This window comes from Sapajus apella, unplaced genomic scaffold (genome assembly GCF_009761245.1).
Source record: "Sapajus apella isolate SASKATOON/1434 unplaced genomic scaffold, GSC_monkey_1.0 scaffold142, whole genome shotgun sequence".
Lineage (NCBI taxonomy): Eukaryota > Metazoa > Chordata > Mammalia > Primates > Cebidae > Sapajus > Sapajus apella.
In genome coordinates, this window is record NW_022437082.1 from 2,060,993 (window position 1) to 2,133,081 (window position 72,089).

Sequence of the window (72,089 nt, forward strand, 5' to 3'; positions counted from 1 at the left end):
AAAGCTATTGCTAACAGAGGTCTTTACACTTGTGTAAAACACTTGGGTCTTTACGTGTATGCAGCTGAGGTCAAAGGCACCATGTCCAACTTAAGAGGACAGGCTTCTGTGCAGGCTGGATGGGCCATGATAATTCAGTCGGGCTCTTGGCAGTTCCAGCGCATGGAGGCAACCTCAACCCTGGACTCACAGCACTTCCCAGAAGAGAGTCACAAGTTGCATATATGTAGTTACTGATTCTGTCCTAGCCTCAACTCCAGTCAGTCATGATGTCCTAGCCTACTAGTCACCAACTTGATGACAATGGAGCTGGGCTAGGAAACCATGGATTCTGTGTTTTTAGCTGCTGGAAGCTGCTGTTTCTCTTATCTTGGAGTCAGTAACATCACACTATTCCTTTAGATTGCCTTTGCTGTCTCTTTCATGGATTCTTCCTTTTAAATGCTCCTGTTGCTCAGACTTCTTTCCTCTGTCCTTTTCTGTTGTCCTTCCACATAGACTGGCTGGGATAGTGTGCGGTTATTTACAGGTTGATGACTTCCCACCTTTATCTTTGGGCACTTGAATGCAAGACCCTAGGTGTTCTCATTCACACCTGAGGCTTCATCTATCACCTATATGAATGAGATTCAACAACTTCTCTTCAATTCAGAAGTCTCTTCTGCCCCCATACCTGTACATCTGTCTACTACATACCTTCACTTGGATATCCCATAGGTGCCTTATATCCCACATGTGCAAAACTGATCTACTAGCCTCTTCCAGTGTCCCAATCTCAGTGAATCCTGCATCAAGTACTCATTTGGCCAAACTAAAATTGGGGTAGCATCCCTTCCCTCTCCCTTTTCCTCTTGTCACCTCCCACTCCTGCCATTTACAATCATTGCTCTTAAAATATAGACAAAAATACTTCATGTGGCCTAAAAAGCCTTGCATATTCTGGTTCCTGTTTATTTATTCTGTCTTGTTTTGTACCATATTCACCCTTGATCATGCTCTTAAATCACACCACCATTATCTCTGTTCTTTGAACACATCATGCTTCCTTTTACCTAAGGACCCTTACACTCACCTATTCTTCTCCCACATCTTCATCTACTTAATTCCTTCTCATCCTTCAGATTACAGATAAAGTGTAACTTCCTTAGGAAGCCCGTCTCTGATTTCAAATACCCCTTAGATGGTATACTTCTGCTTTAGAGGATGTTTTAAAAAATTAATTTTATTTTTTAAGACTTTATTTTACAGTTTTAGATTTACAGACAAATTGAAAATAGAGTGCTCATGTACCTCTCCATCTCAGTTTTCCCTATTATTCACATGTTACATCAGTGCAGAACACTTGTTGCAATAATGAACCAACACTGATATGTTGTTATTAACTAAAGTTCGTAATTCATTCATATTTCTTTAGTTTTTACGTAATATTTTGTATGCTTCAGTATACCACATTACACTTAGTTGTAGTGTCTTATGCTTCTTCTGGCCATGACAATTTCTCAGACTCCCTATTTTTGATGACTTTAACAGTTTTTAGGGGGACCAATCAGTTGTTTTATAGAATGTCTCTCTGTTGAGATTTTCCTGATATTTTTCTCATGATTAGACTGAAGTTATGTATTTTGGGAGGGGAATAGCAGAAGTAAAGTGACATTTTTATCACATAATTATCAAGGCAACATACTATATACATGATGTCTGACATTGATTCTTACTGTGATCACCTGACTAAACTAATGTCTGTCAGGTATCTTCACCTTAAAATTATTCTTCCTCCCTTGCCATACTGTACTCTTTGGAAGAAAGCCACTATGTGTAGCCCACATGTAAGGAGTGGGTGTTATGCTCCTCTTCTTTTAAGGTGGAGAAGCTACATAATTAAAATTTGTATACCTGTGAGGCTATCTTTTCTTCCCAATTAATTAATTAATTAATGTGTATTGCTATAGAGCCAAGAATATTTATTTTATACTTTAGGTTACATTGCAATATTGTTTAATTTATTTTGTTACTTATATTATTCTAACTTTGGCCATTGAGAAGCCATTCAGTTGGCTCCTGTGTTGCTTTGATATATTCCCATCATGGTAAAGATTGGTTTTTGCACTTCTTTACTTTCTGGTGCTACAAGATGCTTTAGCATTATCCTGTATATTTTTTAATTCCTAAAATAAGTATTTTCTCTAAGGAGCTCTGGTTTCCTTTATTGGAGATCTAGGTGTCAGGTGTGCTAGCATTAAAGCATTTTTATTAGTCACAGTTTTATTTCTATCTGTGTGATTATTTAGTACACATCTTTATCATCCACAAGGTGTTCCAGTAAGGTGGAGACCGTGTATGCTTTTGCTCTTATATGTCCCCAGAGCCAAGCACAGCCTCTGTTAAATAATATGCATTAAAAGACTTCTACATGAAGGTCAGTTAATGTTTTATGGAAATGTCCTCCTCTAGGTTATCCAAGACAAAAATATCAGAGTAATCTAACTCTCTGTCATCTTTCTCACTCTTCACATCCAGTCACCAAGTTCTGATGATTCTATTTCGGGAATGCATTTCCTAATTTCCGCTCTAACAGTACACTGCTTCAAGCATGTATTTCCTGTTCATGAATAACCCCAATAACATCCCAAGTGGTATCCATGCTTCCATTCCAACCTATACTTCATATTGCTATAAAATTAATCTTCCTAAAGCACAACTGTGACAAAGACACTTCCCTAATTAAAAACTCATTGAAGAAATGGAAAAATATACCATATACATTAATTAGAAGATACTCTTTGTGGAGTGTCAATTCTCACAAATAGATTTATGAATTTAGAGATTTTATTTATAGATTTATAGATTTAACACAAACATGTCATCATCATGACAATTTTTTGGTAGAAACTAAGAAGCTGGCACTAAGAGCTATATGGAAAGGCAAAGGACCTAGAAACCTAGAGTAATTTTGAAAAATATGAGCAAAATTACAGGATGAAACTTAACCTGACTTCAAGCCTTGCTCTAAAGCTGTATTAATAAAGACAGTGTGTTACTGGCATAAGTCCTGACCAATGTATCAGTGTGACAAATACAGATTCCAGAAATAGATCTACATTTATACAGTCATTTTATGTTTGACAAAGGTGACAAAGCAATCTAAAAAGAAAGGTAAAGTCTTTTCAGTAAAAGCACTGGAAGAAGTGGCTATCCATGTGAATAAATGAACCTTGAACCTAACTTCATATTCACCATACACAAAATGTAATTGGGTATGGATCCAGGGAACTGTACATAAAGTAAAAGACCACAAACCTTTTAGAAAAGTCTTGCTTCATTCCTTAAGCTAGTCAAATGTTTCTTAGGATAAAGAAAAAAAGATTAATAAGGACAATTGATAAATTTCATAAAAATTAAAAGCTTCTGCTCATCAAGAAACTCTGCTAAGAAAATGAATAGATAAGTTACATTTTGTGGAATATTATTTTAAAAAACCATATTTGACAAGGGACTCATATTCAGGATATGTAAAGATCTTTGGGGAGCCGGGATCCAAGATGGCTGTTTAGGAACAGCTCAGGATTGCAGCTCCCAGTGAAAGCGCAGAGGGTGAGTGGATGCCACATTTTTATCACCCACAGACTAGGAAATTCCCAGGCGGAGGAGCTCCATGGGTCACCAGTGTGGCTGTTTCGGCCAGCGTGGCTGTGTCGGCCGGCGCCGCTGCTTTGCCCTGAGCAGCTGCTTTGTCAGCGCCCCGGAGCAGCGGATCTCCATACAAAATACACCGGTCCAGGTGCCCTTTTGGCTGGCGATTGGAGCCACGGGAAGTCGCCCATTCATCTGTTTAAAAAGGGGACTGAACAGGGAACCAGGACAGTAGATTCCAGGGCAAAAAAAAGTGCCACAAATCTCAGTGCCGCTGTTTAAGCCAGTGCAGTGAGTCGCCGCACGGGAAAACACACCTATCCTGGCGCCTCTTCAACAGGCGACTGGAACGCCAACTTAAAAAAAAAAAAGCCTCTGAGGCAGGGAGCCAGGCGATCAGGCTCGGCTGGTCCCACCCCCACAAAAGAACAGCAATCAGAAACTCTCTGGAATGAGAGTTTCACAGCAAGTGCAGCTGAACCCAGGACAGTCCAGCTCTGTGGGGGAGGGGCGTCCGCCATTACCGAGGCAGTCCACCACTATGGAGGTAGTCAGCCAATGCTGAGGCAGCCCGCCGTTGCCGAGGCAACCCACCACTACAGAGAGACTCTGCCTTAACAGAGGCAGGCCACCATTGCTGAGGCAGTTCTAACTACACCCATATAAACAGGACTGCAAGGAAGTTCACTCCGCAGCTGGGCAGACCCTACAGCAGCTCAGCAAAGTCTCTACAAGCAGACAGTGACTAGGCTGCCTCCTTGCTGGGCTGGGCAGCTCTGAAGGAAAAAAAAAGAAGGCAGCGGCATAACGGAAACTCATAAATAAAGCCCTAAATCCCTGGGACAGAGCATCTGAGAACAAAAAGCGGTTTATGAGTTCTGCTGCAGCAGACCTAAACGTACCTGCCCAGCAGCTCTGAATGAACAATGGAGCTCACAGCTCAGCATTTGAGCTCCTATAAAGAACAGACTGTCTCCTCAAGCAGCTCCCTGACCCCTGTATATCCAAACAGCCACCTCATAAAGGAGAGATCAGACTGACACTTGGCTGGTATCCTTCTGGGACAAAGATAGCAGAAGAGGAAAACTGGTAACAACCCTTACGGTTCTGCAGCTGCTGCAGGTGATCCCCAGGCAAGCAGGGCCTGGAGTGAACATCAGCAGACCTACAGCAGAGGGGCCAGACTGTCAGAGAAAACCAAGGAACAGAAATAACCTCATCATCAACAAACAGAACATCCACTCAGAGACCCAATCTGAAAGCCAGCAACTACAAAGACGACAGGTGGATAAATCCATAAAGATGGGAAGAAACCAGAGCAAAAAGGATGAAAACACCCGAAAGCAGAACACCTCTCCTCCTAAAAGGGATCACAACTCCTCACCAGCAAGGGAACAAGGTTGGATGGAGAACGAGTGTGATGAAATGACAGAATCAGACTTCAGAAGGGGGGTGGTAAGAAACTTATGTGAACTAAAAGAACGTGTTCTAACCCAATGCAAAGAAACTAAGAACCTTGAAAAAAGATTTGACGAAATGCTAATGAGAATGGACAAAATAGAAAGGAATATAAGTGAATTGGTGGAGCTGAAAAACACAACACAAGAACTTCGTGAAGCATGCACAAGTATCAACAGCCGAATTGGCCAAGCAGAAGAAAGGATATCAGAGGTCGAAGATCAACTCAATGAAATAAAACGGGAAGGCAAGAATAGAGAAAAAAAAAAGGGTAAAAAGGAATGAACAAAGTCTCCAAGAAATGTAGGACTATGTGAAAAGACCTAATCTACATTTTATAAGTGTACCTGAATGCGACGAAGAGAATGAATCCAAGCTGGAAAATACTCTTCAGAATATTATCCAGGAAAACTTCCCCAACCTAGCAAGGCAGGCCAATATTCAAGTCCAGGAAATACAGAGAACACCACAAAGATATTCGTCAAGAAGAGCAACCCCAAGGCACATAATCGTCAGATTCACCAGGATTGAAATGAAGGAGAAAATACTAAGGGCAGCCAGAGAGAAAGATTGGGTTACCCACAAAGGGAAGCCCGTCAGACTCACAGCAGATCTCTCAGCAGAAACCCTACAAGCCAGAAGAGAGTGGGGGCCAATATTCAACATCCTTAAAGAAAAGAACTTTCAACCCAGAATCTCCTATCCAGCCAAACTAAGCTTCATAAGTGAAGGAAAAATAAAATCCTTTGGGAACGTACAAGTACTTAGAGATTTTGTCACCACCAGGCCAGCTTTACAAGAGCTCCTGAAAGAGGCTCTACACATATAAAGTAACAACCAGCACCAGTCACTCCAAAAACATGCCAAATGGTAAAGAGAATCAATGCAATGAAGAATCTGCATCAACTAATGGGTAAAAGAGCCAGCTAGCACCAAAATGGCAGTATGAAATTCACACATAACAATATTAACTCTAAATGTAAATGGACTAAATGCCCCAATCAAAAGACACAGACTGGCAAATTGGATAAAAAGACAAAACCCATCGGTGTGCTGTATCCAAGAAACCCATCTCACATGCAAGGATACACAAAGGCTCAAAATAGAGGGATGGAGGAAGATTTACCAAACAAATGGAGAGGCAAAAAAAGCAGGAGTTGCAATTCTCATCTCTGATAAATTAGACTTTAAAGCAACAAAGATCAAAAAGAGACAAAGAAGCACATTACATAATGGTAAAAGGATCAATGCAACAAGAAGAGCTAACGATCCTAAATATATAGGTACCCAATACAGGAGCACCCAGATACATAAGGCAAGTTCGTAATGACTTACAAAGAGACTTAGATTCCCACACAATAATAGTGGGAGACTTTAACACCCCATTGTCAATATTAGACAGATCAACCAGACAGAAATTAACAAGGATATCCTGGACTTGAACTCAGACCTGGAACAAGCAAACCTAATAGACATTTACAGAACTCTCCACCCCAAATTCACAGAATATACATTCTTCTCAGCACCACATCACACCTACTCTAAAATTGACCACATAGTTAGGAGTAAATCACTCCTCAGCAAATGCAAAAGAGCGGAAATCATAACAAACAGCCTCTCAGACCACAGTGCAATCAAATTAGAACTCAGAATTCAAAAACTAACCCAGAACCACACAGCTTCATGGAAACTGAACAACTTGCTCTTGAATGTTGACTGGATAAACAATGAAATGAAGACAGAAATAAAGATGTTCTTCGAAACCAATGAGAATGAAGACACAACATACCAGAATCTCTGGGACACATTTAAAGCAGCCTCTAGAGGAAAATATATAGCAATAAGTGACCACATGAGAAGCAAGGAGAGATAAAAAATTGACACCCTATCGTCAAAATTGAAAGAGCTAGAGGAGCAAGATAAAAAAAAAAAAAAAACTCAAAGTCTAGCAGAAGACCAGAAATAGCTAAGATCAGAGCAGAACTGAAGGAGATAGATACACAAAAAACACTTCAAAAAATCAATAAATCCAGGAGCTGGTTTTTTGAAAAGATCAACAAAATAGATAGACCACTAGCCAGATTAATAAAAAAAAGAGAGAATAACCAAATTGATGCAATAAAAAATGAAAAAGGGGATATCACCACAGATTCCACAGAAATTCAAACCATCATCAGAGATTATTACAAACAACTCTGTGCACATAAACTATTAAACCTGGAAGAAATGGATAAATTCCTGGACAGTTGCATCCTCCCAAGCCTAAACCAGGAAGAAGCTGAAACCCTGAACAGACCCATAACAAGGTCTGAAGTTGAGGCAGCAATTAAGAGTTTACCACCCAAAAAAAGCCCAGGTCCAGACAGCTTCACATCCGAATTCTACCAGACATACAAAGAGGAGCTGGTACCATTCCTTCTGAAACTATTCCAAACAATACAAAAAGTGGGAATTCTACCCAAATCATTTTATGAGACCAACACCATCCTGATTCCAAAACCCAGCAGAGACTCAGCAAGAAAAGGAAACTTCAGGACAATATCCATGATGAACATAGATGCAAAAATCTTCAATAAAATACTGACAAGCCGATTGCAACAGCACATCAAAAAGCTTATCCACCATGATCAAGTAGGCTTCATCCTGGGGATGCAAGGCTGGTTCAACATACGCAAGTCTATAAACGTAAATCACCACATAAACAGAACCAAAGACAAAAACCACATGATTATCTCAACTGATGCAGAGAAGGCCTTTGACAAAATTCAACAGCTCTTTATGCTAAAAACCCTCAATAAGCTACGTATTGATGGAACGTATCTCAAAATAATAAAAGCTATTTATGACAAACCAACAGCCAATATCATACTGAATGGGCAAAAACTGGAAGCATTCCCCTTGTAATCTGGCACTAGACAAGGATGTCATCTCTCACCACTCCTATTCAATATAATACTAGAAGTTCTAGCCAGAGCAATCAGGCAAGAAAAAGAAATAAAGGGTATTCAAATAGGAAAGGAGGAAGTCAAAATGTCTCTATTTGCACACGACATGATTGTATATCTACAAGACCCCATCATCTAAGCCCAAAATCTCCTAAAACTGATAAGTAACTGCAGCAAAGTCTCAGGATACAAAATCAATGTGCAAAAATCACATGCATTCCTATACACCAATAACAGACTTAAAGAGAGCCAAATCAAGAACAAACTTCCATTCACAATTGCCACAAAGAGAATAAAATACCTAGGAATACAACTAACAAGGAATGTAAAGGACCTCTTCAAGGAGAACTACAAGCCACTGCTCAATGAAATAAGAGAGGACACAAACAGATGCAGAAACATTCCATGTTCATGGTTAGGAAGAATCAATATCGTGAAAATGGCCATATTGCCCAAAGTAATTTACAGATTCAATGCTATCCCCATCAAGCTACCAATGACCTTCTTCACAGAACTGGAAAAAAACACGTTAAACTTCATATGGAACCAAAGGAGAGCTCGCATAGCCAAGTAAATTCTAAGCAAAAAGAACAAAGCGGGAGGCATCACACTACCGGACTTCAAACTATACTACAAGGCTACAGTAATCAAAGCAGCATGGTACTGGTATGAAAACAGAGATATAGACCAATGGAACAGAACAGATGTCTCGGAGGCAACACAACATATCTACAACCATCTGATCTTTGACAAACCAGACAAAAACAAGCAATGGGGATAGGATTCCCTGTTTAATAAATGGTGTTGGGAAAACTGGCTAGCTATGTGCAGAAAGCAGAAACTGGACCCCTTCCTGACACCTTACACGAAAATTAACTCCAGATGGATTAAAGACTTAAACATAAGACCTAACACCATAAAAACCCTAGAAGAAAATCCAGGCAAAACCATTCAGGACATAGGTGTAGGCAAGGACTTCATGACCAAAACACCAAAAGCATTGACAACAAAAGCCAAAATAGACAAATGGGACCTAATCAAACTCCACAGCTTCTGCACAGCAAAAAAAACAGTCATTAGAGTGAATTGGCAACCAACAGAATGGGAAAAAGTTTTTGCAGTTTACCCATCTGACAAAGGGCTGATATCCAGAATTTACGAAGAGCTAAAACAGATTTACAAGAAAAAACAAACAAACCCATTCAAAACTGGGCAAAGGAAATGAATAGATACTTTACAAAAGAAGACATACATGAGGCCAACAAACATATGAAAAAATGCTCATCATCACTGGTCATTAGAGAAATGCAAATCAAAACTACATTGAGATACCATCTTACGCCAATTAGAATGGCAATCATTAAAAAATCTGGAGACAACAGATGCTGGAGAGGATGTGGAGAAATAGGAACACTTTTACACTGTTGGTGGGAGTGTAAATTAGTACAACCTTTATGGAAGACAGTGTGGTGATTCCTCAAGGATCTAGAAATAGAAATTCCATTTGACCCAGCAATCCCATTACTGGGTATATATCCAAAGGATTATAAATCATTCTACCATAAGGACACGTGCACACGAATGTTCATTGCAGCACAGTTTACAATAGCAAAGACCTGGAACCAACCCAAATGCCCATCAATGATAGACTGGACAGGGAAAATGTGGCACATATACACCATGGAATATTATGCAGCCATCAAAAACGATGAGTTTGGGTCCTTTGTAGGGACATGGATGAACCTGGAAACCATCATTCTCAGCAAACTGACAGAGGAGCAGAAGATCAAACACTGCATGTTCTCACTCATAGGCGGGTGTTGAACAATGAGAACACATGGACACAGGGAGGGGAGCACTACACACTGGGGTCAGTTGGGGGGAAATAGGGGTGGGACGGTGGGGGGTGGGGAGCTGGGGAGAGATAGCAAGGGGAGAAATGCCAGATGTAGGTGATGGGGAGGAAGGCAGCAAATCATGCTGCCACGTGTGTACCTATGCAACAATCTTGTATGTTCTTCACATGTAGCCCAAAACCTAAAATGCAATAAAATAAATAAATGGGAAAAAAAGATCTTCTACAATCCAATAATTAAAATACAAATAACTGATTAAAGTGAGCAAAAATTATTAAACAAACACTTCACAAAATAAGATATACAGATGGTCAATAAGCACAAGAAAAATTGCTCACATTATTTTTCATCTTGGAAATGCATATTAAAATCAGAATGAGACATCACTACACAGTCACCAAAATTGTTAAAAATAAAAGGACTGACAATACCAGATGCTGTTGAGGATGTGGAGAGAGCCAAATTGTCACACATTGTTGGTAAGAATGTAAAATGGTACAATAAGTTTGGGAAAAGTCTAGCAGTGTTTCATAAAACCTAACACCCACCTACCCTAGGCCCACTCATTCGACTTCCATGTATTTACTCAAGAGCAATGAAAGTACATGTTTATAAAAACAATCATACAAGAATGTTCATAGCTGCTGTACTAATAATAGCCGAAAACTGAAAACAAGCCAAGTGTCCATCAATGGGAGAACGATAAGCAAAGTACATAAAGGTGGATACACTAACTGGATATATGAAATGTATGAACAAACTATGACATATTCACCCAATGAAGCACTGCTCAGCAATAAAACAGAATTGCCAACACACAGGACACAATGGATGAATCTCAAAAGCACCATGCCAAGTGAAAAAATCAAGATGCAAAAGAGTACAGTGTTCAGATTCAGATTTCTGCTTTCCCCAGATGACACTGTGAAAGAGATTAGTATTAGGTGGTGGCTTTCTTTTGTGTTTTGTTTTTTCTCTGCATAACAAGATCTAATTTAATTTCTTTCCCAAATGTCTCTCCATTTATCTCAACATACTTCTATGCTGACTTGAGTTGACTCCTTTATCATGTACTAAATATTCATATATTTGAGTCTGCTTGTAGTCATATTCTGTACACTAATCTGTCTCTTCTGTCACATCCTGTGGTAATTACTGTGACTTTAGAATACATTTTAATATCTGCTGTGGAAATTGTCCCCATGTTTGTTTTAAAAATTTCTAGCTATTATTAATTATTTATATTTGAGATCAACATTTTTAAAAAAATTTTGAACCCTTTCTTTAATATGAAATATAGCCAACTTGTTTTTTCTTCTGTGGCTTTCTTATTATGGACCAGATGCCATTAAAACAAAGAATGAGGCATGATCTATATTCTATGCCTTTCCATGAACTATTTTGAATTAAATGCATGAAATTAATATATGATAATCTAGGATTTTAAAGTTTTGTTATATTCAGTTTGTTTGAATTGAATTTGTCCAGACTAACTTTAGAACAAACCTACCAAAGCCTCCCAAATTCCAATTGGAAATATATGTTGAGTGCAGATTGATTTGGAGAAAATTGCCATTTATTTGGTAATCAGGTTTCCTATATGGGAATACGTTCTCTTCATTTGTTTAAATCTTCCTAAATGACACACAATAAAATTTTATAGTTTTTGTCATTTGGTGAAAATTGAAGTGGCTAATAGGGCAGGGATGTAGCGAGGCAAGGTGGGTCTACTAGTCCAGAGTTGCTCACTGTGCAGGGAGCTAGCCAGGGAATAACAAACCACAAAGATTCCTCTTCCTCTCCTCATGTGGCAACAGCCCCTCCCTGGTCTGGCCCCATTGGCTAGTGAGTGTTCACTAGCCATTTGTACATTGTTCATCTTTATTTCAAAAACTCCCTTTGGGGAAAGGCTTAATGTTCTATATCTGCATTGTCAAATATGGTAGCCACTATTAGACAATGATGATCTGGGATGTTGATTTCTAGGTATCCCTGGGATTTGGGGGTGATATGAAAATTGTAATTATTCATGTGAGTACTTGGGCCACCAAAGTCATGGCATCAGGAGGCTGTTAGCTGTCCTTAGATCCAATATCCAAACACACTAATACCATTTATGGAAAGGCCATTTTTAAAAAATCTGTTTTGCTGGCAATAACCTCTGGCTATCTGAGTGTTCTTGGGACAATCCAAGCTTAGTCAGAGAACTATCTGATGATGCTCGAGACAGACAGAATTCTCAAGCCTCCTTAGTTTCACTCATGATATGTCGTCAGACCTTAGCCTTGTGAACCACAAACTTGGATAATTTGTCTTCTGTAACCCCCACATGAAAGAGAGAGCAAAGTCTTCTCTAGGGCCCTTCATTGTCACTGCCATATGGGCTGACTGGAAAATGGGAAGAATATCCAAGGCTAAGATTCAGGTCTGCACACTGACATTTGGGCTGGGGCATATACCAGGGAAGGTCTCCAGGAACTGGAGGCCTGATACAGTTGCTGCAAGTAATCAGTGAAGGGGTTCAGCCAGTGGTCATTGCTATGAGTCACAGAGCTAATAGAGCCAAGGACAAACCACAGGCCAGGAGTGACACACTGAGATTCTGGGACCAGGCAATCCCTGCATAGACTTGACCAGGAGAGGTAGAAACAGGGAGGCTAGAAACAGAGCAGTGAAATAAGGGATGCTAGCAGATACCAAACTTCTGGGCATCCAGAGTCATTCCTGAGATGGTTGATCATGTAGTATTGAAGAGGACTCACCTGCAAGGTTCCTCAGAGTGGATCAGCTAAGACCAGAAGCTAGATGAGTGACTGAGGCAAGCAAGAAACGACAAACAGCAAAGTTAACAGGGGGGATGCAGGACAGAGGCTGAAGTAGAATACAGGCTTCTCTGGGTCTGGGCTGAAGATCTAGGTTTCTAGGTGTGCATGTCTGGCCTGACAGAGGCTGATTAGGGGAAAGAGTGGTGCAGAGATAGGCTTTTTGGGAAAATCCATGCCGATACAAAGTGGGCAGAGGCCCTGGTTGAAGCTGAGTCTCAGACTGGTCATGTTAGAAATGGCAGGAGTGATTGCAAGGACTCATGGAGTCTCAGATCAGTCTATAGACAGAGATTGGCAAAGGGCTAATAGGGACCTCTGGGTTCTGTGAAACTCTCAAGGTGTTTCCTTGTGCCTGGTATTATTCCAAGAACCCCTCTCACTTCCTTCCTGCTGGCTCTATGGTCACTGTCAGCTTGCACTCCCCTCCTCTTGCTATTTTGTGCTCCTCTCCTTCCTTTGGGCAATGGCATGAGAGTCTCCTTGGCTCCCAATTTCATTTCTCCTGCCCTAAAGAAGTAACAGGCTTTTTTTTTACTGAGGAATTCTGGGAGATGTTCTGGAATCTCTCAAGTGTCTGGTTTTCATCTCCTCACTTTTCCCTAACTTCTTTTGTTCCCATAATCCCATGCCTCAGAATTCGTCTACTATCCCAGATGGAAAAGCTCACCAGACTTTTCCTTTTTCTTTGAACTCTTCTATTTCCTAGGTCCACAATGCCTTGTCTCCAAAGCCTTCTTTCTAGTTTTTGTCAAAAAAAATTATAAACCACAATGAATGCCTATCTCCTATTCAGACTTAAGTGAGTCTTTCCCAACTCAGGGGATATAGATGAAGCAACTCTCATGTCCCTGGAACTCTATTCCTTCTCCATGGAAAAATCCACAATTGGCCACTTCCTACAAGGAACTAGAGTAGAGCTACAGTGGAGGACTCTGATGTTGGATCTTATTTCACAGCACATGTGGAAAAGCATTTATGTATGCTTGTTTAGAAATCTAATTATGGTGTTGGAATATTCTTTTAAACATTCCATTCTGGCATTATTCCGTTTCCCAAGTCCAAATCCTAACAGAAAAAAAGTTTAGGGAGTGGTAATTTCTAAGGGATCATCCAACATATATTATGAATACCATACACTCTGGCTTAGAGGGAAAGGGACTTAGGTTTGGAGAAGGAACATTTAATTCCTCCTGATTGAGAAAAAGACAATCACAGGGTTTCATGCTGGAAAGTAGCCCACACATTGCTATATTTCTTTCCCTTTTGACTTTTCTCAGATTCCTTAAAAACAAAGTCAGGAGCACTATAATGAGGAGAAAGTGACATCACTGATTAATGAGTTCAGTAGATGGCTATTAGAAAAGAGCCACAAGAATGATTCCTTCAACATCGCAGCTCATGACAGGGGAGACTGGTGTCAAAGGAAAGACATTCAAGTCATTCTTCTTTCTTAGATTCTTTGCTTGATATAGCAGACAGGCAAAAATTTGAAGGAAGCTTAGTATAAACCTGACACAGAAACCATGGATTAAGTAAGGGAGAGAGAAGGAAAGCACTAGAATTAATAAATTTAGGCTTATCAAGTAAGTTTTTTTTTTCCTAAACTTCTTATGGGCTTCTGTTTCTCTAAACCTTGCTTTAGTTTTGTATCACATTTAAATAGCCATTCTAGTTTATCTTGATGCCTAGCCATATTAATAAAGTGGTTTCTTTGTTAGGTTAAAATTGAATAATAAAGCTTATTAATCTCATTTATTTTGCCTTCCCCCAAAAGAGTTTCACTGTACCAGCAAGAAATAACCTGTAGGGAACCAGCACCACATCACACCCGTGTGTACCCTGAGTTCAGTGGCAACAAAGGAATGAGAAAAAGACAGATTAAGAGAGAAAGTGAGACCAGTGGGCCATCACTTATTAGTGGAGGAGACAGTGAAGGTCCCAAGTTTTGATCATTCACACTATTTATTGGTTATAATCACTTTGATCTATAAGGTAGGGGTGGAGTGATGGTGGGGAGAGCGTGACATGGTAGTGGAGTGAATCAGTGAGCCAGAACTGAATCAGTGAGCTGGAACTGGTGTGTCATTCTAAAGACTGATAACAGTGGTGGTTTCAGGAGTTTCACAAAACAAGGACATGTGGTTATCTTTAGCCTGTTATCTATGTGCAGCTGTGGGAACGTGGGCCTTACAAGGAACCTACAAGCCTGGCTACGTTATAGTGCTACGAAGGGGTTTTATGTCATTGAGCACAATGTTTATGGTAACAGAGCCGAGGTCACCCTGCACTGGAACATGAGGCATGGAGAGGCCTTCCTCCTCAGAGGCCTCCTGTGGCCTTCTGCAGTTTATTGTTCCTTGTTTATATGTTACTCATAACCAATTTATGTAGGCACTCTGTAAGTCCTTTCTGCTTTGCTGCTTCCCCCAACATATCCAAGGCTCTGCTACCTACTACCTGGTGGCTGTCCTAACTGTGCTATGATACTAGAGAGGAAATAGCCATCTTCTTAGAGTCTGCCCACACAATCTCGCATTTATACAATACTGGCAATTCCAAATGTGTTTGATGGACCGGGCACCCACTTAACTTCCTTGTGATGAGGATTTGTGGGAAACAAGACCCAACTGAGATTTCAATCCAGAGAACCTCAGGTAGCTCACTAGCCCCATTTCTGCCTTTTGGGGCATTATTAGTGTGCCCGATTTTGCTTTGGAGATTGACCTCTTGCTGATAAACTACATATGGTCTTGGAGGTCATAGAAGGCAAAGACACAATAAATTATTCTCTAATTGACTAGAACCAATGAATCTGACCTTTTCTGAACAAAGCTATGAATCTTTCAACAGTGAAGCAGCTACTTGGAAGATTAGTCATTGTCAGGTTTGTAAAGGGCTGACCTACCCAGACAGAATGGCTCCCAAATATTGGTGACCTGGGAGAATCTGCACTCAAAGAAGCACCTAAGCCCACCTCTGCAAATTAGCAGGGATTTGCTTGCTTGTGTGTTTTGGAGGCAGGTACATGTGGGGCCAACTAGGGAATAGGACAGAAATGGTTGACAAACTGGCAAAGATCACAGCCTAGATAGGTCATCAAGGCATTAAAGTGAACACAGAGTACAAGATTTCAGAAATGACCAGGAGACAGGTGGGCAAGACAGTGGGGAAGAAAGCCACAAATGAGGAAAATACATTTAAGGCAAAGTGAGGAGCATAAGAATCAGTAGGCTTTCTCCACAGTGCTCATGGGGCCTCCAGTTCTCTAGTAGAGAGCTGTGTCTGGCTCAGGTAGAGCTTAGTCTTCCTGAGGCCCTGGAGAGATCTGCATAGAGAACTGCTTTCCTGAGATACAGAGGACATGGCTAACCACTCCTCTTGGCTACAGTCAATTCTGCTCCGGTGGAAACAAACCAGCTTGAAGTTTAATTATGGAGCATGTCTCATCAATCAAATAAACTTTTTTTTTCCTGACAGCTACATTGCTCAGAATACTTTGTGAGGCCAGGCCAGGCCAACACAGTTGGAAGGCACTTGCTATAGAACAAAGCTCAAGTCTTTCAGCCACCTTGAGACTCTCTCTAAGCTGGTCCCAGCCTACCTTTTCAGGTTCATCTGCTACCACCATCCCTCTCTTGCGAGACCTCTTCAGTCACATGAATTGACTTGCTGCTTCCCAAACTCATGCCTCATGCATGAGTTTTCTCATGCTCAAGTTTTCCTTTTCATCCCTCTGTCAACTCTCCCCAGCCCTCACACATTCCTCACCTACTCATTCTTCAAAGCCCAGTCAAATGCCACTTCTTCCAAGATGCTTGCATTGATACCTCTCTCACAGTTGGAATGACTTTCCCTTTTCGTGCTCCCTGCTTTGCTTGTCTTCTGTTTGGTGACAGACTTAGGTATGTGCAAGTGCCCTGGAGGAGCTGTTGGCAAACAGGGACCAAGGCTGACTCAGCCCTGTTCCCACAACATAGGTTGCCCAAATCCTCATCTGGAACAGGTTCCAAACACATACTTGGAATTAAATGCTTTTCTTCTACCTCAGAGAAGTAGAAAATCTTTTTTTCCTTCTTCTAAACTTCCTCAGTTTTGATTTATGGAGTTCATTAACTTAGTTATTTTCCTCTCTTCTCCTCCTTTGTGCCTGGTTCTCTAGAAGGCTGATCTTTTAGTACCAGGGTAGAATTAAATAACTAACCTTTGTGGAGCACTTTGTAGTTTTCAAAGCACTTTCCCATCTACTACTTAATTGATCTCCACAGCCACCCGTGAATTATCCCCAATTTAGAGCTGAGAAATATGTCTCCTATGTGAAGCAACTTGTTCAGGTCAGAGCAATTAAGTGGTCAGCCAGGGACTAGAGCCCAGACTGTCTGCCTCTAAGTCATGTCCTCCCCACTAACAACAACCACACAGCAGAAACAACTGCCATGAGCATTTATTGACCTCTCATTCAGTGCCAGGCACTGTGCTATGCACCTCACATGGGTTATCATGTTTTATCCCAATAACAATGTTGTGAGGCAGGTGCTAATATTATTACCAGTTGGGAGAGGATTTGATGGTTTAGAGAGCTTGGGCAACCGGCTGAAGGGTACATGGCCAATAAGTGGTGGAGCCGGCACTTAGATTCAGATATGGCAGCCTTCTGTAAGCCTGGTTGCTCTGAACTGCAGCTTCTAAGCCATGCTCCCCCTGTGCACTGGTGAGAGCTGGTGCTTTGGCATTCGCAGCTATCTGTGTGCACACACCTGCTAGGTTAGAACACCTAGCATTGCCCCTGGAGTCAGAAGTCTTGACCACCAGTCCTGGCTTGGCTATCTGTGTAGAAAAAATCACTGATGATTCCTGGAACTCAGGTTTTTATTTGTCAAAGAGAAATTATCTCTCTATGTGTCTGGGCATTGAAGAAAGCCTGGAGAATCCAAGGCAGCTGGGTTTTCCATGGCTCTTGGAAAGGCTGCCAGTCACATTTTATATGCTAGTCACATCTGGTTTAACCCAAACTTCATTCTGTGTCCAAATCAGTTCTTCTGAGGCCTTTTCAAACTTCTCTCACACACAATCACAACCTCACCTCCTTTTTCACCCACCCCAGGAGACTTACCTCCTGATTTGAGTCATGTGAAGCCATTAAAATGAAACAGTGTGCAGTGTTCTGAAAGAACTTGAACCGTGGTGTCTCACAGACCTGGGCTTGAGCCCTGTCTCTCCCACTGGCCAACAATGTGATATTTGATCTCTATGAGTTTTATTTTCTTCCTCTGTATAATATGGGTAATCATTGTAGCTACCCTACAGGTTCTTGTGAAAATGACATCAACTAATGCCCAGACAGCACTCAGCACAACACAGTGTATAGGCTCAAAATGTGATGGTTGTAAATGGTACAATTTATGCTCTCAAGCATAAAACGTTGACATTTTCTCCACCTCAACATTTCTTCTTTCCTTGACCCTGTGGCCCAGCCCTCTCTAATGGCACTCTCCCTCAGATCCCTGTGGTCCCAGTTTTGTGAGTTGTCACCACCCATGCTTATTTTCAGCCTTTCTGGCTCTGCTGGCTCTTGTCTTGCAGCCTAGAAAATGCTTAGGTATTTCCTAATCTCCCAGAGAGTGAGGTTTGTCTTCAAAATCTTCTCTTTCTTGTCCTGGCTCCCTCCTCAACTCCCAGCAATCTTTCCTGGCTCTCAGTACTCTCCAGACCATGATCCCACTACAGTTACTGAAGACCTAACTGGCAAATTCAATGGACGTTTCTTGGCCTCCACTTCCCCAACCCCTCTGTACAGAGCTGCTGACTTCAACTTCCTCAGATGAAATTCCTTACTTCCCAGGCTTTTCCCCCATCATGTTGTAAACATGGTTTTCTTCTCTTTCACCAAACACATCTTGCATTGGAGTTGCCTGGAAAGTTTCTGAAAACAGCAACGAACAAAGCACTGAGACAAGATTATGGGGTTCTTTCCAACCCTGTTGACTCCTTTGGCTCCTCTCCCTTTTCCCATTTCCTAAGCTTGAATTCCCTAAGCTTCTGTCCCTGGCCCAGGTCTCTATCTTGACGCTTTCTCCCTTGAAGATCTTGCACGCCCACACAGTTTCTGTGCTCATTTCTGTGTGGCTGGTTCTCAGGTCCTTATCTTCAGTCCTGTTCTCATCTGAGCCCCAGATTCCCATCTCCATATGCCTGTTGGATGCCCAATAAGACACAGGATCTTCACACATAAGAAGAAACATTGTCTCCCCCAGCAAACCTGCTCTGCCTGCTTAGCCTATTTGTGATGATAGAACCAACACCTCCTAATCACCAAGGCTTTAGACCTATGAGTCATCTTGGAGAACCACCTTTGTATCTCCCCCAACTAGAAAGCAGGTCCTAGGAAATCTGCTCATACAGTGGGGATTCTCTTCACCCCTTCTCTTCAAATCTGCTAGCCTTACTTCTTTCAAGCCTTCACTATTCTTACCTGGTGTCTCACACGTGGTCCCCTGACATCCAACATTTCTTCCTCTCAATCCCTCCCTCACATCAGCAGCCAGAAGGATCTTACAACCTAGACCTGATCACTTCTTTCCCCTTGTGAGATACCTCTTCTTTAAATTATATGGAAATTACATCTTCTATCTTTATTTCCAAATAATATCTATACATGGATACCATGGAAAGTTGTTCACTCCCCTCCCTGTCTATCCATACTCATCTCTAATAATGAACCTAAAGGCAACATTGGAGTAAAGCTTGCCCTGACAATCATTATTGTGTGTCAGTTGAAGTTATTTTTAATGTTCTTTGGACTTATCTATATTGATTTAATTTTTAATTAGGAGAACACATAAATTTTACAAAAATAATAAAGTCATTCTTCAGGGAAAAGAAAAAAAACATTCCAGTTGTTCCTGATTATCATTGTCACTGGGACAAGTCCAAACTCCTTAATGTACCTTAAGGTGCCCTCCATGATTGACCTCTGCCAACCTGTCTCTCCTCACTGAAGGCCATTCCCACTGCTGTCTTCAGCTCCAAGCACATTGGCATTGCAGTCATTGGTCAGAACGGCCACTTATTGTCATCTCCAGGGCTTTGTTTGTATCTTTCCTCTTGTCTCCAGTCCCATTGACCTTGTCCTGGTTCTGTTCCTATCATTTCTTGCCTGGGCTATGGAATGAGCCTTTTTTTTTTTTTTCCTATCCAACTCATCTTGTTCCTTTTCTTTTTGCATACAATAGTGAAATCATGTTCCTAGACCACAGGAAGAATCTTTCTAGTCTACCTCCCTGATGCTGAGCCTGAGTCCTGATTCTTCTTTGGGAACTCCTACAATCTGGATCTAGTCAAGTTTTCAGCTCTATGCTCTTATCCTGTACATTTGCCTGGAATCCTGACACTCTTATAGCCTCATTCTTCCTAGTACATTCCTAGCCCTTCCTCTTTCCTCTTCTTTACTACTTTTGAAAGCATGTTTATCCTGCCCAGTGAGGCAGATAATGGGCAAAATAAGGTGTCTCTGTGGACTACTGGGTCTTGCTTCATTCTTCAAGTACAGCCCTTGTTTCAGAGGTATTCACTGGCAGCCAGGAAATCCATTTCCCCTTGAGTGCAGCCAACATCCTGCAGGAGAGGAAGAACTGGGAATACAGACCCAGACCGGGGACAGAGACAGTGGCTAAGAAAATATAGACAAATGGGACCTAATCAAACTCCACAGCTTCTGCACAGCAAAAGAAACAATCATTAGAGTGAATCGGCAACCAACAGATTGGGAAAAAATTTTTGCAGTTTACCCATCTGACAAAGGGCTGATATCCAAAATTTACAAAGAACTAAAACAGATTTACAAGAAAAAAACTAACAAGCCCATTCAAAAGTGGGCAAAGGATATGAACAGACACTTTACAAAAGAAGACATACGTGAGGCCAACAAACATATGAAAAAATGCTCATCATCACTGGTCATAAGAGAAATGCAAATCAAAACTACATTGAGATACCATCTCACGCCGGTAAGAATGGCGAACATTAAAAAATCTGGAGACAGCAGATGCTGGAGAGGATGTGGAGAAGTAGGAACACTTTTGCACTGTTGGTGGGAGTGTAAATTAGTTCAACCATTGTGGGAGACAGTGTGGCGATTCCTCAAGGACATAGAAATAGAAATTCCATTTGACCCAGCAATCCCATTACTGGGTATATATCCAAAGGATTACAAATCATTCTACTATAAGGACACGTGTACACGAATGTTCATTGCAGCACTGTTTACAATAGCAAGGACCTGGAACCAACCCAAATGCCCACCGACGATAGACTGGATAGGGAAAATGTGGCACATATACACCATGGAATATTATGCAGCCATCAAAAACGATGGGTTTGGGTCCTTTGTGGGGACGTGGATGAACCTGGAAACCATCATTCTCAGCAAACTGACAGAGGAGCAGAAGATCAAACACCGCATGTTCTCACTCATAGGCGGGTGTTAAATGATGAGAGCACATGGACACAGGGAGGGGAGCACTACACACTGGGGTCAGTTGGGGGGAAATAGGGGAGGGACGGTGGGGGGTGGGGAGCTGGGGCGGGACAGCAGGGGGAGAAATGCCAGATGTAGGTGATGGGGAGGAAGGCAGCAAATCACACTGCCACGTATGTTCCTATGCAACAATTTTGCATGTTCTTCACATGTACCCCAAAACCTAAAATGCAATAAAATAAATAAATGGGAAAAAAAAAAAAAAAGAAAGTGATTCCAGAGGCAAAAAAAAAAAAAAAAAAAAAGAAAATACCCAGGTGGGTTACCAGGTGGCCAAGGTGAGTTTTGCAACCCCTTGTTTGTCTGCTGTATACATGATCCTAGTGACTCACCCTCTTTCCCAGACACACCACAGGAGGCAGAAGTAAATGCCTTCAGGTGTCAAATGGGCTTCAACGATTCAGGTCCTGGGAAGTGCAACTCACCACAAACATAAGTGTGCTGCAGGATCACAAATCCCTGCAAACAAAAGGCACTGCCATGGGCAGCCCCCACCCCCTTATCTCAGTCCTGCTAAGCTCCATTGGTCTTATGGTACTGAGAAGGTGAAGGGCAAGGTGCCCAGGTGGGCCACCATCACCATCCCTCCTAAATCTAGCTTCATCTCCACGAGAAAGCGATTTGAAGAGATTACTTAACTACTACTCAGGCACCTCAAACACAATATGTCCAAGACGGAGCCCAACACTGCCTCCGCGCTACCTGCCACCACCACCACAAGCTGTTCTGCCTTTTGCATTCCAGATCACAACTAATGGTGCCACCATCCGCCTCATCCCTGGCTCCGTTTGTGCATCATGCTGTTTCACACCTCACGGCCTTCACGCATGCTATGTACTTGCTTGCAGTAACTGTACTCTTTTATTTTACTTGTCTCCATCAACACTTGGCTCAGTGGTTAACCTCTGTGCAAATTTCCCCCTTTGCCTTCCCATGTTCCTGAAGCATGATGTGGAGCCCCTCCTTTGTGTTCCTCAGCAACTGGGGATACTTCATTGTCATTGGCACTTTCTTGTCCAGTTTTTTCCATTAGATCTGGAACTATTTGTATGCAAGCACCATGTATTATGTATCTGTGTGTTCCCATTGCCAAGCACAAAACTCTGTATACACATGATGTTTGGTACGAGCCAGTTAATGTATTTTATATATTCATAAATTCTAATGTATTATATGGATTCATAAAGCCTCATCTATTTCCTGGCTCTTACATCTTGAATTCAGTTATTCACTATGTTCTGTCCCTTTATCTTCTTAATTATCTGTTTATCCAGTCTACTTCTATTCAAACCTAGGACCTTCTTTCTAGTTGAGGCCACAACCATCTCAATGCCCAACCATCCCAACCTCTTGAGTGGTCTTCCAAACACCACTTTTTGTCTCCTGCAGTCTGTTCTACACACTGCAACCATATGGAGCCTTTCAAGTATAAATTTGCTTATATCATCCTTTTGCTCATAACATTCCAGAAGTTTGGCACCATCCTCAGAACAAAATGCAAGTCTTCAATGGCAGCTCAAGCAGCCCTCTCTAGCCTCATCTTTCACTCTTCTTTTCTGGAGTCCTGGAGTCTAAAGAAACAAAACAACTTGCTGTTACCTTCAATTGCTGTTTTTTTTTTGTTTTTGTTTTTGTTTTGTTTTTGTTTTTTTCCCCGCCTTCATCCCTTGCTCATGCTGTTAACTCAACTTGGAATCCCCTCCCTTGTATCCCATCTGTCCATATCATTCCCCTGATTTAAGGCTCCGCTTCAGTGGTCCTTGAGGAGGTTGGCCAGCAACTGATGAATGGCTTGCATCAGAGATATAACTCTCCGAGAAAGGGCAGGGCACTGTTTGGGTGGTTTTTTGTGAGATCATGAGAAACTTGCACCCAGATATGTCCTTGTGCACAGATAGATGACTGGCCAGAATAGCAAGGAGACATTTAACAAAATGATTCGGTTAGGTCAGAATGGATGACAAGGTAGTGGCTAAATAATGTGGGGGTGGAAGGAGTTCCTATGCTCAGATATATGTCAAGAAAGGTAGAACTTAATACAGGGTACATCTTTGGGCAGGATTCAGGGACTGCTGAGTCAGGGGTGGGGGATTCCTAAAAAAGCAGCTTTGTTCTGAATTCTGGGAGGGGGTCAACAAAAGCAGTATTTACGGAGTGCCTACTCAGTGCCAGGTACTGGGTAGGCCTTGTGGACATGGAAATGACACAGAGTTGATTCTTGCCCTGTCTCTTGCTTCAAAAACCTTCTGGTTTAGACTGAAAGGGGTTACACCCTCACTAGACCCGCGAGCTGAAAAAGCTCCTGTGTGCCTGGAATCAGGATGGAGAGAGGGTGGGAGGGAGAAAAGGATGTAAACTGGGAAGGATCAGCGATGTCCCCAAGCCTAGCCTGTGGAGACATGGAGACCCTACTTCTCCCTCCATCTCAAACATGCAGTGATTCTTTTATTCTACCAAACTTGGGATGAGTTAGTGCTGATAATGCTTTGCACTGTGGTGAGCAGTGGAGGGAGGGGCCATCTTCTGGGTTGCTTCCAATTTTCTCATACTTCAGAGGTTTAGAGTTTTTGAAACAGCTTATCTGTAATTTCTTGGCCTATACTCTTATTTTTCTCAATTCCCCTAGAATGACTTAAACTTCTACTGTCAGCCCTTCCTCCTTTCATTGTTAGATGAGTTTAGAGGGCCACTCTGGCTTAGGAGGCAGAAAATGAACCACAGCTGGTCTTAATTACTTGCTTTGTCAGGACCCCAAGTGCCTTATTGACCAGTATAGCTATGGCCTTGCTTCTGAGCCTGTCTTCAAATCACTGTGGCTGTGTCGATAACAGTGCCACCGACTTGTTGTCTTAATAGCTGCAGCTGATTGACCGTTTGCTGACCTGATTGGTTACTTGATTCCCAACTAGAGTCTGTCCCAAATAGCACCTTTAGTGACCACGTGGCTCCCTCTCTGTGCTTTTAGCACAATCACTTCAACCTTATGTGCTTTGGTTTCACTGTAAGGTCAATAGGTTTGTTGTGAATAGGTGTACTGATTTTCTGAGATTATCCTAAGGGTTTAGTGGAGGCTGAGGATAAATGTGCCACAGTGAGTAAGACTCGCTGGCCCCAAGCTGTTCCTGGAGGTCCCTTAGGACTTCCAAGGATAGCAGAGTGGGTGCAAGCCATGTGTATGTATAGGCATCTGTGTGTGAACATGAGATTGTCACTCCCTGGAGTGCTCCCACCATTGCCTCACTACCCAGTGCCATGGACTGGATCACTCTGATTTCAGCCTCCCAATCAGTTCATCAAGGAAGCCTCTTATGAGCGCCTGGATGAGATCAAGCTTCTTGGGCTTCACACTGAGCAGCTTGCAAATTTCCTTATTACCAGCTAGCACCTTTGGTAATATTTATTTGTCTCAATATTTGGTTAACGTCTGTCTCTGCCACTGACAAGTTCTATAAAAAGATGAGCACAACTCTTTCACCCCTGGGACCCAGCACAGAGTCCAGAGTATGGGATAGTCACCTTTCTTTCCACTCCTAGAATTGCTTCTGTAATCCATGTGCCTCTTTCTCCCTTCCACCTGCTTCACCTTCTACCTCCACTGACATGTAGTTTAAGTTTAGCCACCGGTCACCAGCCCTCCTTTGCCCAGCCTGTTCTATCTCCACTCCCTGCAGCCCATTCAGATATTCAGAAACCATATTTATCTTCTAAAAACACCTGGCTCTCACCATCCTCAGGGGCTCCTGGATCTGCTGAATGAGTATGTCCCTTCTGTGATTCTTTTAGCTCTCATTTTTCTAGCTTCATCTCCACCACTCTCCACATCAATGTTTGTGTTTTAGTCAAGCCCTTCCTCTGAAGTGCTGTATTCCATGTGTCAGTTCCACAATTTTATGTCAATCTAAGCCAACCACCCCTTTCTTGTCTGGCATAAAATGTGATTTCCTTCCAGGAGTTTTCCTTGATTAAACCCACTGTCTTCAGACATCTTCTGGTTCAGTTTGTCAAACACAGTACTCCCTAAAAGACTTAATGCAGTTACAATGAGGTGACTATCATCATTTAAATGTATTTAGTATTGCTGAGCACTGACTGAATGTCAGACACTGTGCTGGGCCCTGAGGATATGCTATGACCACGACTGACACAGCCGCTGCCCCATGGAATCCACAGTCCTGTGGGGTAGCCAGACACATGGGCCAAGTAACTGCAAGTGTGATGACTACTTCCAAAGGGCAAGGGCATAGTGCTCAGAGAGCTGACCCAGCCTGAGATCAAGGAAGGCCTCCTTGAAGAAAGGTCATCTGAACTGTAATCCAAGGCTAAGTAGGAGTTAAGCTGACCAAGGAGTAGGCCAAGGGCAGGATAGGAAAGAGTTCTAGGCAGAGGGATGGCTAGTGAAAAAGCCGTTCATGAAACACAAGCAAGGGAGACTATAGTGTTTGTTATGAAATCTTTAAGGAGTCGCTTTTCCGGCTGGAAACTGGTGGCACCTTTACCCAAGTTCTTGTCCTTCATCCAGGAAGAATGAGGTATGGAGACAAGTAGAAGGTGAACAAGATGAAGAGGACCTTTATTGAGTTCAGCTCAGAGACCTTCAGCGGGTAGCTCCTCTCTGTTGGCAGGTCATCCTGCTGCCTCTGCAGCTCTCTCAGCAGACAGGGTAGCTCCTCTTTGCAGCTGATCATCCTCTGCCTACTCTTCCCAGGGTTTTGTGGACCTCAGAGGGGAGGAAGTGTGTGCTGATTTGTCCATGGGCAGTCATGAATGGGCTGGTAAAAACATCGCAAGTCCCCAATGTGGCCCATGGGACTGGCAACCCAGCCTCCAGCCTTCAGACCCTCCCTGGCCTGAAGGTGGCACCTGACTGGGGACCCACCCCCTTCTGTCCAGGAATCTGTCTGCCTCCTATTGCCTTTCACAGTGACCCAGCTGGGCCCTGACTTTGCTCCAAGATCAGAGCAGGCACCAACAGCAGGGAGAAGCCAGGCAGCAGGAGCAAGTGCTTCTGTTTCCAAACCTGCAAGGACAGGAGGGCCTTTGCAGGTCCCCAGGAATGCAGGGATGCCTGAGGCTGCAGCTGCCAGTTTGGGCAGCTGTGATGTACCAGGGAGGGCAGGGGGCGACTGCAGCTGTACCAGTAAGGGCAGGGAGTGAGTGCAGTTGTACCAGGGAGGGCAGGGGTCCTGACTGCTCCTGCCCCTCACCCCGCCCTCAAAGAGCACAAGGAGATTCAGATCTGTAGCCAGAACTTGGGTGGCTGCAGCCCCACCCAGGAGGGTGGGACTCCTGCCTGCTCCATGGAGTAGGAGGCCAGGGTCTACAGCAGGGCCACCTGGGGAACTCCCGCCCCAACTCAGAAGAGGCTGGGCTCCCTCCTGGCACTGGTGCCTGCCAGCTCTACACAGCATGCAGCCCTGGCAGGGCCTCCTTGATGCAGCCAGCACGATGGCAGCGGCAGGCCATCTGGAGTGGCGGCTACCATCAGTAGGAAAGTAAGACAGAGGCCAGAGCATGCGGAACCTTTAGGCCATAAGAAAGAGTTTGAGTTTTATTCCAAGGAAAAGTGAAATGATGGGACAAGCCTTCCATTTTTAAAAGGTTAATGTGTTTGCCATGAGGCGTACAGGTTGCTGATGGGCAAGAACAGAAGTAGAAAGATTAGTGAGGAGTCAATAATTTATTGCCCCTCAGCTCCAAGCTTATCCTTCTTGCTTGCTCTGTGAAATTGGATCTGGGCCCTTTAAATATTTTTTTTCTTATCTCTTCTTGTTGAAGTTCTGTCAGTAGAGGGCACTGGAGAGACATTGTCAGAGAAAATGGGTTTTTCTTGTTTTGGTGTGCTGGATCAGCAGGCTCTTGTTGGCCCTTGCAGATGGCTTTTCCATATCTCACCTCCGTAGCACACATGGATTCCAGTACCTGCAGCAAACATGGCTTTTCTAGCATCTGACTCCTGAAGCATGTATGGCTTCCCCAGTGCCCAGCTCCGACAGCATGATCATCTTCTCTTGTACATAAATTAGATCCTGCAGTAGACAGTGATCAGCAGTGTCCAGTGGCCAGCATCTTCCTCTGGCACCCAACTTGGGTGCTTTTGGTGGGACATCTCCTGGTAAACAGCTTTCTTCAGCATCCTACAGGGCAGTTTCTGACCAGTTCCAGAGAATGGATGTCTGGGAAGTCTACCAGCCACTCAGTGAGCCATGGACATGTCCTCTCTAACAAGGTGTGCATCTCAGCCCTCAGCCCTCAGGATACAAGGGAGCATTTATTTATTTATCCCATTTAAAAAACATTTTTTATTATGGGAAGTTTCAAACACACACACACACACACACACACACGTGTGTATATATATGTGTGTAGAATAATATAATAAACTCTTTATACCCATCACTCAGCTTCAGCATTTATTGTCATGTGTCCAAATTACTTTTATCTGTAAATCTCCACAATCCGCTATCATCCCATCATTTTAAAGCAAATACAAAAGACATCATTTCATCCTTAAATAGTTCAGTATATACTGCTAAAATATTGGGACTCTTTTTTTTTCCCTTAAGCTACAGTACCATAATCCTATCTTAAAATGGGTTCTTAATTAAAATCAAATATTTATTTAGTGTTCAAGTTTCCATTATTGTCTCATAAATGTCATTTGGTAATTGGATCCAAAATGCCATTTAATAACACAGATCCAAAAGATCCACGTATTGTATTTGTTGTACTTATCTCTTAAGCCTGTTTTAATCTCCAGTTTTCCTCTCCCCATCACACAATTTTCTTGCTATTCATTTGTTGAAGAAATCTGGTCATTTGTCCTTTAGAATATTCCACAGTCCAGCTATTGCTAGTTGCATTCCCATAGTGTCATTTAACATAGTCTTTCATCCCTGAATTCTCTGTAAACTAATAGCTATATGGAGAGGCTTGACTAGATTTAGATTTGAATGTTGTAGTGCAAAACACTTCATAGGTACACCTACCATAGATATTTGTATTATATCAAATGGGGGCGGGGTGTATGTTTTTTGTGACATTGAAATTACTTTCTGGATTTAGGCATTGTCAGTCTCACATATCCACAATAAAGTTGCCTGAGAGCCTTTCACCTAAAGATTCTATTAATAGCAGCCATTGTTGATCATTGTCTGCATTCTTATTTCATTGGAAGCTACAAAATAGTGGTATCACAGTTTTGTGATTCCTTCTACATTTGTTAGCTGGAATTCTTCATGAAGAAGAGCTTCCCAGTATGCCTTTTCAGAATATGTTCATTTCCTGACGTCTTCTAAAGATGATATATGAACACACGGGTTGGATTTGTTTCATTCTATTGTAGTTATTTGTAGTTATCTTTTCTTTGGTCAGAGGGAGCCCCTCTGTTGGCTTCTGTGTCCTTTTGAGAGGAGCCCAGGTGGATTTTGTTTTGCTTTGTTTTCTTTTTAAAGTATTATTTGCATAAAATAACACCATTGTCTTTGATAGATGCATTATTTTTTCAACTTTATTGAAATATAATTGACAAATAAAAATGTGTATATTTATGGTGTACAATGTGATAATTTGATGTATGTATACATTATGAAATTATTACTATAATCAAACTAATTAACATATCCATCACTGAATATACTTATCTTCTGTGTGTGTGTGTGTGTCTGTGTGTTGTGAGAGCATTTAAAATATATTCTATTGGCAATTTTCAAGTATACAATACATTGTTATTAACTGTGGTCACTGTGTTGTACAACAAGTCTTCTGAACTTACTCCTTCTGTCTAACTGAAATTTTATACCCTTTGATCCACATTTCCCCATTCTCCCAACCCTCCACCAGGCCCTGGCAACCACTATTCTATTCTCTGCTTCTGTGAGTTCAACTTTTTTAGATTCTACAGATAAGTGAGATCATGTGGTATTTGTCTTCCTGTACCTGACTTGTTTTGTTTACTATAATGTTCTCCAGGTCATTTGTGTTGTGGCAAATGACAGGATTTCCTTCTTTTTAAAGGCTGAAGAGTATTCCATTTTGTGTGTGTGTACATATGTGTGTGTTTATGTATATATATCATATTTTCATTATACATTCATCCATTGATGGACACTTAGGTTGATTCCATTTCTTGACTATTGTGAATAATGTTGCAATAAATATGTGAGTGCAGATATCTCTCCAATATGCTGATTTCCTTTCTTTTGGATATATACCAAGCAGTGAGATTGCTGGATCATATGGTAGTTTTATTTTTAGATTTTTGAGGAACCTCCATACTGTTTCCCATAGTGGCTATGCTAATTTATATTCATGACAGGGTTTTTTACTGGGTAATCGATGACACTCTTAGGAGTTCCCTGTATCTGTGATTCCTATGTTCTTCAGAGTTATTTTTACTCATGCCTAGCCAATCCCTTATTAATCCAGCTACTTGTTATAATTAATAATTCTTTTACAAAATAGCTTTTTTAGAGTAAAATTTAGATACCACAAAACTGGTTTTCAGTGTACAGTTCAATGATTTTAAAATAATTTTACAAAGTTTTGAAGCCATCTCCATAGTCTAAGAAACATTGTGCCCATGAGAAGTCACTCCTCATCCCCTCATCCCTAGCCCTACTTTCTGTCTCTATAGATTATGTGGACATTTCTAGAATATGTGTTTTGGACATTTCTAGAATATGTGTTCCTCTGTGTCTGGCTTCTTTCACTGAGCATATTTTTTAATAAACTGTAGTAAAATACATATAACCTAAAATTTACCATCTTAACCATTTTAAGTATATAATGGTTAAGTCACATTGTTGTGCTACAGCTCTCTCGATCTTTTTCATCTTACAAAACTGCTAGTTTATAATTCTTTATATTAAACTTTCCTGTCCTGATTGGATTAGACTGCACAGAAGTATACAGTGTCCCAGGAAAGAGATAGTGGAGCTTAGACTAGGAATAACAGTGGAATTGGAGAGAAGGAAGCAGATGCAGGATATTTTGACACTGATGAATTTGATAGAAGGGTAAAGGAAAGAGAACTGAGGATGACTCTTAGAATTCTGGCTTGGGCACTGGGTGAGGGTAGTAGCCTTCACTGAGGGGGAAGAGCACTTATTTGGCAATAGAATGCTTGAATGAAAAGATGCCTCCTTGTCAAATTTTCCTTTGTTTCTGGCAAATTAGTGTTGTATGCCTTGGCATCTTCTACATCACTGGCTCTCAACACTGGCTGTACATCAGAATCACCAGAGAGCTTTTAACATCTATGGATGTCCTGGATCCATCCCAGACTAATTCAATCAAAATATCAGAGATGGAGTCTAGGCACTGATAATTTTAAAGAGCTTTACAGATAATTGTAATGTGCATCCAGTTTTAAGATCCATGGAAGTAGATGTAAAATTAGAAACTATAATGAAACTGAAAGTATTTAAGGTGGGGGGGGGGCTATTGGATGGCCTGCATAATTAGCAAAGGTAAACTAGTTAAGACAACATTAGTAGCTGTCAAATTAGAGGGTAAAGATGGTCAGAAATGAATATATTTATTAGATGGTAGAATCTTTACTATACCTTGGGTGCAATCTGTGTGCTTGGGTTCAAGTCAGGTGCTTTATACTTGTCATCTACTGTATCACACAGAGAGGGTTCTCTAGAGAAACAAAACCAACAGGATGTGTGTGTGTGTGCATGTGTGTGTGTGCATGTGTGTGTATGTAGAGGGAGAGATTTTAGGAAATTAGCTAGCGTTAATTGTGAGGACTAGCAAATCCATAGTGAAGGCCAGCAGGTTGGAAATCCAGGCAGAGTTTCCATGTTGCAGGCTAGAAAGTTGAATTCCATCTTCTTTGGTAAACTTTGGTCCTTGCTCTTAAGGCCTTCAACTGAGTGGATAAGGCTCATTCACAATATGGAGGATAATCTATTCAAGGTCTATTCATTGTAAATGTTAATCACATATGAAAAAAATAAGTCTCCACAGCAACATCTAGACTTGTGTGTGATCAAAAACAGGGCACCATAGCATAGCCTAGCCAGGCTGACACATAAAATGCACCATCATATCTACTTTATTTTCACCACCTTGTATGAGAGATAACATTGTGCCCACAATGCAGAGAAAACTAAGGCTCAGCAAAGCCAATTAATTCATCCTAAATCACCCAGCTAGTGGATGGATGAGTGGGGCAAGAATGAAAACCCAGGTCTCTGGGATGCCACAGCCTCTCTTGAGACCAGAGAAAAACAAAAATGTATTTCACCCATTCTCCTGAGCCTTAGGCTGTGTTGAGCTTTGAGTGGGGGCTTTAGTAGTATTCTCTTTGCCTCAGTCAGAGGAACACTAGGTTATATTTTCTCTTTTCCTTTTTTGTGTGCTTCTTCCCTGTGGATCTCTGAAGTCAGCCATCCTTTGCCCTTTGTGAGGGTACAGATTTTTCACAAGAACTTGTCCAAAAGGTAACCTTCCTTCCTGAACCAGAGGCTAATCCCACCTGCCTTTCCCACTTCCCACTAAGAAGTTAGGCTTTTCCTAATACCTTGAGGAAAAAAAAATGTTTTCTGTTTGTGTCTCTGGGTTCTGCTCTGAGAAGCAGAGAGGCAGGCATCACCCCCAGATCTCATGTTTTTGTTTTTGTTTTTTTTTTTCTATGCTACACTGGTATCTTTTTGGCAGGACTTGACGTGTCTCTGCTCTCCTTTCCAAAGGGCTTTTACCTCTCCTCTTTCAGGGAGGCCTGGGATATGAAGTTCTATATTTAGAATAACTCTAGATGTATCCTTCAAGCTCCAACTTGCTTGTGCAGTGATCAAAGTTATAAGTGATTATTGCAAAAGGAAAGCAAATTTCCATGTGCCATCTATTGGGACACATTTCTATAATCCTTGCCTCTGGCATAATGATTTCCATGACAGCTGTTTGTTCAGGTATGTGGTGTGAGTGATCATTTCTTCAGCAGGAGAACTGACTCCCCTATAGCAGCCTCTAGGCCATTCAGTGTCTCTGAGGGATGTTGGGAAAAACTGAAGCCTGAGCAAGGAAGAGGATGGTGGCACATACTTTTAGAGCTGAGCTGTAAATCTGGCCACTTCTCAGACAGACTGAAAATTTCCTAATTCCCGTTCTAGCTGTCCCTAGTGTTTAACTCTCCCAAGCCAGCTCACCAGGATGTACAGAGGCTGTAGGCATGGAGGTTTTCCACCTGTACAAGAAATTTCATTCAGTTTTAACAAATATTCCTGGAACACATACTCAGCACCTGGTACAGTTCTATGCACCATGGATGCAGGGAGACTCAGACATGATTGTTACCCCTAAAGAGTTTATAGAGAGAAGGCATGAATGCAGGAAGGAGCAAAGCAGAGTGAGGGAAATCTGCCTGCATGATATGTTGCTTGAAGTAAATATTGAAGCAGGGCATAGTGAAGAGCCTAGAAAAGGACATTCCAAGAAGAGGGATCAGCTCAATGGTGTGCCCATAAATATTCAACAATCAGTTTTCTGGAAAAAAAGAAATCTTTGATGTGTAGTGTTTTCCAATTTCCATGCTGTAAATAATCCCACCATGGCCCATTTTAAGCTACTAACTTGGCATCAACTGAATGCACAGTTGGGAAGAGATGCATACATTGGCCTGTCAGGACCTGTTATGAGTTGGCTCCAGCAAGCACCACTGGGTCAGCCCCCACAAAGCCTGAAAGTAGCCTCTCAGGGCTGCATGGTGGGCTTAGAGGCTAAAGAAGTGGGACTTGGGCTGATGGGTGCTAGTGCTGGAACAGTCAGCAGAACCAGGTCTGGAAAGGTTAGCAGGTTATACAGGAAATTATGCTGCAGGCAGTGAAAGACCACTGAAGGGTTTTAAACAAGAGAGGCACACAATCAAAACAATATTTTAGAAACATCTAGTTGGTGTTGACAATCAAAATTTTTGGTTACCTGTCTTATCAATAAAATATTTTTGAAAATATATGCCTATAGCATATAAATAAACATGTACAACTGAGCCAGATACCCTGTGTGCAAAATACACCTAAATATGAAGGTAAATGACCTAAACAAAGTTGAATGAATGCTCACATCTTTTTATCGTGCATCCTAGTGGGTCACCATATAAGCACCTCATAACACTTGTGTGGCTGGTGGGGTTGACGCTGGAGGCTGGGTGACCTATTGGTTTGTAGTTCAGATGTGAGATAACACTGGCCTAGACTCAGGAAAGAGAGAAGTAAGATTTGAGCCTTCTCACAAGACAAAATCCACAGGACCCATTGACGGAAGGATCGGAGGATGTGGAAGAGGGAGGCATCACTCACTGAGATGGAGAACACTGAGGAGCAACCAGAATCTTTTTCAGGTAGAGGGAAGGAATGATGACTCATGATAGTAACCATAAACTAGACAGTAAGTAGCCACCATGTGTACAGCACCATCCAAGGCAGCTGTAACCAGCCAAAGGCTCCAGACTTGCCTTTGTAGTTATTTACTGTAACAATATTATAACACCATTAGGCAACATTATGGGGTGTTTACAAAGAAAAAAATCACCTGTAATCCTGCATTGTAGTCCTTAAGAGCTCATTTGCTATCCCACATTGCCTCCAAGTCCTTCACCACATGTGTTCATTTGTTTTTACGTTGCTATACTTATAGAATGATAATTGGCCTTCTCACTTACCATCCAATTTGTAAGCCTCTTCTATGTCACAACATTGTCTTCATAATAATCATTTTAATGGCCGCATAATATTCCTTAGAGATGATGTGCAACAATTTTCTTAACCCTGTCCATATTGCCTAACATCTAGATTGTGTCCAATTTTTTGCTATTGCAGATAACGTGACAACAAATCACTTTGTGTCTGGGTTCCGATTTTGGCTAACCCTAACTTGCTCTGAAGTAAAGGGCTGCCCTAGTTCTCTCCTCTTAAAAGGAAACATTATGCAAGCATGGTTTCCTGCTGAGGGTCTAGAACACCCTGCTAGATCCCCATGCAGCTTGGACTTCCATTTTCTATGGTAAAAACTAACATATCTCAGTACCTTTAGTAGTAAGTAAAAATGTATTCAAGGCAGGAGGTGGGACCAGGTGAGGTAGGGAAAGGACTGAGACCAAGGATGGAAAGTACAGCAGCAGTGTGGGTGTGTGTAAGTGTGCGTGTGCATGTGTGTGTGTGCATACACACATACACATGTGTGATGATGGGGCTGAAGAGCAAGAAGCAGGCCAGAGTGAGGCTGTGTCCTTGCAGGGCACATGGAATTAGGCAAGGCTATTGGGCAGGAGAGGGGTGTATTTGATGTTTGGACATTGTGACATGCCTAAAGAAAATGAAACACCCTTAAGATGTCAGCTGTTTGAATACTATGTACATTTGCACAGCCACCTCCCGTCTTTCCAGAACTATGCATTGCCCATGCTATTTCACACCTCTGCCTACTCTTAGCATTTTGCAGACATCTCTCATTGCAGACTCTACCTCAGAAGCTGCAGTCAAAGGCCTCACATGCCCTACATAGTTTCTCAACTCTGGTTTCTGGGCAGGGTCTGGGGTAGGGCACCAGACACCTCAAGTGGCAGAGCCAATGGATAGAGCATCCTCTGCTTTTCTTCCAGCTTGCTGGAAATATACGACCTGTCCACTTTGGTCCAGTCTCATACTCCTAAAAGTTCTGCTAATGGGAAGGGATATTAGTTAGTTACTGTGGCTTTGGACTTGATATGTCTCAATCACTTCAGGTGGTGCAATTTCATCTTTCACATTAGGAACAGTTAAAATTTTTAGTAAATTACAGGCATTAGGATTAATCTGTTACTTCTGCTCCCTTTGGTGTGAATGAATTCCAGCTTATTAGGAAGATAAGATCTTTTCTCTTGGGGCCTGAGCCATCATTTTGAGAAATTACTTTGCAAAGAAAAGGGAGAGAAGGTGACACTGCAGTCAGTCCTGGTTCCAGGAATGATAGGTCTGGGGCAGGAGCAGCCTCCCTCTACCTTGTCCCCAGCAAGTGGGAAATATGATGGCTGCTCCTTGACACAGACTCAAGGTGGCCACGTGATTAGCGAAGAGGGAGGGGTTGACTATATGAACACCTGGATTTCCATCCCAGCTCTGATATGATAATGATAATAATAATAATAGTAATAAGAACAATTTTATTGAGTTTCTATTATATGACTGACAATGTACTCAGTAATAGTGATAAACCTGTCAGCAAACCAGATTAAAATCCCTGTTCTCATGAAGATAGACAACAAAGAAATATAAACATGTAGGATATCAGATTTATTTGTCATAGCGAAAAAAATAAAGCACGAGGTAGGGTTGGAGGGGCTTTACAATTTTAGACAGGATGGAGAGAGAAGGCCACATTGAGTAAAGATCTGAAGTAAGTGAGGGAGACAGCCATGTGGCAAGCTAGCCAAAGATCCTTGCAAACCAAGGGGACACATGGGGCACATTGTAACTGTAGATGCTAAAGAGATAATCTCGGCTCATGGGCATCCTAGTGTCTGCATTCAGGGCTAGAGAGGGGAGCAGGAACTTAGTATGCCCACCATGGTTTCATGCATGCAGAGGGTTGAGATATAGGCTTGACACTTTAGGAGTACCAATTAGATGTCCTGCATTAGTTTTATGTTATTGCTAAACAAATTTAGTGGCTGTAAACAACACCCCTTTATTCTCTCATAGTTCCCATGTTCCAGTAATTTGGACATGCCTTAACTGGGTCCTCTTCTTGATGTCTCACAAATCAAGATATGCGCTGAGCTGGGTTGTCATCTGAGTTGCTAGGGGGGAATCTGTGTCAGTTTAGGGCTGTTCTCAGCTTCCAGAAGTTAATCTTTGGTTCTTGTATATGAGCCCCTTCATCTCCAAAGCCAGCAAGAGTGCATCAAATCCTCCTCTTGCTATAAATCTCTTTGCCATTCTCTTTTGCTACCAGCCAGAGAAAATACCAGCTTAGATAATCTCCATATCTTAAAGTCAATTGGCTTGAAACTTTACATCTGAAAAAATCTCTTTATACCAGTATATAGATGAATGTATGATTGAATAGCCAGAGAACAGATATCTTGGGGGACTATCTTTAGAATTTTTCCCACCACATGTCCCCACTTTTATAAGAATCATGTCAACAATTTCTCTTGCAAGCTACTTCAAGTCCCATTAAATGAAACAAAGATCACTTGTCATAATACTAAAAGTCACTGGCTGTCTGATAAGCACAGAAGGGAAACAACACATCTCCCTTTTTATTGTTGTTGTATTTTTTTTTCTCTGGTGTGCTGGCTAAGGCTAAGCCCTGGGCACAGGTACTGGGTATATCCAGAAGGTGTTGCAACTCAAACTGTTAATCATCATCAACAGGGAAGAGTCAATTTCTCAGGCAGTAAACTCAAGATCCAAGACAGCACCCAAGAAGGTGATGGGAAACATTCTTTCAAGACAGGACAAACCCAAGGCCAATTGGGCCAAGATCTTCCAGGCAAAATACCATTAAGAGATTTTATGTGAAAACTCATCTGGAAGAGTCCTTCCAAAGGGATGGTTAAATCACCCAGGGTACAAAAAGTACTAGACTAGGCAGGTATAACCATCTGACAGCTGTTATTCACTTCCTTCCTCTTGTCTTTCTTTATATCTTTTTCATTTGTATTTGAGTTAACTGCTGTTCTTAAGAGACAAGAGTGGACAATATCCCCTTGTAGCTATAGTACCATTAAAGATCCACTAGTCCAACTCATTTAACAGATGAGGAAGACTTTATTGGTCTCAGTTTCTTCACTTGCCTAAAGAATGGCAGATTCAAAAGCAAAATTGGAAGCCTGTTTCCTTGTTTTTTAGGGATGGTATTATGAAAAAGCCGGCACTGAAACAAAAAGCTGAAAGCCAGAGAGTAAACAGATGTCCTTTTTTTTTTTAAAGCTAAACTGGGTTTGGAGAAAATGGAATAGGCCAATGACTATGTAAGTTTGTAGTGGTGGTCGAAAGCTCAATTCCCTGAACAATGCCTTGCTCCAAAAAGTCTTATAGGTCAAATTTTTCATGAAAAGATAATCTTTTCCCTCTATAAGTTATTACAGAGATCAGAAAAAGTGGGAAGGTGCCCACTTGAATAACAGAGCTAATGTAATATTGATACCAAAACTGGAGAGAAATAACATAATAAAAGATTTACAGGAAATCTATAATAAATGAAATATTAACTACAACTAAACAAAACCTTAACTAAATCTAAACATGTATTAAAACAAAACAGCAACAAAAAGATTACATCATGACCAAGTAGAGTTTATCCCAAGGATGCAAGAGTTAAGCATCAGGAAATCTGTCAATGCCAATGCACTCAGAGATAAAAATGAGAAATATTTTTATAGACGCATAAAACACATTTAACAAAGTTTAACACCTATTTGTGATAAAAATTTAAAATTATTTATAAAGGAATCAACTTCACCTGTATCTATACTGCCCATTAAAAACAGCAGCTATCATACCTAATAGAGGAGAAATTTTGGAAGTGTTCACTTTAACATGGGAAACAAGATGAGGATGCTGCCATCACATCCCAAATTAGTACAGTAAGTCCTAGAAAGTGATAAGAGGTATACAGATTGCTAAGGAAGGAACAAAATGGGCGTATTTGAAAATTACGTGATTGTTTACATGAAAAACCAAGAGAATTAGACAAATGGTTAGAACTAATGAGAGTCGAGCCCATTTGCTAGATAGAAGATCAATATTCTAATATCAATAGTATCTTCTACACCAGCAATAACCAAATATTAATAGAAAACACAAGGGCACAAATCTGCGACTGGATAAATGAAGTGTGGAAGATAAAAATGATGGGGATATGTAGCAGTGAAAGGAGAGAACAATGAACATGGGTAAATCTGACAATAGTAACATGTAATGACAAGAATAAGGTGCAATCGGATCATGCTACTGGCTACCATTTATTGTGTACCATGTTCTGCATGCTATTCTAAGTGCTACCCAGGTAATCCTCATCACAACCTTATTAGGTTGATATTAAAATGGTAAAAAAATGAAGGTTCTGAGAGGTTAAACAGCTTGCTTGAGGTGACTCATCTAGTGAATTTTGAAGGGATGATGTGCTAGGATCCAGTACTGCTTTCATGGCAGAGGTATGGGGTGGCTGGAGAATTGTGGTGTCTTCACCACCATTACTAACTAAACACACACCTTATTGTTTGTAAAACACCTTCTAATTTAAGATCTCATGAGGTCCTCATGAGAAAAGGTGAGCTCTGTAGATAAAAAACTTGTTGAAGGAAATAAAAGAGGCAGACCAAGCACCCTGATCTTTTGACTTCTGCCTCAGCCCTTTGTCCACTAAACTGAAGCCAGGGATTGGGGGACATGGCAAGGCTGGCAACCATGGTCTATCTTCACCAACTATCTACTGTGAAGCACCTACTTTTTGTTTTGTTTAATTTTTTAATTATCTTTTTAGATTTTCAAAGAGCATGAACCAATACTCTGGTAAAATACAATAAAACACAATTACTGGAAGAATGAGAATAAAGACATAATTATTTTTAAATTATTTTTTATTATTAAATTTAATAGGCATTATCAACCTGCTATAAAAGTTAAGAAACACTATGCACTTTTGTTCTTACTTCCTTGCAGACTGTCACAGATCCATGGACCACCTAAGTAGCACTGTTCTAGGTTTCTACATCCCTTCAGCCTTCTATCCGTGTTGCTCTCCTCACATGCTCTCAGAAATACAGTAGGGAAGCTTCCCTCCTCTGAGACTTACCTGAGAGATCATTATCCATTAAGGAGGAAGGTTACTGTCAGGATGCAGGGTAGGGCTGCTAGAAAAGAGGATTCGGAGCTCTAAGGCTCAGCAGGCTTCCTGGCCCCTGTCCTATAGTACCCTTGTGCTGGGGGTTAATGAGTGGAGTGCAAGGGTTGGAAGAGTGGAAATCACCTGGAGCAGTTAGAAACAGTAACAGAAGGAAGAAAGTCAGTTTCTGGTTGATTATAGTGAGAGGAAACATAGTTGTCCGACAGAGATGGCTTTTCAGAACTCTGACCCTGAAGGCTTTATCTATGAATAACCACCTGGCATCTACCTGACTGGTTCTTGGGAGAAAGAATCAGGAATGAGCTCTTTGCCTAGTGGCATCTCTTCCAGTGCACACTGTTTTCAGATGAACCTATGACTTTGTTGGGGGCTGTCCTTCACCAAGATCAGGGCACTGGGTATGGATTCAAAGCATGGCCAACATCACAGGTGTGTGATCAGTGTAGTTCCACAAAGCCCTGTGCTTAGAAGAGTCCCATGCTGGGTTTAATGCTCTACTGTTGCTATCTTGAAATTCTTATTAATTTGAAGAAGGGGCCCTGCATTTTCATTTTGTGCTGGGTGCCACAAATTATGTAGCCATTCCTGATTTGGAGTTTGTGCTCAACAAGGCAACCCACAGAGTGCCACCATTGGAGACACTGGGTGAGTGACAATCAGGCTGGATTTCCTCCCACACAACAGAACAAAAATGCCGAATCCCCCATGGAGCAGAAGAGATATTGGCAGTCACTGTGAATCACATATTTTTCCTTGTTAGTCAGACAACATCAATTGTGTGGGCTGGGGGATAAAACTGTATTGGGAATACCTAATGAGATGTTAAGATCTGCTTGTTTCCAAGCTGAAGTGAATCAAATACTGTGGTCTTGTTTCCCCTGATGAGATTTTAGTGACTTCTGAAGAAAGATTAATTAACAAAAAGAGTTGCTTTGTGTAGATTATCTCTTTTAATCCTTATGCCTCTTCAAGGTAAGCATCATTAGTCCCATTTTGCAGACAAAGAAACAGGCATGGAACGGTTCCGTGGTCTGCTTCAAAGTCAATTCTTTCACACACTATACGAGTTGTCTCTATGATGTACTGGCTCTATGTGGAAGTGGTGGTGGGAGAGAGAGAGGAGTGCCTCCAAATATTGGCACCACCCTCTGAGCAGAGAACATGCGAGAGAGCCACCATGGGGACTGTAGTCAGTTAGGAATTCACACCTCTGGTACTGAGAAGAGTTGTTGGGTACTGGGAACTTGCGGGGGGATGATCTCCATTCATGTTACACATACACATGTTCTCTCTCCATGGCTGGCTGCCTGTCTGCTGTTGAGCAGACCTGTTGAGTGCCCTTTCCTCTGCCCTTACTCTCTGAATCTACTTGGCACCTGTCACCTTCTCTCTTCTTAGCCTAGTGGAATCGAAGAAGATTTCTCTCACTTCCTCCAAAAGAGCAACACATTTGATCCTGTGCTTCTGGTTCCCTCTGACTTCCTCCGAGTGAGCTGCTGCCAGGTAGCGCTGGGCCTAAGGTGCTTGGAGGAGGAATAGGTGGAAGGCAGTATGGGAGGGGCTACAGGGCAGGAAGGAGGCAACGAATGCTCCAGAGCTCTACCCTGCTCCTCCCTAGAAATGGAGATGTGCAAATGCCCTGTTTCCATGTGGACTGGAAATTCGTCACCCCTGATCCAACCACCCAGAGCAATGTTTAGAACTAATGATAGTAATAATGTCTAGGATCTAAGAATGATTATGTGTAATTGTTGATGAGTGAGTGTGGAGTAAATCAAGTAAATCCTCAGAATGATCCACCATGCCTTTTGGTAATTTGTCTGAGATTCCCCTCCCTGCAATTGCATATTTGCCAAGGCATTTGCTTTTTATTGGCCTCTGATGTTGATACCCTTGTGTCCAACCCAGACCCTCCCTATCAGTTGTCCCTTCTTTCCAGAATTTTCAATCTCTTCCTTTCTCCTAAGCCTGTAACATTTTAATCTCCCTTATCTTAAAAAGAAAACTCCACTTTTGGTGAAGTTTGCCTCTTGCCTCATGATTGAAATTTTGCAAGAGTAGGTCTATATGCAATGCCTCCTATTCCCTCTTGCAACTTCTTAAGGCCTCAAAATCTGCTCTCATCCCCACTTGCCCCAGGGGTGCTCATAACTCTCTCATTGTCAACATGCCAAGCTTCGTTCTGCAGAAGTTGTTCAGCCTCATGTTCTAGTTCTTCCTAGAGCCACTCTTATTTCTTAGTTCCCATTGTGCAGCAAGCTGCTTGTTCATATATCCTTCTTGGACAGCTTCTTTCTTTCTCTTAGACACCACACCTACATCCCAGCTTCAGTCATTACCTCTGTGATAAACTCAAGAATCTGCATCAGTCCAATTCTCCTTCCTAAGCTCCAGAGTCAGATATACAGATACTTGAGAATCTCCACTTGCATATCCTACAACCGCCTATAATCCTATAATCCTATTTGGGTCAAATGGAACTTCTCATGTTCACACTCCTCTCAAATCCCTCAAAGTGTTCTTGCTTTCTTTTTTTTTTTTTTTAAAGAAACAAACACCATCATCAGTCTATATAATGAAGTCAGACATTGGGAATTCATTTTTGACTCTTAATCAGTTCCAAAGTTGTCTGCTCCTCTCACTTTCCACACTCTTCCTGTATGATGTAATCTATTCATTTGGCCTTAAGCATCCCAAATCAATTTTCAGCCCAGGCCTTATTTCAAGCCTCCAGATCCATGTAACCAATGCCTAGTAGACATCTTCAATTGGATAGCCTATAAGCATCCTGAATTCATCATATCTAACCCTTAACTCATGTTCTTTTCTACAGAAGTCCCCTGCCCTGTCCTCCTCTACTGTTCCTTACCTGTGTAAATGACATTATTAACCAATCATATTTCCTCACAGACACTTGAAAGATTCCTCTTCCACCAACATCTAACCCACCTCCAAGACATGTCAATTCTACCACCAGGATGTATCTCACAGGCTTCCAGAAGTTCACTTATGCACCCAATGTTAAGATTTTCTGGTCAAGAGGCTAATCAATGTGACACAAATATCTACCTCTAATAATTTAGGCCTCCTTCTTGTGCTCTAGGCCTATTGCCCAGTTGGGTGCTGAACACTTTCATTTGACTGTTTCTCGGGCTCCTTAATGTATCTACCACAAACTGATCATCCTTTTCCCTTGTTCTTTCTGCTTTTCTCTGTCTCTCTCTGTCTCTCTCTCTCTCTCTCTCTCTCTCTCTCTCTATCTATCTATCTCTTTTGTAACGGTACCACTATGCTCTTGGTATCCCATTCTAAAAAAACCTGTTGAGTATTTATGACTAGCTCACTCTCATCTTTCCCGTTAAGTCTGTTTTGTTGATTCAACCTCCCTGCAGCACTCACATTCGGGTTTGCCTCTGCTTTTGTGTCCCTACTGTCCTACTTCAGTACATCAGTAGCCTCTGGCTTCTTCAAGGATCTGATTGCCCCAGGGCTCTATGATCTCTCTGATCTCACTTCCAAATTCATCTCTTGAGCCCAGTTGTCATCATAACACAAGTCTGCTCAAAAGCCATCCGTATCTCCTCCTCTCACCCACACAATAAAATCCCCATGGACATTCAAAACCTTGCTCAAGGACTAAGCCTTATTTCCACCAACTCTCTCACACATTTCCTCTGCTTTAGAAAATTAGAACTCTACTATTCTTCAACTATACCTTGTGTTTTTTATCCCTGGATCATACTTGACGCATTCTCCTTTTATCTACCTTTGTCAAACAAAATCCTACCCCTCCTTCAAGACCTGAGACCAGGGTTGATGCTTTTATAAGCAAGAGCTCATCACTACTTGATCTTTGCACTGTCTCCCAGCAGCCCAGAACCTCCCATATTTTATGGCAATTGTTTTATCCTGTGTCTTTTTCCACCTTTAGATTTTGAGCTCCATAAAGGCAAAATCATGTCTTAGTTATCTTTGTATTCCCAGGGCCTGATGCCTAGTAAAAGCTCAGGGAAGTTCACTGAATGGAAGCCTGCATGCAGCCTTTCTGTCAGAATCATGTACTTCCTGTTTTGGATTCTTGTATCTAATATAAACATTTGTGAAAATGCTTATCTCCTCAAGTTGACTTTAAACCAGATGAGGATGCGGTTAATGTCATCTGTCTCTTTCTACCTCTGTACATAGTGACCTCTCAAGCAATGTGTATTGAATGAAAGGAGTGTGGTTCAAGCTGGCCAATTGTATGAAAGCTCATCATTTTCTTTGAACACTAAGGTATTTTTGGAGAAAATCTATAAAATCAGCTAAATCCCTAAGTCACCATGGAGTTATGGGTGGTATAGAGTGAGGGAGGAAGGGAGGGAATAGTTTTGTCAGTGTGTGAACCAGTGAGTAAGCATACAAGAAGGATGGGAAAAAAATATAAATGAAGGAGTGAATGAATGAGTGACAGAGTAAGTAAACTAATTTAATGACCAAGCAAATGTGTGATTGAGTGAATAATCAAATGAATAAATGAATGCATTCTTTCCCCTTGGTGTTTGGGGGCCTTACTTAGCTTTTTGCATTGCCTGATCCTTTGGTAAGGGTCTCATGCACCATTTGGAAGGGTCTCTGCTTCCTCAGATTTTAAGTTGCAGATTTTAAATTACATATATATGTTTTAAAATTGCCACAAAAGCAGAGCCACTTGAAAACTCGATTAATTACTAATGTGCTTCATCATTTATCAAGTGCCAGTTGTTACTTGTAATATTTAAACGTAGTGAAATTAAAAGATTTAAGGAACAATTATGTCTGGAAAAAAAACCCTCCCCAAATCTAATCAACTTCTGATGGAGAGCTTCGTGCTGACGTGGCTGGGCTGGAGAGTGTGGCTATATGGAGGGGGAAATGTACCCACGCACCGCTGAGGCTCCTGCAGCTGGTCTAGGGGGAGATGATTTGTGACCTCACAATGTGAGGTGACAAAGGGCAGTTATTTATGAGGGCTCAGGAAGTAGAGCTGTGCCCTGCTGGACTGCCAGGTAAAATAGAGCTTGTGGGAGTGAGGGTTTCTGTGCTTATTCAAGGAGGTCCCAGGCTGCTGGAACCCCTCCCACACTCTCCTGTCCCTCATCACATGGGAGAGGAAGAGGTTTGGCTTAGGGCAGTTGAGGATGAGCAGAGTTGTAGGGCAAGAGCTCACAAAAAAAAAGAAAACAGCCACTTGCAAGAGTTATAGGGTAAAAGTGGGGGTCTGCACTTGGACCATTTCCCATGCTTCCATGCCAATCCAAGGTCAGCACCTGAGAGTGATAATTTCTGGGTATACAAAGGTAGGCAAGACTTAATGTGGGGCTTCTAACTTGGACCATTTCCCATCCTTTCAGCATGCCACAGGTAAGCTTCAGCTAACATGCACAGGCTGGCCACTATGGCCCAGGTTTACTGTGGCTGTTCCCCACTGTGAGACAACTGCAAGGGCCTAAGAACCTTTCTTTTGGCCAGATATCTGAAAGAGCTCAGGCTGAACATGAGACTCTGATGATTGCTCTTTAAAATATACAAAAGGAGCATTTCTGAGTGCTAGGCCTATGGCTGGAAGAGAGGCTATTTCTTAGGGAGGTACCTGCAAGCACTGCAGAAGCTAGTGTCTTACCAATAGCACAGCCTGGGAAACAAGAGACCTTGTTTTCACACGTAACCTGCTGGGTACTTTTTTGTGTTGCCTGGTATAAAGCAGTGTCCCATCTCTTTATTCATCAACCTCTACAAACAACCCCCTGAGCTGGGGAGCCCATACCTCTTTTAGAGATGGGGAATGAGGTTCAGTCCAGTACTCAGTCTTGCCCAAAACTCATGGCTATAGGAAAGTGAAACCAGGATTTAAGATCAGGCCTTCATTTTCCAGATATTGCTCTGCTTCTCCTACACCCCATGGTCTAGGGGAATCCCCAACTTCCTTTCCAGCTCCCACACTTGCCACTCCTGTTTGCGGTGCTGTGAAAATGGCAAGAAACATAATACTGATATAAAACTCACTACACATTAAGCCCCATTCTCAGAGCTTTATAGATAGCACAGCATTTTTCACAAAATTCTAGGAAATTGACATACTATTAGTACCTTCAGTTTAAAGATGAGGCAACTGGGCACAAAGATGTTGCTCATCTTCCCAGGGTCACAGAGCTAAGAAGTACTCAAGCCAAGACTCAAATCTGGCTCCTAAGTCACTGCTCTTAGCACTGAATTCCAGGGACAATGGTCCTCTTAGAAGGCTGCCTTGAGTATCTGCTCTATAGGGAAAGGGAGCTCAAGGAACAGCTTCAAGCTCCTAACAGACAAGAATGATCCTGGGTTAGGTAGGGTCTCCTTGCTATGGGATTTTCTACAGCTTTTCATAGAATGCCTGTTATTTGTTTCGTCTCACTGTTGGGGCTCCTAGTGTCTTTCCTGCATCCTCCTCACCAGTCTCCATCCCATCAGGGCTCTATGGTAAAGGGAGCCCATGCACACTCAGCAAAATGTGAGATACAGTAGTCTGGGCACGTGTATGGGCATGTGGACCTGCCGGGCTGCCTGCAAAAGGCTTGATTGCATAATGTCATTTAGAAAATGGCACTTGTCTTTTCTTCAAAGGCCTTCAGGATGATGAATTGGGGCTTATTTAAATGGCCTTAAATCAAACCTTCTATGCACAACAGCTTGCTCAGATTCATGCAGAGTGGATTTTTAAGGGGCTGATAATAGTAGCTCCCTAGCACTAGCTGTCTTCTGGGCTCAGCGCTGGACCGGGAACCAGAGTTACAGAGCAGAGCTTGGAAAAAAAAAAACTGACTATCTCACAAGACAGAGAATGTGAAATCCCTGTGTGTTTTTGGGGACTCCAAGACCCTGAGAGGAGGAGGGATTGACCCAAAGTAAGTCAGTCAGGAAGCTGCTTTTGGAGTCCTAGGCTAGGATTCTTCCTCCTGCATAGGACTCTGGTAATACCTATCTTCCCATGCGGCCACTCTGGGGTCTACCTCTCCACCTGCAGGTGCTCACTGTCTGCTAGCAAACCTGAACTTGCATGACCCTGAAAGTAAATGTATCCTTAAATTTGACACCCTCAGTACCTTGCTTGTCTCACCCTAGCCCAGTCTCTTGCTGGCAGCTACCTTGACCTGTTCAGGAAGTGGAATTTTTCTGAGAGGCATTAGTGGCCCTTCCAACCTTCGTAGTGCATCAGTGTCCTCATCTTCCAAATGAAAATAATGGAGTCCCTTGCCTTCCCTACATCATTGAATGGTGGAAGGGGCCTGTGGTAGGAAAATGGGAGAAAAGTCTTCTACAACATAAAGTGCTGTGCAAATACAGTGGCTGTGGCTGTTCTGCTGCTATGTGCCTGACTGGTGACAGGCTCTCAAAGAATTTTGATTAGGTCTCCAGGTGCTGGCAGCCATGACACTACAGCAATAACATAAAACACAACGCAACAAAACACTAATACCACCATAAAAGTATCAGAAACAATATAATACATATGGAATTTATTGATGAGATTTGACAACAAAATTCTAATATTTTTAAAGGTGAGAAAACTGCAAGCAGGCCAGGATTGTACATAGACAGGGGCTGTGGAGACAGATGGAGGAAAACATGAAACTGACTGTGTGTGTCTTCTGTACATGTGTGCCTCTTACACTTAGGGACACACATATAAGGGGCAGAGATTACAAAGCAACCCAGATAAGATTCCTGCATTTGAGGAAAACCTAGTCCTGGGAAAAGATATCTGGGTATGACTGCGTGAGTGCTCTGGTGAGGTTGGGACCTCAGATACAAGGAGTGGTGGGAGGAAGACAGGCTGAAGTTGCCCGAGATCAGATCCTGCAGTGCCTTAAATGCCAATTTCAGGAGCTTGAACTTGATTCTAGGAACACTGAGGAGGAAGCCCCTGGGGGAGTGGAGCACAGGAGGGTTACTATCCACCTCCATGTTTTCAGAAGATCCCTTTTCTTGCAGCATGGAGAGAGGACAGAAGAGTGGCAAAAGTGGAAGTGAGGAAGCCAGAGAGGAGGCAGTTGCAGAAGTCCAGGCCACAGATGATTATAACCTGGACTTACAAAGTGCCGCTAAAACAGATGGGGAGAAGGGATTAAAGCTAAGAGACTGGGGAGAGGTAGAATGTCCTAGACTTAGGGACTGATTGGATATATGTGGTAAAGGAGGAAGAGGTGTCAAAGGTGATTCCCAGGTTTGTTGCTTAGGTAGCATAGTGGATGGGGGTCACTGGGGGTCAAAAAGCCCTGGGTAGAAAATCAAGAGTTCAATTTTGGACATTGAAGCATTTTCTGGTACATTTAAGAGAAAATAGCTAGTAGACAATTGGATATATAAGTCTGAAGCTCAGAGCTGATGTTTGAACTACAGATAAAGGTTTAAGTACAGTAAAGAAGAAAGGGCCAACAGAGGAGGCTGACAATAAATATACAGAGAGATATAAAAGAAACCAAACAAGCTGGTGAATTCCTCTTCCCAATGTTACTAAAAGATCAAGCTATATGAAAAAGAACTGACCAATGGATTTAGTAATGTGGAGGTCGCTGGTAATGTTCAAATTCAGTGGAGTGAGTACTGGAGTCAGTAGTCAGATTTGACTAGATGAGACTATATTGCAATAATCCAGGCTGGAGATAATGGTGGCTTGGTACACAGTAGTGATAGTAGAGGTGGTGGGTAGTGGTTGAATGCTAGATTTTGAAGATATTGCTCATAGCACTTGTCAATTGTTAAGCTATGAGAAGTGATTGATAGAAAGAGAGGAGTCAAGTTTGACTCATAAATTTGAGGGAAGTCAGAGCAAATGAGTAGATGGTGGTACCCTTTATTGAGATGGGGAGAAATTGAGGGCAGAACAAACTTAGTGATGGCAGAAAGTGGCTAATCAAGAATTATGTTTTGTGTATGTGAAGTCTCAGATGTGTATCATATGCCCACTTGGAGATGACAAGTAGGTAGTTTGTTACACGAGTCCAATATTCAGAGGAGACTTCATGATGGAGAGGTAAATTTGGAAATTATCATTACCCAAACAATACTGAAAATCAAGTGATCTCTAGGGAGGGAATACAGATGAAATAGAGAAGGTCAAGAATGGAGACCTGGGGCACTTCAACATTCAGACAGACAACAAAAAGAATAAGACACTCCAGTAAAAGAGATTGGGAGGAAGGAGCTACAAATCAGTTGAAAACTGAGTGAGAATAATTCTAGGTCTTGCCCAGAGAAGAGAATATTTTAAGAATAAAGGAGTGATTACCATGTCAAATGCTGTTGGAAGGTCTAGAGTGATGAGGACAGAAGTAATCATAAGCTTCAGGAAGATGTGGGCTTTTGCTGATTGAACTCATTTATGCCTAGTTAAGAACCATTTCAGTGAAGTGGTGGATCAGAAGCTGACAAGAATGGGGAGACAATTTGAAACACAGAAGAGGAGCCAGAAAGAAACACAACTCTTTGCAGGTGTTTGGCTTTCTCTGGGTTAAGAAAACTGGTAGCTGCAGGAGACTGGGGATCAATATTTGGATCTTTTGAAGATGGTAGATAGAAGCTATGTTTGCATGTGTATGGAGACGATGTAGTAGAGAGGGAAAGTTACATGCTGCATATAGAGGAGACCACTATAGTAAAGTCCTTGAATAGGTTAAAAAAAAGCACAGGATCAAGGACATAATTGGAGTGGCTGCTCTAAGATCAGAGACCAGGGACAATTCATCTAAAATGACCAGGGGAAGGCAGAGTCTATAACAATGAATGTAGGTAGGTTGATGGATGTGCATGCAAAGGAAGGGAAGCAGGACTCACTTAAGAAAAGATTCAGAGTTTAGAGGTGAGCCACATAGGAGTCTCTAGTAGGTACCTGGATGACAGGAGACAGGATAAAGGTCAAGGCTGTGGACCAACTTGAAGGTCACTGGAGAAACTTCTGTTCACAGAAGGAAAGGGAATGATGCAAAGTTGCACAGATCTTAAGTGGCAGCACTGGGAGGGGAATTTAGGTCTGATTCCAGGGCCTGTGCTCTTTCTCTTCAAACCTCTACCTTTGGATGGAGGTTGGTTTGTACATTGCAGTGCCCAGCAAGACATTCTTCCTACATCATGTTTATAGCTGTTGGTCATTTGGCCTTAGTGTAAAGCTGAAATGCGTACGGTCAGAGGCAGGAGGCTGGCTAGGTGACCTCTGGCCTTTCCCCTGCCCAGCTTCCTGGCCTGAAAGATTAGAACTTGATGCATATTTTGCTCTCATAAATTGCTCATAAACTCTGATGGCAAACTTCATATTTGTCACTCCCTAATGTAGCAGTGGCTACAGCCAGCTGACATCAAGCTCTGGGGAGCAATGCAGTAAATAGTTTTCCCTTTTGTGTAAGAATAAAAAGTAGAAAATTACATTCTTCTCAGATTTCTCTTTTGAATGTGCTGGTGCCTCTGTCAAGTGTTCCCTCTTGCAAACAAGAAAGCAGTATGATTCCCATGGAGCAGGCTTTTCAGTAGGTGCTGTGTAGGTAATCCCCACACAAAGAGAGAGAGTGGTGAACAGCAATCAGAACCTGTTGTCACATCAGCTCACAAGCTAGAGGTTGGGTTCTCCATTCTGCAAGTTGGGGACTGAGATTCAGAAAGCTGGGGAATTCACTCAAGTCATCCCATTCAGCTGGTAAGAGGCCGAGCTGGGCCTCAAAGCTGAGCTGAAGTTCAGAGTCCTGCACTGGCCCAGTGATCCATTTGGTCCTGGGGGCAAGCAAGGACTGAGGCCCACCAACCTATGTGGGGTTAAAAAACACCTAAGTAATGAAAATGCAAAACAATGATGTTGCTGATAATGATGATGACGCTACTTTTTTATTAACTCCCCTGGAAATCAGAGAAGGAAATTATACATGTAAAAAGCCTCAGCTGCACTCACACTTCATGCCTGTGTGACCCTCCTGAGGGCCCCAGCCTGCTGCAAAGGGGGTCCCTGGCTACTTCTGGCATCCATACAGCCATTTCTGGCTGCCTCTGCTCAAGACTGCATTATTTATTCTCATGTTTGTTATGACAGATACAGCAGCATGGAGGAGCTGTTGGCCAATTTGAATAGTGCTTCCAGAAGCATCTTCTAAGCCAATTGGTTCATCTCTGGTCAAACAGACATGAATTGCCAAGGGCAAAAAGCAAGAAATTAGCCAGTGACTCAGCACTGAGCTACTCAGGGGCCCCACTAGGGCATGTCCCTTTTCTGAGCCTTCGCATCTCCCACAGAAACAAAGAAGCTGAGCTACAGGGCCTCTGACGCCTCTTTCAAATTTTATTCTCTATGATTCATTCTTTCTTGTTCTTTTGCTCTCTCTCTCTCTCTCTCACTCTCCCTGGCTCTCTTACTCTCAGTCTCATTTTCTGTCATTTGCTTTGTCTGCCAAACTCCCTGGGGCTTACTGTAAAAGTATAACTGATTTTGTAATAAACATTCCATGCTGTATTCAGCCAGATGTGTGTGTTTGCTTCACAGGACTTCACTAGGGTGGGGCTGGGTTACTCAAACGAGGCAGAATTGTGACCTTTGTCTGAATTCTTGTTCAGTCATGGCCTCTGGAACCAGTTGACAAAGCATAGGAGAAACCCCGTTCCATATCCAGTAAGGATGGTCCTGTGAGCATGAAGATCTATATAGGTGCCGGAAGGTTGTTGGATTTGAACTTGGACTTGGGATTGAACTTCCTCCTACCTAGTCTCCAGAACTGGGGCCGAGAACTCAGCAGGCCCACCTTCTCATGAATGATTGAGAGAGGGAAGAACAGAGTTATTTTGTGAGTTGACCACCAAATTCAGATAACACTTTCAAAACACATGACGGGTAGGAAACAGGAGACTCATTCTCTAGTCATCTGGTCCCAAGACTAATGAATTTCCATTGCCCATCAAACAAGACCCCTGTGATCTTGGGAGGGAAAAAAATGAATTTCTATTTTCATTAACTTCTAATTGAAATTTCTCATTTCATTCCATTTTGAATGTAGGCAATGAACCACAGTAGCATTAATAGCACGTGAGGCTTTGCCAGTGCGATAAATCAGAGAGATTTTCATATCACATTATTATTGTAGCTATCTCCAGACAGCCTTTGTAATGGACAGTATTTTTAAATTACAGTAGTTGTTAGACTCACCACTAGATTTGATTTCATGCATTAATAAACATTTATGTTAGTATCTGGTACAAGTTTTGTTTAATATTTGGATATAATTTGTTTTCATTATAACCTTGTGCATTTTTATGTATTTAAAGTTGTATTGTCAGAATGGATCCATGGGCTTCATCATTCAACTAAGGGTCCATGGCACAGCAAAAGGGTAAGAACACAGCGGTCTGTGAAGCATAGGGCGTACAGACTGTATGCAGTGGACCTTGGTCCAGGTGCCTACAGTGTCTCTATGTTGGATACCAGTCTGGAAGTCACCATTCATTGTCCAAAATCAAGGCAGCTCACTGTTCCCACAAGGGCTGCTTTGAGGTGTCATTTGGATCTCATTGCAGCTTGTTTGATCTCACCTTCAGCCCCTCAGTCTGGGCTCGCTAAAAGGCTTGCACCTCATGACCTCTCCCCCTCTCTGCCTGTGGAATGTCATCCTCCTGTACCCTTGGTCATGATTCCCTAAATTCATTAATACTCTCCTCCCCTTGCCTCCTTCCCTGGCCTCTGGCAACATTATTGTGTCTCCTCCTCCTCCTTCCTTGCAGGCCCACAGTTGTGTCCTGCCTCTTCCCATAGGACTTTAAGGGTGTTCAAATGGAGAAAGTGGGATTGAAGTTCCAAGGAGGTGCTAGGTTGTTTTCTGCTGCTGCTGATTGGGCTGAGGGCCACAGTAGCAAGTGGGAAAATAGAAACACACTGGCTCTGAGCCACGACATTCTTACCCACTCCACTGTTTCTGGTCAGACCACATCTCTTTGGAGTCTTGAGTCTCTTAATAGGAAATGAATAAGATGTTTCTGTTTGGGGAGCCATTGCAGATCTATCTACCCAGAGGGCAGGTGCTTGTGGAATGAAGCAAGCGAGAGAGGTGAAGGAGAGACTACCTGGTTTGGAATATTGACTGCCATTTACTAGTCATGTGACCTTGAACAAATTATTTAACCTCTCTGTGCCTTAGTTCCTTCATATGTAGAATAAAGATAGTAACTCCACACTTCACAATATTATTGTGAGGATGAAATGAATTATTTCCTTTAAAGTACCCAGAACAGTGTAGGCACTCAATCAATGATAGTATTATTGTCTTTGTTAACCAGGTGCATTTGTAGGGAGTGAACAATGTGAGGAATTCTGAGTTGTATGTACTTCTGGATTCCTGGAAGTACAGGCTGACATCTGCTATCTCTGTTCCTTCCCAGAGTGCTTGCCTTGAAATTCAGGAGAGAGGTGACCTTCTAACCCACTCTGCTGTCTCTTCTCAGACTATGTGTATTTGGAGTTTATGATTCTTTAGAAATCCCTCCTTTTCTCCCAGAGTTGTTGTGGGCATTGAATAAGACTTTGCCTATACAGGGATGAGAGCTCCTGAAATGGGGAAACCCTGTTGCAGACTCCCCAGGAAATTCACCTTTGCAAGGGAATTTGTTTGTTGAGCTGTAGATTCACCTGGTCACAGCTGCAACCTATCCCACTTACCCAGAGGCATTGAGCCTGATTTCCACATCATCCCTGCCCTGGCAGCCAGCCATATGACCACTCTGATTCCTTGTACACCCCACCCTGCCCCTATCAGAGTCAGACCTCTGTGCTGGGATATAATCTCCATCTGCCTCCTTGCATTTGCTCCACCATTCCTTGTGCCCTGAACCAGAGCCGATTCCTTCCTTAAAGCCCAGTCCTTCTCATCTTTTAAGGTCCAGTGCCAATTCCACCTCCTCCAGGAAATCTATGCTGATTAGAGTCATATTATAGATTCTCAGACATCAGTGTTCCACCCACCCACGAATTACTCAGCCTTCATTGACTGCCCTTTCTCTGGATTCCTGCAGCACTTAAGGCCTGTGCCAGATAATTTAGCACTTAATTGCAGACTGTCATCAATTGTGCCTCAATTTTTCCTTATGAATCATTAGTCCGTAACCCTCAACTCGATCAAAAGCTTTTGGAGGACAGAGAAAAGTAAATACGCTAACATTTCTTCTTATCACTGATGTAGGAATATGACTGTAGAGTTGAAAACGAAATATTTGTTATGTTACGCCTTGGCCATTCTACTCCCTGACATAAGTCTTATTCCACAGCTTCTTTCTGCTCCCAAACCTGGTTGAAAACCTCTCCTTGGAACACAAGGAAGTAGAAAAGAGCGATCTGTTCAGCTTGCCAAGGAAGGCTTGTATGGCCCTTAGCCATTCCATCTCTAGGAGTGCCCTGATTCCCTGGACTCTGTAGCTGAGACCTGAGTGCTCAAACATCTACATTCTCCTCTCAATGGCCTGCCCACTCACGCTAGGGCTTCTTAATACAAGCACTAGTGGTGGAGCCAGCTATCCCAGATGCATGGCTGCCATACACAGGAACATGGCTGGTCAGGTTGCATGCATAAAGGATAGTTTTATTTGTGCAGGGCTTGCTCCAATTGGCCTTGGGCAGGCTACTGTGGTCTGAGGGAATATCTATCAAATGGACCCTTGGTACATACATATTGGGCAAAGACTCTCCATGTCACCCATCCACGATATTTGTTGATATCTCAGACTGCTTTCCCAAAACAAACTCTACTGAACCAGTGATCTGAAGCTGCAAGGAAATGCATGGGCAGGAGCTGGCCAGCTGGTCATGAACTTGCTTACATATACTTATTGAATGCTTATTATGTGATGCTGAAGTCACAAAGAAGAGAAAGAGAGTTCATATTATCTAGAAGCTTATGGTCTTATGGGAAATGCAATTTATACAACCAACTAAATGCTGTGATGGGGCAACACAGGGGCTGTAGGGGTTTATACAAACAACCTAGCTTCCCAAATCAAAGCCAAACTCAGTTCCATACTGACAATGCTTTCTCCCAGCTGCCTACCCTGGTCGAGCTCCACTGCACTTCTTACTATACTGCAGGTGCAACGGGAGCTCAAGGCAGACAGAAATTAATTTGACAGTCAATCAGGGAGACAGTTTCTAGGATGACAATGAAGGATAGGAGTTCTGGGGGTCATGTTGCTGCAAACAAGTTGCCATCCCACTTAGGCTCCAAAGCAAGATCTGAGAGAGGTCCCTGAGACCCTGGTTATAAGCTGCCTTATCTCAGAGAGGCACTTACTCTATGGGAGCTATAATTATTAGGGTTTGCCTTTGGATAGTCACTGAAGACCTTACATGAGGACAAATATTGATAAACACGGTCTAGTGGAAAGAGCCCTGGACTTGGGGTCAGGGATCTACTTTCTAATTCTGGCTAAGCTACTCACTAGTTACGTGACCTTAGGTAATTTATTTACCTTCCTTGTCTCTGTTTCCTAACCTTTCGGATGAGATTAATAATAGCACTTTTGTCAGGATCAAATGAGACTGTATATTTAAAAATCCCTCCATGGAGTTTGACATACTATGTCAACAGGTTATTAGTTTGTTATTGAAAACCATCCACCTTTTCCTGAGCAGCAACAGCAGCAGCAGAAGCAGAAGAAGCATCTTTACAATTCCTCTTTCCCCCTGTGTCTGGCCTCTCTCTCTCTCTGTTAGCTGGCTGAATCCCTCAGCTAGTGGGCAGTAGAGAACCTGAGAGTATAAACAGCGATGTTGTCACGTAGCTCCAAGCGGTTGCCTAGCAAAGAATTGACAGTTGTTGCCAGGTAGAGGACTTCTGGAGTGTAGGAGGGTGGAAGGGAACGAACTCATGTACTCAGATTATGGCCTTCTTAGGAGGCTAACTTGTACATTTTACCTAATGAGTGTGTTTAAGCAGTAAAGAGGTCCATGCAGTTCTTTTTCTGGGGGTTAATGATTTGGGAGAAAATGTACTTTTTGAAGCCATTAGTGCTGCAATATTACTGATTCCAAGAACTACCTTAGTGCTTTGGTGACAGGATGGGCCCAATGTTTTCTTGGATTGGCTGATTGCCTAGGAGGATGTACTTGGTGCTTTGAGCCTCAATGTCCTCCCCATTATCCACCAGCTGCATTATATTATTTTCTTTCTGTTCCACGCTTGTACTAATAATGTTTGTACATTTGGGAAGATTTTAGGTAATGGGTGGCCAATGCCATTGCCATGCCTCAAATTACAAAGTACCCTTTAAGTGGAAGGCACTTAGCTCGAACACAAAACATTATTTGAAAGAGAATGAATGATGACTTTGGCTGCCTTTGGTTACCTCTATTTAACCTGAGAGTGGGAGTCACAACGTCTGGATTTTGTATGCAGGAAGCTAATAGCAAGATTCATTCTTCTTAACTCTGCTGGAGAGCTCTGTCTGAAGCTCTGGAGAGCTGCTTATATTAAATGACCCCAGAGGCTGATTTGACTTACTCTCCCAGGTAGAGAGACCTCAAAGTACCTCCTGGCACTGTTGCAGCCCCCTAGTGCACATGAAACTCACGGTGGGAAGAAGGAAGGAGAGAGAGGTGATTATTTCCATCTTACAGATGAATAATTACAGGTTCAGAGTTTACATGGCCTATCCGAAGTTACTTTGCCTTCCAGTGACGGAGCTAAAACTGGCATCAGGGTTTCTGCCTTCAAGCCCAGAACAATTTCCACTCCCCAGCTATATACCAGGGAGGCTATAGGTCCTCAGGATAAGTGCTCCTTAAAGTATAGATTGGTTACAAAATGAGACACTTGCTGTAGAATGTACATCAATGCAGCATCCTTCATTGATGAGAAACTCTTGCTAGAAAATAAATGTCAGCTGGGCCAGGCACAGTGGCTCACACCTGCAATCCCAGCACTTTGGGAGGCCTAGGCAGGTGGATTGCGAGGTCAGGAGATCAAGACCATCCTGGTTGACATAGTGAAACCCCGTCTCTACTAAAAATACAAAAATTAGCTGGGCGTTGTGTTGAGTTCCTGTAGTCCCAGCTACTTGGGAGGTTGAGGCAGGAGAATCGCTTGAACCCAGAGGCAGAGGTTGGAGTGAGCCGAGATCACACCACTGCAGTCCAGCCTGGTGATAGAGTGAGACACTGTCAAAAAAAAAAAAAAAAAAAAAGAAAAGAAAAAGAAAAAGACAATAAACATCAGCTGTATTCAACAGTGTGCTTAGTGATGATTTGTTTTACATTCTGTTACAAGTTCCCTGTCCCATCAAGGATAGGTAGCACTCTCTGGACCACCACACTTAGGTTAGTACTGGCCCAGTAAGCTCTAGGACCATTTCTGTCTTAATAACGGCAATAACCAGCTATTATTGATTTGAACTTTCTTAGTGTTATGTATTGTGCTAAACAGTGCATATCAAATTTATCTAAAACTTTATGGGTTGAAACTATTACTGTCCCTATTTTACATATGAGGAAACTGAGAGACAGAAAAGTTAAGTTGCTTGTGTGTTATCATCAATTTCATTAGGAATCAAGATGAGTTTTGAACTGAGACCACTTGACTCAAGAAAGCACACTATTTACCACATTGCTTCACGCCTCTCATGTCACTGTGCTATCCATAAGGGTGAAGTTTAGAAGTAACACATACTTTTTGTAAAGAATGAATAAAAGAGTTTTTTGGGATGGGTAGACAGTGCTGGAGAACCTAAAGATACAGCATAGGAAGAGTCAAATGGCAAGATAGAGGCTACAAGAAAGAATGGCCAAATTTGTCTTCTAATGCCAACATTCATGACTTAAGAGAAGACTTTAAAGTTTGAAGAAGGACATTTTAGAAGAGATAAGAAAGGCATTAATAATCAGATAATATAATGCCAAGAGCTTGATACCACACAGGGCGGGAATAGGATAAAACAGTGAGGTAGCCCCAGGATATTTGTCATGCTATTTGGCAGCTCAGGGAGAGCTCGGGACTGCTTGACCCTGCTTGCACATCATGTAATGTTGGCAGCATTTTGCAAAGGCCCATGCTTAAGCCTCACCTATGAACTTGTGATTTTATAGTACTGTCATGGGCACTGAGCACCTGATTTTATAAAATCTCCCTCAGGTGACTCTAATGTTTAACAAATCTGGGAGAAGGCAGATTTGTTAAATTGGAGTGAGATAAATCTGGATTCAGAAGAATAACATAAGAAAAGTTAAAAACATGGCAAAATTTGGAAACTCAACTTCCCCCCTCTTGTTTCAGAAACACATATAGCATATATGCATTTGACAAAAACAACACCCATTTTTCATAAAAACTGAGAAAACCTAGAATAGAGGGGAACATCCTCAACTGAATAAAGAACATCTACAGGAAACCTACAGCTAACATACCTAATGGTGAGAAACTAGAAACTTTCCCACTAAGATCAAGAAAAAGGCAAAGATGTCTCCTCTCACTACTGCATTTCAACATTATACTGGAAGTCCTATCAAATACAATAAGATAATAAAATGAAACCAAATATATATAGATTGGGAAGAAGTAAATAAAAATCTATTTCTTCATAAAGGATATGATTGCCTATGTGGAAAATCTGAGAGAATCAACAACAAAATCTCCTGGAGCTAATGAGTAAATATAACAAGGTTGCAGGATGCAAAGTTAATATGCCAAGGTCAGTTGTTTTCCTATATGCCAGGAATGAACAAGTAGAATTTGCGATTAAAAACACATTACCATTTACATTAGCACTTCCTAAAAATGAAATAAATATAAATCTGACAAAATATGTAAAGCCTATAAAGAAAACTACAAAACTCTGATGAAAGATGTCAAAGAAAGCCTAAAAAAATGGAGGAGAGTTTATTTTCATGGATAAGGTAGCTCAATATTGCCAAGATGTCAGTTATTCAAAACTGAACCTGTAATTTCAATGCAATTCCAATAAAAATCCCAGCATTTATTTTGTTGATCACAAAAACTGATTCTAAAGTTTATACAGAGAGGCAAAAAACACAGAATAGTCAACTCAATATTCAAGGAGATGAACAAAGTCAGAGGACTGACACTACCTGACTTCAAGACTTACTATAAAGCTACAGTAATCAAGGCAGTATAGTATGATAAAAGAATAGACAAGTGGATCAGCGGAAAATTTATAGAGAGGCAATAATAGACCCACATAATAGACCCTCTAATCAGCTGATTTTTGACAGAAAAACAAAGGCAATACAATGGAGAAAAGAGTGTTTTCAATAAATATTGCTAGAAGAACTGGACATCTACAAGGAGAAAAAAATGAATCTAGACACAGAACTTATATTTATCACAAAAAGTCAATCAAGATTAGATCACAAGATCTGGAACCAACCCAAATGTCCATCATTGACAGGCTGGATAAAGAAAATGTGGCACTTATACACCATGGAATCCTATGCAGCCATAAAAAACGATGAGTTTGTGTCCTTCATAGGGACATGGATGAATCTGGAAACCATCATTCTCAGCAAACTGACAGAAAACCAAACACCGTATGTTATCACTCATAGGCGGGTGTTGAACAATTAGAACACATGGACACAGGGAGGGGAGCATCACACACTGCGGTCAGTAGGGGGGGCTAGGGGAGGGATAATGAGGGGAGAAATACCAGATATAGGTGATGGGGGGGAAGAAGGCAGCAAATCACCTTGCCATGTATGTACCTATACAACAATCCTGCATGATCTGTACATGTACCCCAGAACCTAAATTACAATTAAAAAAAAGAGATTAATCACAGTGAAATTCAAAACTATAAAACTTCTAAAGAAAATGTGGCATATATACTCCATGGAATACTATGCAGCCATAAAAAAGGATGAGTTAATGTCCTTTGCAGGGACATGGATGAAGCTGGAAACCATCATTCTCGGCAAACTGACACAAGAACAGAAAACCAAACACTACATGTTCTCACTCATAAGTGGGTGTTGAACAATGAGAACACACAGACACAGGGAGGGGAACATCACACAGTGGGGTCTGTCTGGGGATGGGGAGTAGGGGAGGGATGGCATTAGGAGAAATACCTAATGTAGATGATGGGGTGATGGATGCAGCAAACCACCATAGCATGGTGTATACCTATGTAACAAACCTTCAGGTTCTGCACATGTACCCCAGGACTTAAAGTATAATAATAATAATAATAATAAGAAGAAGAAGAAGAAGAAAACTCCTAGAAGATAACAAGGGGAAACCTAGATGATTTCAGATATGGAAATGACTTTTTAGACACAACACCAAAGGCATGATACATGAAAAACATAATTGACAAGCTGGACTTCATTAAAATGAAAAACTTCTGCTCTGTGAAAGACAATGTTGAAAGAATAAGAAGAGAAGGCACAGACTGAGTGAAAATATTTGCAAAAGATATATATGATAAAGAACTGTTATTCAAAAATAAACAAAGATTTCATAAAATTCAACAATATGAAAATGAACAGTGCAATTTTTCAAAATGGGCAAAAGACCCAGACACTTTACCAAAAAAAAATATGCATGACAAGTAAGCATATGAAAAGATGCTCAACATCATATGTCACTAGGATGTTTTAAATTAGAATGACAATGTGATACCACTATACCTATTAGAGTGGTCTATCCAAAACATTGGCAATACCAAATGCTGGCAAGGATGTAGAGCAACAGGAACTCTCATTAGTTGCTACAGAAATGCAGAATGGAGCAGCCACTTCGGAAGACAGTTAAGTGGTTTCTTACAAAAACAAACATTTGCTTAGCATACAATCCAACAATTGTGTTCCTAGCATTTATCCAAGTAAATAGAAGACTTATTTCCACACAAAATCCTGCATGTGGATATTTATAGCAGCTTTATTGATAATTTGTAAAACTCAGATGCAACTAAGATGACCTTCAGTAAGTGAATGGGTAAACAAATTGGTACATCCAGATAATGGGCTATTATTTAGCACTAAAAAGATGTGAGCTACCAAGCCATGAAAAGATATGAAGACAATTAAGTGAAAGAAGCCAGTTTGAAAAAGCAATGTATGGTATGATTCCAACTACACAACATTCTGGAAAAGGCAAAAATGTATACAGTAAAATGATCAGTGTTTGCTAAGTATTAGGAGGAAGGATAAATGAATAAGTGGAGCATAGAGGCTTTTAGGGCAGTGAAAATACTCTGTGTGATACTATGATGGTGATGTGATACTGAAATGGTGGATACATGTCATTATGCATTTGTCCAAATCCACAGAATGTACAACACCAAGAGTGGACCCTAATATAAGCTATGGACTTTGAGTAACAACAATGTGTTAATGTAGGTTCATTAATTATAGTAACTGTGACACTCCGATAAAAGATGTGGATAATGGGAGAGGCTATGCATATATGGAGGCAGGGTGTATATGGAATATCTCTGTGTTTTCCTCTCAATTTTTCCATGAACCTAAAACTGATGGGGAGGAAGGCAGCAGATCACACTGCCACGTGTGTGCCTATACAACAATCTTGCATGTTCATCACATGTACCCCAAAACCTAAAATGCAATAAAATTTTAAAAAATCAAATAAAAATAAAGTTTATAAATACAAAAAAGTAACATAAAGACAGTTATATGTAAATAGGCAATAGATAAAATGAAAGCAGAAAAGTAACTAAGCCAAAAAAAAAAAAAATACAGGAAAGGAAGAACAGCGGGACAAAAAATAGAAGAGACATTGAAACAAAAATAATTAAATATAATATCAATAATTACGTTAAGTGTTAATCAGAGGACACTTGAATTAAAAGGCAGAGATTGTTAGGCTTGTATAAAAGCAATATCCAACTATATACTGTCTATAAGAGATGCACTTTAAATGTAAAGACATAAAGATACATCTCGCATGCAGTTACCAAAGGAAAGATTGCATTGCTAGTACTAAATTTGCAAAATAAACTTCAATACAAAGAGTATCATGAGAAGTAATGTTTCATAATGATAAAAGGGCCAATGCATGAGAAAGACATAATAGTAATAAATAAATTTGCATTTAATAAAAGAGATTTGAAATACATGAAGCAAAAAATCAACAGAATTAAAGGAAGAAAATAAGCATATTTACAATCATTTTTGAAGACTTTAACAGTCCTATCCCAACAACTGTGAGAATAACTAGACAAAAAATTTAGTAAAAATATAGATCATATGAATAACATGAAGAGCCACTTTAAAATTACAAAATAATTAGAATTTATTTTGAATTCTGAATTTTGAATTCTGAATGATAATGATATGCAAGATATCGAAATTTGAGTAATGCAGATAAAGCAGTGTTTCAAAGAAATGTATAACATTATGCTAATATTAAAAATGAAAAGAAGATTAAATATAATATAATAATTTATTATAAAGAAACTAAAGAATAAATTAAATCCAGTGTAAGTAGAGGGAAGGACACAAAAAAATAACAGTCGAGAAAATGAACCAAACTAAAATGTGTTCTTTGAAAATACCAATAAAGTTGATTAATTTCTACTTAGACAATTACTTAGGGAAAGGAAACAATTTACTAATATCAAGGGTGAAAGTGAGTTTATCACTGCATGTCTAATTCGCCATTTTTATGTCTAAAAGACATAAAAAGATAATAAAAATCATGAACAAATTTATGTCAACAATAATTTGAAAACTTACAAGAAACAGACAAATTATTACAGCATACCAGAACAGACATAACACAATATATTAAATCTGCATAGTTCTGTAGCTAATAAAGAAATTAAATTAATTATCAAATATATTCATGCAAAAAAATTCTTCAAGTCTAGATGGTTTTACTGGTAAATACTACTAATCATTTAAGAAAGAAATGATACCTATCGTACACAGACTACATCAGAACATAGAGAAAGAGGGAATAATTCCAGACTTGTTTTATAAAACAAGCATAACCTGAGTACCAAAATATGACAGAAGGTATTACAAAGAGCTACAAAACAATATTCCTTATGAATATGGATTTTGAAATACTTACCAAATGTTAACTTTATCAGACATATATATATGATAATACATAATGATCAAGTATGGTTTTCCTTGAAATGCAAGATTAATTTAACACTTGAAAAGTAATCAATATAATTCACTGCATTAGAAGGAAAAAGTAAAAAAATTACCATTTCAGTAGACAGAAAAGGTATTTGACAAAATTCAACAATCTTTTATAAAAACTCTCAGCAAACTTGTATTCATAAGATCATACAACATCTAACAAAAGGCATAAATGAAAAATTTTCAGCTAGCATCATATTTAATGGTGAAATATTGAATTCTTTCTACATAAGATAAGGAAAAAGAAAAGATGCCCATGCTCACCTCTTTCATACAATATTGTAGTGGAAGTTATAGCCAGTGAAATTTGAAACAAATTTAAAAAGAAAAGATAAAATATTTGGAAAAGAAGAAGTAAAAATGTCTGTACTTACAGATAGCAAAACTGTTTATGTGGAAAAAACTAAGGAATCTAAAAAGCATCTACTTTAAATAATAAGTGAATTTAGCAATATCACTAAATATAAAATTAATATACAAAAAGAAAACTTGAAATTTTCATTTCTTGTAGCATCAAAACCAAAATAGGAATCTGTTTAACAAAATCTGTGTAAGATTTCTATTCTAAAAATGACAAAACATTTCTGAAGACTAAATAATTGGAGATATAGACCATTTTATGGAATAGAATACTCGATATTGTTAAAATATCCATTTTACCCAAAATGATTTATAAATGCAATGCAATCCCAGTCAAAATTCCATCAAAATTTTTGTATAGAAATGACAAGCTGATCCTAAAATATGTATGAAAAGACAAAAGGTGTTGCATATATAAGAATCTTGACAAAAACAAAATTGGAATAGTTACATGACCTGATCTATAGAACTACTAAAATGGCTATAATAATCATAAAAGCGTGGTACTGGCATCAGGTTAACAAACAAAGTAATCGAACAGAATTAGAGTACAGAAATAAACCCATACTACATTGTCATTTGATTTTATTCTATATCATTCTCAAAGCAATTCAGTGCAGGAAAAGAATTTTTTTCAATAAATAATCCTAACACAACTGGATAGCTATATAGATAACAATTAACTTCAGCCGCCTCCCTCACACCATACACAAAACTGAATTTAAAATGGATTATTATAGGAAGAAGTAGAAATCCTGAACAGAACAATTATTAGCAGTCAGATTAAATCAGTAATTTAAAAAATTGCCAACAAAAAAAAAGCCCAGGGCCTGATGGATTTACAGCCAAATTCTACCAAACTTTCAAATAATTGGTACCAATTCTACAAAAATGATTTCAAAAGATCAAGAAAGAGGAAACATTTCCTAACTCATTCTATAAAGCCAGTGTCACCTTAATACCAAAACTAAGAAAGGATACAACAACAACAACAACTGCAGACCAATATCCCTCATAAACACAGATGCAAAAATCCTCAACAACATACTAGTGAACCAAATCCAATATCATATCAAAAAGATAATTCACCACAATCAAGTGGATTTCATCCCAGGGATGTAGGAATGGGCTAATAAACACAAGTCAATAAATGTGATACATCACATTAACAGAACTAAAAACAAAAACCATATGATCATTTCAATAGATAAAAAAAAACTTGATAAAATCAAGCAGCCCTTTATGATAAAAACATTCAAAAAGCTAAACAAAGAAGGAACATATCTCAAAATAATAAAAGCCATATATGACAAACCCCAACGAACTTCATACAGGATGGGGAAAATTTGAACGCATTCCCCTAAGGACTGGAACAAGACAAGGATGCCCACTCTCAGCAATCCTAGTCAACATAGTACTGGAAGTCCTAACCAGAGCAATCAGGCAAGAGAAAGAAATAAAGGGAATCCAAACTAGAAAAGAGGAAGAAGTTCAATTATTTCTGTTTGCCTGTGATATGATCACGTACCTAGAAAACCCTAAAGACTCCTTTAAAAGACTCCTAGATTTGGTAAATGAATTCAGTAAAAAATCAGGTTACAAAATCAAGATACGTAAAATAATCAGGTACATAAATCAGTAGCACTGTCATACACCAACAACAACCAAGCTGAAAATCTAATAAAAAACTCAATCCCTTTTACAATAGCGGCCAAAAAAACTTCCTAGAACTAAGGAGATGAGCATCTTTATACGGAGAACTACAAAACACTGCTGAAAGAAATCACAGATAGCACAAACTAATTGAAATATATCCTATGCTTGTGGATTGAAAGAATTAGTATAATGAAAATGACCGTACTACCCAAAGCAGTCTACAGATTCAATACAATTCTTATCAAAATACCAACATCATTTTTCACAGAATTAGGAAAAACAATTCTAAAATTCATCTGGAACCAAAAAAGCCCAAATATTCAAGGTAATCTTATGCAAAACTAACAAATCCAGAGGTATCACATTGCCTGACTTCAAATTATGCTACAACGCTGTTGTTACCAAAGCAGCATGTTACTGGTATAAAAGTAGATACATAGACCAATGGAACAGAATAGAGAATCCAGAAATAAAATCAAATACTTACAACAAACTGATCTTTAACAAAACATACAAAAAATAATTTTGAGAAAGGACGCCCTGTTCAATAAACAGTTCAATAAATAAAATAGGAAAACTGGATAGTCACATGTAGAAGAATGAAATTGTTTCCCTAATTCTAAGCATATACAAAAATAAACTCAAGATATATCAAAGACTTAAATCTAAGACCTGAAACCATAAAAATTCTAGAAGAAAACTTAGGAAAAGCTTTTCTGTACATTGGCCTCGGTAAAGAATTTACAGCTAAAACCCCAAAAGGAAATGTAACAAAAATAAAAATAAATAAATGAGACATAATTAAACTGAAAAAACTTCTGCACAGCCAAAGAAATAATCAGAGTAAACAGACAACCCATAGAATGGGAGAAAATATTTGCAAGCTATGCATCTGACAAAGGACTAATATCCAGAATCCACAAAGAACTCAAACAAACCAGCAAGGAAAAGAAAAACAAATAATTCCATCAAAAAGTGGGCAAAAGACATGAATTGACATTTCTCAAAAGAAGATATGAAATGGCTAACAAATACATGAAAAAAATGCTCAACATCACTAATCATCATAAAAATGCAAATTAAAAGTATAATAAAATACTGTTTTACCCCAGCCAGAATGGCCATTATTAAAAAGTCAAAAACCAATACATGTTGGTGTGGATGTGGTGAAAAGGGATTGTTTATACACATCTGTTGAAAATGTAAGTTAGTACAATCTCTATGGAAAATTGTATGGAGATTTCTTAAAGAACTAAAAGTAAATCCATCATTTGATCCAGCAATCCCACTACCAGGTACCAATTCAAAGGAAAATAAGACATTATATAAAAGAAAAATCTGTATGCATGTGTTTATTGCAGCACAACTCACAATTGCAAAGATAGGGGACCAACCTAAATGCCCCTCGACCAATGGGTGGATAAAGAAAATGTGGTATATATACACTGTGGAATACTACTTAGCCATACAAAAAATAAAATAATGTCTTTTCCAGCAACTTGGTTGGATTTGGAAGCCATTATTCTAAGTGAAGTAACTCTGAAATAGAAAACCCAGTACTGTGTGTTCTCACTTATAAGTGGGAGCTAAGTAATGGGTATGCAAAGGTGTAGAGAGTGGTATAATGGACTTTGGAGCCTCAGAATGGGGGAGGGTGGGAGGATGGTGAGAGATTTTAAAAACTACATATTTTGTACAATGTACACTACTCAAGTGATAGGTGCACTAATATCTCAGACTTCACCACTATATAATACATCCAAGTAACTAAAAATCACTTGTACCCCAAGAGCTATTGAAGTAAAGCATATACATATTTATGCACACATATATATTTATATATAATAAAAAATGAATTATTAGCCAAGATAAAAAAGTTAAAACCATAATTCTTTTAGGAGAAAACAAAAAAAAATCTTTGTAATTTGGTATTATGCAAATATTTCTTATACACGTCACAGAAAACACTAACAATAAAAGGGTAAATCATAAATTAGATTTTATATAAATTAAAAATTTCTAATTATCAAAAGAAAACAAGAGACAATAAGTATGCAAACCACGTACAGGGGAAATATATTTTAAAAACAACTATATGGAAAAGTCTGATAGCCAGTATATATTAAGAAATCTTAAAACTAAGATAAGACAAGTAACCCGATTTTATGATAAACAAAATATTTCAGCATTCACTTTAGAAAAGAAGAGAATATGACTGGCCAATAGGCACATGAACAAGTGTTCAACAAATTAAAACCACAGGGAGATATACCACTATATACATAGCAGAATGACTAAACTGAAAAGACTGATACACCACCAAATATCGACAATGATGTGGAAGAACTGAAAATGTCATAGATTGCTGGTTGAAAAACAAAATTGTACACCTCTCTTGGAAAAAAGAACTAGCAGTTTCTTATAAGAAAAACCAAACACTTGCCTAGTGACTCAGAAATTCAGCTTCTAGAAATTTACCCAGGAAAATTGAAAGCATTTGTCCGCTCAAAATAGATAAATTGTATTCATAATAGCTAAAAATTTAAAACAACTCAGGTGTCTTACAAAAAGAGAATGAATTTAAAAGCTGTGGTAGAGTCAAGCAAATGGCATACTACTAAGAAATATAGGGGAATGAATTGCTCATACATGCAATGACGTGGATTAATTTCAAAAATATTATGCTAAGTGAAATAAGCCTTACATAAAGAGGATATTACAGGATTTTTATTATGTAAAGTTCTTAAATAAGCAAAACTAGTTTATAATAGAAAAAAATCAAATTGAATGGGTAGCATGGGGATTGACTGGAAGGAGACATATGGGAACTTTCTAGGGAGATGGTGATATTCTGAATTTTGTTATGGATTTATGTTGTATAAATGTATTTATTTGTTAAAACTCAGAGAATGTACACTTACAATTTGAGCATTCCATTTCATATAAATTTATATCAAAGAATAAAAAGTCATAAACAAGCATCAAATTTTCATGATATGATTGCTGAAGTATATAGTGAGACATGTACTAATATCTGTAATTTATTTTACAATGCACTGAAAAATGGATTGATTAATGGATCGTGGGATAGATAGATGGATGCATAAGCAAGTGACAGAATGATTATAGTAAAATAATAATGGTAGAAACTAGGTGGTGGTTATACGTGTATTCCCTGTAAAATTATTTCTATGTTACTATAAGTTTGAAAAAATTCACAATAAAATTTTGGAAACATAGGTCAGGAATGGAGATGTAATGGAATATTTTAAAAATCTCACAAAAAAGCAGGCGATATAGTTTGGATATACGTCTCTAACAAAAGTCATGTTAAATTTTAATCTCCAGTGTTGGAAGTGGGGCCTTGTGGGAGGTATTTGGTTCATGGAGGCAGGTCCCTCATGGCTTGCTGTTGTCCTAACAATACTGAGTGTGTTCTTGTGAGATATGGTTGTTCAAATGTGTGGCATCTTTTTCCTGCTTGCTCCTACTTTTGCCATGTGTCATGTCTGCTCTTGCTTCACCTCTTGCCATGAGTAAAAGCTCCTTGAGGCCTCCCCAAAAGCTGGGCAGACATTGGTGCCATGCATGTACAGCCTACAGAACTGTGAGCCAATTAAAACTCTTTTCTTTATAAATTACCCAGCCTCAGTTATTTATTTATAGCAATGCAAGAATGACCTAATACAGCAGTAAAAAAGATTTAGGTGAAGGAAGAACAGATGGGACAAAGAGAAAACAGATAACAAGATGGTACACTTAAACATAATCATATCAACAATGCTTTTAATGTAAATAATCTAAAACCTCCTTGTAAAGTTAAAAAAAAATTGTGTAGATAAAAATGAAAGAACAAACTATTTATGCCATTTACAAGAAATACAGCTTAAATGTAAAGACTCCAATTGACTGACTATAAGAAGGCTCCAAAAGATATGCCATGCAACTACTACAAAAAAATGGTGGTGTGGCTATACTGATATAAGACAAACTAGATTTAAAATAAGAAAAATTTTCATTAAAAAGAGGCATACTCCCAATAATAACAGTCAATTAATCAACAAGATATAATAATTCTAAATATGTATGCAACTAATAATAGAGCCTCAAAGTATGTGAAGCAAAAATTGACAGAAGGAGAGGGAGAGTAGACATATTTGAATATTTTAATATATCTTATTCAATAACTCATGGAAGTACTCAGAAAGGATATAGAATTGTGAACACTATCCAACAACTACACAATCGACAGGTATTTTTTCACATTTACAGACAGGATTCACCAAAATAAACTATAATCTCGGCCATAAAAGAAGTCTCAATATTTTTCAGCAGAAACTGTATAAGCCAGAGGAGAGTAGGATGATATATATAAAGCGTTGAAGGAAAAAAACCAAACAACAAAATATCCTGCCAATCAAGAGCACTTTGTCCAGCAAAGCTGTCCTTCAGAAATAAAGGAGAGAGAAATATTTTGCCAGACAAACAGAAGCTGAGGAAGTTCATCACTGCCAAATCTGTCTTAAAAGAAATGCTAAAGCGAGTTCTTCAGTTTTCAGGCTGAAAGCAAAGGGCAGTAATGACTAACACAGAAGCATTTTAAAGTATAAAATTCACAGATTCACAATACTCTAATACTGTAATGATGGTGTATAAATCAGTCACATCTTCAGCATGAAGGTTAAAGGACAAAACTATTAAAAACAATAAGGATAATTACAGTAATTTGTTAAGGGATATGCAATATAAAAAGATGTGAATGGTGCCATCAAAAATTCAAAATGTGAAGTAGAGAGTTTCATTAAAATGTAGTCTTCTATGGCTATAAAAGTTTACTTGTTATCAGCTTAAAATAACCTGTTATATCATGAAATATTTTTTGTAACAGTGTAACCACAAAGCAAAATCTTATAATAGATACAATAAAAATAAAACACACAAGAAAGCAAAATATACCACTAAAGAAAATCACTTAACCACAAAGGTAGACAGTAAGAGAGGAAGAAAAGATCTACAAAACAACTAGAAAAATAAATAGCAAAATGATAGCAATAATTCTTTACCTATAATAATCACCTTGAATGTAAATTATTAAATTTTCCAATTAAAAGACACAGAGTGGCTGGTAAAACAAACAAACAAAAAACCCAGCTATCTGCTGGTTTATATGCTTATTTCACTGTTAAGAACACTCAAGCCTGAAAGAAAATGAATGGAAAATATATTCCATGCAAATAGAAACCAAAAGAGAGCAGAAGTAGCTAAACTCAGATAAAATAGGCTTCAAGTCAAAAACTGTAAAAATAAACAAAGATTATATTTAGATAAAGGGATCACAGACTTGAGCCACTGTGTCTGGCCCCAAATACGTATTCTGATCACAATGGTATAAAACTAGAAATCGATAACAGGAGAAACTTTGGAAACTTTTACAAGTAGATGAAAATTAAACATGTTCTTGAAAAACCAATGGGTCGATGAAAGTAAAAGGGAATTTAAAACTCTAGCAAAACCTCTTTAATAAAAACTAGCAAGCTGAATCACATGTGTATATATATGTATATATACATATATATTCAAAAGATTTTTTAATAGTTAATCTTGAACAAGAAGAAAACAGTTGGAGGACTTACACTCTCTAATTTTAAGACTTATCATAAAGCTACAGTAATAAAGTTATTGTGGACTGGTAAAAGGGCAGATGCACAGATCAATGGAACAGAATAGAGAACTCAAAATTAGATAAGCTGAAGTTTGACTAACATGCCAATGTAACTCATTTGGGAAAATATTTTCTTTCAAGAAATGGTGTCAGATCTGGATATGCAAAAATAAATCTTGATTCTTTTGTCATCCAAGTCACAGATATTAACTTGATGTGGATAACAGACCTAAACATAAAAACTGAAATCATGAAACTTATGAGAAACATAGGAGAAACATTTTTTGACACTAGGTAGGCAAAGCTTTCTTAATTAAGAGACAAAAAACCTAAACCATACAAAAACAATAATTTGTACTTCACCAGAATTGAAACCTTCTGCTATTCAGAAGACATGGCTTAGAAAATGAAAGGACAGGCTACAGAGTGAGGGGATATATTCACAAATCACACATTTGAGGCAGGCCCTGCATGTTGAGTTTATAAAGAACTCTTAAAATTCTGTAATATGAAGAAAAACAAATAAATCATAAATGGGCAAAAGATTTGAATGATCAACTTCACAAAAGAAGATAAATGTATAATCTATAAGTACTTGAAAAGATGTTCAACGTCATTAGTCATTAGGGAAATGCAAATTAAAATAACAAGACACCACTGCACACAAAAAATAATTAATAATGTTTTAAAAAATAAGACACACAACACCAAAACAGAACACACAAACTGCTGTTGAGAATGTGGACCAACTACAACTTTCATGTATTACAAGTGAAAATATAAATGATACAGGTGTTTTGGAAAACCAGTCTGCCATGTTCCCATAACATTTAGCATACAAGACAGCAATTTTACTTGTAGGTATTTACTGAAGTGAATCAAAACATATGTCCACATAAATGATAATAGCAATTTTATTCACAAAAGCAAAAAACTAGAAACAATTCTTGTGTCCAGGAAAATGTCAATAGATTTAAAGAAAATAGTGCATTCATATACTGTATACCCTACGTGAAGCAATTCCAATTCTAAGAATTTACTCACAAAAATAGAAACATATATCCAAACAAAAACTTGTTTGTGAATATTTATAGAGGCATGATTTATTAAAGCAAAAACTAGAGGTGGCCTAACTGCCCATCAACTGGCGCACAAATAAAAATTGCAGTGTATCTAGAATGTAGAATAATAATCAGCAATATAACTGCTGTCACTAGCAACAACTGATCAATCAACATTATATTGAGTGAAATAAGCCAAGCACAAGAATACTTACTCTTTGACTAGATTTGTGTGATATTCTAGAAAAATTATGACTACTCCACAGTTACAGAAAAAAGATAAATAGCTGCCAAAGGTTGGAGCGGGTAAGACTTATTCCAAAGGGGCCAATGGGAATGCTTTATATCTTGATTTTTATGGTGATATTAGTTATGTGTGCATTTGCTAGACTGCATCAAACTGTACACTTAAAGTGGGTGCATTTTATGTAAATTATTTCTGAATATAATTGATTAAAAAATCTGAATGAAACAGCCAAAGTAGTGCAACTTTAAGTTTTTTCATTACAGAGGCAGTCAGAAAATTAAAACACTTGGGAAACTGTCATCAATATAATATCACTGACAGTCTAATAAGGTGGATAATATTGTTCTTATTTTACAGAGTACGAAATTTTAGTCAGGCCATGTCAGCTTTGGCTTTGTCTCATAGCAAGTGCTCAATGAATGTGCTGAAATACTTTGCCCACAGTCACAAAGCCAGTCACTTTGTCAGTGGCAAAGCCAGGACTACAGTTTTTGTTTCTGGATACCTGGCCCAGTGCTCCTTCCATTTCATGATAATGAAAAGGAGGAGAGAGAGAGGGGACAGTAACAATGCTGGCATGGGGAGATGCCTGGGTGAGTCAAAATGTGTAATGTGTCTATCACCTGCCAGTGCTTGGAATTCTGGTGACCATCAGCATTGGGAGGTGGTGTGGAGATGGGAGGGGTCCTTATTGATTCCATGAGTCCTCAGGAGTCAGACTTGAATCTTTGCAAATGGACATAGCAACTACGGCAAAATTTCAAATACAGTAAATACATCACGGTGAGTCCAATATCATTAATGAACATAGTGTCAGCTCTGTCTGTAGATACTGTAAGGCTGGTTTCCTCGCCGGGAACTCGGACATGCCCATCTACCTCCCCGCTTGA